Source organism: Ictidomys tridecemlineatus, chromosome X (assembly GCF_052094955.1).
Source record: "Ictidomys tridecemlineatus isolate mIctTri1 chromosome X, mIctTri1.hap1, whole genome shotgun sequence".
Lineage (NCBI taxonomy): Eukaryota > Metazoa > Chordata > Mammalia > Rodentia > Sciuridae > Ictidomys > Ictidomys tridecemlineatus.
Genome location: NC_135493.1, coordinates 17,124,578 through 17,191,830, shown reverse-complemented (window position 1 = coordinate 17,191,830; position 67,253 = coordinate 17,124,578). Strand labels below are relative to the sequence as shown.

The window sequence follows — 67,253 nt, the reverse complement described above, 5'->3', positions numbered from 1 at the left end:
TTCGGTGAAGCAGTGAGCAAAAGAAAGACAGAATGCACCTAGTTCTGTGCCCTACTCCAAATGTTCTTGCTGTGGGCTGCATCATAGCCACAACCAAAGGCCCTCTATATGCATGATGAATGCAGGTACTTATGATTCAAGTTCCCCACCAACACCCACCAAATAACACATCTGTGTAATTTGTGATTTCCAAAGTGAAAATGTTATTGGAATCAAAAGTCCAGGCTTCCCACCACTTAAGTACCAATATTCAGGAGGTGAGTGTTGGGAGGAATGAATCAGGCCAGCCCTGAGAAAGGTAATGGGGCTAGTTCCTCAAAGATCTATCTTCTTGGCTCAGGGAGGCAAGTGGTTTTTATGGGGAGGGAAGGAAGTGATGAGTCTGTAGGCTGGACAGGCTCTTCCTCAGCGAGGGCAGTTAACATCTATGCAGGGGCTTTTCTTAGGCCAAAGGATAGGGAAGGCTAGAAGGGCAAAAGGGAAGGGAGGGGGAGCCAAGGACAGTTTTTTTTTTTTTTTTGATGGTGCTAGGCATTGAACCCAGGGCCTGTGCATGCAAGGCAAGCACTCTACCAACTGAGCTATATCCCCAGCCCATGAAGGATCATTTCAAAGGGAGCCCTTATTACAATATCATTTTTTGAACTCATTTAATAATCCTACCATGATCTTTGTTGCCTTTTTTGTTTGTTGTTGTTGTTTTTAATTGTATTATGGAGGTCTGAACCCAGAGGCACTCTACCACTGATCTGCATCCCAGCCCTTTTCCTTTTTTATTTTGAGACAGGGTCTTGATAGGATGCTGAGGCTGACCTCCAACTTGCCATCCTCTTGCCTCAGCCTCTCAAGTCTCTGGGATTACTGGTGTGCACCACCACACCTGGCTGCCTTGATTTTCTTAGTAGGTGATTTTTGTGGCCATTCCTGTGCTATCTTTTTCTTCAGTTTTTGAGAAGTTGGAAAGAACACAGGGCCAGTGTCTGGTCTGGATGCCAGTCTTGGCTCTGCCTCTTAGTGGCTGGGCAAGCTATGCCATTAACATAGACCACACATGATTGTGTATTTCTACAATGTTCAGAATTTATTGAAAAATAATAAATTCACAGGCTACACTACTCTTAGTGGTGGCAGTTCATCAAATACTCTTGGGTCACCTGCTACTCATAAGCGGGGCTATCTCAAGTTCTTTTATTCCTATCTTAACTACTAATATCAATAATGCTGAAGTCATACATCACCCTTTACACAATATATATATATATATATATATATATATATATATATATAAATGAAAGGGTTAAGGTGGCCACAGGAATTCAGGAGACTGAGAGCAAAGGCAGAGAGCAGATACCTGAAGACAGAGTCACTGTGGTGGTCAGATAAGAATATGAACCAGCCAAAGAACTTATGCCAGGGGACAGAGCTGTCAAAACACAGGAACTTATTCTAGACCAAAGCCCAGATGGATGGCAGTTTCAGAGTGTCAGCTGGAAGTGTCAGCAACTTGGAGTAGGCCATGCAAGGTCGTCAGGGGCAGGAGAAACCATGATGTGCTAAAGCCTGAGAATAGATTCAGAGGTTTGTGGCTTTGGATTTTCCTGGGCAAGGCTTGTGATGAGTGACCAGGTGACCAGGTCATTGTGCAGCTGTGTCTTGTTTTATGGACCTTGAGTAAGGGTGTTGCATCATTCAGTGGTCTGGCATGTTTGATAAGCTTATAGGCCTTTTTTTAAAATGAATTTGATATGCTTATGCATTCATGTCCTTTTGATTAATTTGATAAGTTCACAGGTGCTCATTTTTATTAGCATGGTTAATTTATTTATCACTTTATGACTTATGGTTGTGCTAGGCAGATGGTGGTTGTTTACTTGTACAAACAAGGCATAGTCATTCCACCTCAGTATTTATATTCAAAATGGAGTAATCCATGGCACGCTACTGCATTATAAAATGGAGTAACTCAGGTTTAGGCACAGCCTGAAAACTACTTTTCTACACATCATGGAGTAAATCAGTAGGGCACAGCTTACTCTACAGCCAACTTCTTGTGGACAGCAAGTAAATATTACCTGTGGGCCTCAGTTTCCTCATCTGCTAAAGAGAGAGAAATAACTGCCCTTCTAACTTTACAAAGGTGATTAATGAAATAAAAAGGGATTTTTAGAAAAGTCTTTGGAAGGTTTTGGAGGAAAAATACACTGATTAATACATTACTAAAATATGGTATTAAAATATTGTCTTCAAAATGTTCTTTAACATTTTGAAAAATATTCTTAAAGTAATTCTTTTTTTAAGAGAGAGAGAATTTTTTAATACTTATTTTTCAGTTTTTGGTGGACACAACATCTTTTTTTTTTTAAAGAGAGAGTGAGAGAGGGAGAGAGAGAGAATTTTAATATTTATTTATTTTATCGGCGGACACAACATCTTTGTTTGTATGTGGTGCTGAGGATCGAACCCGGGCCGTACACACGCCAGGCGAGCGCGCTACTGCTTGAGCCACATCCCCAGCCCCAACATCTTTATTTATTTTTTTTTCATGCTTCCAGGAAAGTTTATTTAGGAATATATTTCTCTTTCCTTTTTTTTAATCATAATATATCCAGTTTTATAAATGTTAGTCATTACATAATTTTATGTATGTCATAAACATGTAATATTTGTCAAGCATGCATGTTTAAAAATAGGTAGTTTGGGAAAATAAAAGTATACAAAAAAAACATAAAAGACTTGTGTACATGATAAACTCATCATTTCCAACATCTTTATTTTATTTTTATGTGGTGCTGAGGATCGAACCCAGGGTCCCACGCATACCAGGTGAGCGCCTTACCGCTTGAGCCACATCCTCAGCCCCTTAAAGTAATTCTTAAGTATTTTACCCTAATTATTTTGGTTTTGCTTATTTTGACTCATTCTTAGTATTGTTCATTATAATTCTTTTAGTGTGAGGTAAGATTGGCCACAAAATATTAATTCAATCCATTAGAATGTGGGATAAAGTGATCCAAAAAGTTATTTAAATGGCAGAGGAAATAAAGAATTTAAAAAAAAAATTTGTTTAGCCTGGTCTCATGGCACATGCCTGTAACCCCAGCAGTTTGGGAGGCTGAGGCAGGAGGATTTCGAGTTCAAAGCCAGCCTCAGCAAAAGTGAGGCACTTAGCAACTCAGTGAGACCCTGTCTCTAAATAAAATACAAAATACAGCTGGGGATGGGGCTCAGTAGTTGAGTGCCTCTGAGTTTAATCCCTGGTACAAAAAAAAATTTAGTTATAGTTGGACACAATACCTTTATTTTATTTATTTATTTTTATGTGGTGCTGAGGATTGAACCCAGTGCACCTCACACGTGCTAGACAAATGCCCTACCACTGAGCTCCAGCCCCATCCCTACATTGCTTATTTGATTTCCTCCTTAAAGACAGCTGCTTTTGTGGAGCTCATAGGTTTTGTCCTTTTGAATAGGATTACTGTTTCACAACAGCACATTGTGTCCAGGTAATTTGGTTGTCAAAAATTCAATCATAATCCCTATAGTTGCCTATCACCAGGTCAGTTTGTGGGCCTCTTAACCTGGTTTTGTGTGTGTGTGTGTGTGTGTGTGTGTGTGTGTGTGTGTGTGTGAGAGAGAGAGAGAGAGAGAGAGAGAGAGAGAGAGAGAGAGAGAGAGAGAGAGAGAATGAGAGTGAGGGCAGATTGTCCCAAATTAGATCCCTGGGGCTTTGACCTGAGAACTTCATCAGGTTCCTGCTAGAGGCTAATTAATCATCACATCAGCTCATTGCAAAACCGAGTAGCCATGCTGATCCATTAATGCAGGTCTCCAGAGTCATTAGGGCAGTGAAAGAGAAGGAAATAGCTTAATCTCCTCCCAGGATCATAGGAGAAAAGTTCCTGAGATCTAATGAGTTCCTGCTAACCTGGAGGTGTGCTCTAGGCATTACACTTTTTCTACTTTTTCCAGTAATATTCCTTTCAAAAAGCTACCCAGAAAACAAAAGGACCTATTGTATTACCCAGCTGGACTCAGGTGTTTAAGGCTCCTTTCTTGGTGTATGCAACTCTGTCAGCCATCTGTCTTTCCTGCCTATAGATGTCAAACTGGTATGAATTTTTAAATATTTTTAAAATTATAGTTGGACACAATATCTTTATTTATTTTTATGTGGTGCTGAGGATCAAACCCAGTGCCTCACCTGTGGGAGGCGGGTGCTCTACCACTGAGCTACAGCCCCAGCCCCTGAATTTTTTTTTTTTTTTTTTTTTTGATGCTGGAGATTGAACTCAGGGGCACTTGACCACTGAGCCACATCCCCAGCCCTAATTTTGTATTTTATTTAAAGACAGGGTCTCACTGGGTTTCTTAGCACCTTGAAGTTGTTGAGACTGACTTTGAACTCATGATTTTTCCTGTCTCATCCTCCTGAACTGCTGGGATTTGGGGCATGTGCCACGGCACCTGGCCAAACATTTTCATTTTAAGAAATTTATTTCTTACAGTTCTAGAGTCTGGAAAGTTCAAGGTCAAGAGGCCTGCATCTAGTGAAGGAAGGAGAGTAACAGCATATGAGACAGATTGATAGCACCAGTGAGCTGGGTCCCCAGTGCTGGGGATCAAACCCAGGGCCTCAAGCATATTAGGCAAGAGTTCTACCACTGAACCAAGTCCCCAGCCCTGATACACTTTTTTTTTTTAAAAATGCCTTTACCAGTTATTTGGGTTTATAGCAAATCTTTGTTCTGGGAGAGCTTTTGGTTTACAATTTGATTCATATTTGGGTCAGCAGTCACTGTCAAGGTGGAGTAACTTTAATAGTTGCTCCAGTTTTCTTTGCTGCTACTCTGAAATATTTAGCTGACTATATGAGACAAAATAACTAGTTGCAAAATGAAAAGGCCTTTCAGCAGAGCAAGGGATTGCCAGCTCCACAGCAGACAGTTTGGTTTTCTGCTATTGTTGTGGCTGAGATGACTGGATATTTTTGTGTTGTGTGTACACATATTATTTCTGATTCTTTTTTTTTTTTTTTTACTGAGTTGCTACAAAAGTGCAGTCTCTCTGGAAGGAAGTATGCTGTAAATCATAGGCTTTGAAGCCAGACAGACATAAATTGATTAACCGTGGGATCTTAGAAAAGCCTAATGGTCTCTCACAGCTTTAGTCATCTCATCTGTAACTTGGGCATGATAATATTTGCCTTGTAGTATTCTTTCAAGATTGTTACAAAGCTACTATGCTAGGGATACGGTGCTGGCTTCTCAACTTTTCATACAGGTCCAGGTCACCTGGAGATCTTGTTAGATTGCTGACTGCAATTTGGTTGATCTGGGGTGGAGCCTGAGGCTCTCCACTATTAATAGGCTCTAGGAGATGCTCATGCTGCTGGGCCACAGACTACACTTGCAGTAGCAAGGGTCTAGATATCATTGGCAAAGTGCCTCGCATAGTTAACTGCTTAATACTTGGTCACCACAGAACAGTTCACTCACATGACAGAGGGCTGGGTACACTAGCCCATACCTGTAATCCCAGTGCCTCAGGAGGCTGAGGCAGGGGAATCACAAGTTCAAGGCCAGTCTCAGCAACTTATTGAGGCCCTAAACAACTTCAAAAGACATGGTCTCAAAATAAAATAAAGAGCTGGGGATATAGCTCAGTGGTAGAGGACCTTTGGGTTCAATCCCCTGTACCACTGAATAAATAAATTTAATTTAATTTAAATGACTGAGAGCTGGGGATGTAGTTCAGTTGTACAGCACTTGTCTAGCATGCATGAGGCCCTAGGTTGCATCCCCAGTACTATAAATAAATACAACAAAAATGACTGAGAAGGGGCTGGGGTTGTGGCTCAGTGGTGGAGTGCTTGCCTAGCATATGTGAGGCACTGGGTTTGATTCTCAGCACCACATATAAAATAAAGGTCCATTGATAACTAATAATATATATTTTAAAAACTGACTGAGAAGAAGCTCCCTTTCCACAAAAGTAATAACCAGTATTGTCAGGCTATTCTTTGAAGGAGAACTTCCTTCTAGCCCCTGACATCGTATGCCAATTGCTCTGTTTCCCACAGCCTTTACAAAATCTAAGATTGATCAGGCATGGTGGCACATGCCTATAATTCCAGCAGGTTATGAGGCTGACGCAGGAGGATCACAAGTTCAAAGCCAGCCCCAGCAAAAGTGAGGGGCTGAGCAGCTCAGTGAGACCCTGTCCCTAAATGAAATACAAAAGAGGGCTGCAGATATGCTCAGTGGTCAAGTGCCCCTGAGTTCAATCCCTGGTACCCTCCCCTCCAAAAAAAATCTAAGATTGGCCATGGTCGGTAATTTCTGAAGGCAGGTAATGGGTGCATAGGAGAAATTCATTATACTATATTCTCTTGTTCTCTTAGCTTCTATCAATATTTTTTTGGGGGGGTACCAGGGGTTGAGCCCAGGAGCACTTAACCACATCCAGAGCCCTTTTTTGAATTTTATTTTGAGACAGGGCTTCACTAAGTTGCTGAGGCTGGCTTTGAACTTCTGATCCTCCTGCCTCAGCCTCCAGAGCCACTGGTATTATAGGCATGCACCATGTCACCCGGGCCAACAAAGGATTTTTAGGTCAGTAAAACTTTGTATGCTATTGGCCAATATATGTCATTATACATTTGTCCAAACCCATAGATGTGCCACACAATGATGAACCCTGAACTTTGCAGAACAATGCTGCATCAGTGTAGGCTTCTGGATTGTCACAAATGTGGTCCAAGAGTGGTGTGGGATGTTGGTAGAGGGGGAAGCTGTGCATGTGACAGGAACTCTATGTACTTTTTGCACAATTTTGCTGTGAACCCCAAACTGCACTACAAAATACATTTTAAAAGAACCACAAACATATAGAAAACACGTGTTTCCTAAAGCCTGAGAACAGCAGAAGATGTAAGTTACCTAGTACAATGATCAGCTCCAAAAATATGTTCTTCAGGAGAGCTTTTGTTTAAATTCTCTAAGCCTTGGCCTCCTATAACTTTTTAAAAAATATTTTTTAGTTGTCAATGAATCTTTGTTTTATTTATTTACATGCAGTGCTGAAAATCAAACCCAGTGCCTCACACATGCTATGCAAGTGTGCTACCACTGAGCCACAATCCCAGCCCCCTCCTATAACTTTTGATTGTACAAAACTGATTTACTTTGGGAGTTCATCCACATTTGTGCACCAAATTTGTATTCCACCATCTACCCCAGGGTTCAGCACATTTTTCTTAATCCCTTTTGTCAAGTGAGATTTTGCACTATTTTTCTCTACGCTGCACTAAAATTTACCTCCATCTTCCTGAAATCATTTATTCTTTTCATTCTATCGAAACAGGCTTGCCTGCCACCTAGCTTGATCACATCGTGAACCGCCTAGCTTCTGTTCTCATTAAGTCAGTGATTCACAAAGCAATTGCTCAGCTAATTGGAAAATACATTGAGTGAGCTGGACAATCCCTGCCATCATCTTCCTGAAACTGGGCCCAGTTTTTATTAGGTGCTGAAGCTGACATAGCTCAGAGTAGATACCCTTTAATTTGCTGAAGATTTTTTTAAATTTTGTGATTAGCTAAGTGATGGGCAAATCAAAGAAAAAAAATTGAACAAAACAGGGGAAATAGCCAAATTGAATTTAGTCCATTCATTTTTGTTCTCTTAAATATAGAAAGCCTCTCCAAACTGTGTCCTCATTTATCCCTGCTTTCTCTGCCTATAACTTCCTTAAAGAATCTTTGATGTGGTCACTGGACAAGGCTTTATTCTAATGCTTGTTGCTGGGTCAACTCTTTGTTATTCTGTTTGGTATTTAATCCCATAGACTGAAGTTCTGCTCTGGTATGTTGTTTATCACTTCCAGATTATAGGTGTAGCAAATATTTTCCTAGTGCAATAATCACTAATGTGACATTCTGCTGCTGGTATCATCCAGACAGGCCCTGCTGGGCTCCTTCATTTTGAACCTTCTAGGCAGTTTCAATCCCAACTTCTCCTTAGGTCTAAATTGTTCTTTTGAGGCATGTTCTCCGTAAATGTCAGGGCACTGGATGACACCTGAAATCTTGAATCTCTTTCACAATAGTGACATTCTGAAAGCTTAACTTCTGTTTCCCTGGGTGTGCAGAAACCCTGCAGGTATCCCTCAGCAGCTGCTATAGTCCTTTCACTTAATTGCTCAGTGAATGAAAATATCTAGGAGACACTCACTTCCAGAATCCTTCTAGAAACCCAAAACTTTATATTGCTAACTTGGTACAAATCCTTTTGAAGTGAACTAGGGCGGCAGAATCACGCTGGCCTAACCATTTCAAGGTGGTAGAAACACCTGCAGTGACAGATAATTAAAACCATTGCCATGTCTCTTGCTGCACATTTCCTGTTTGCTAGCTACTTTCAGGATGAATCATATTTGATGTCACAATGACAACCACTTCGCTGCTTCTTCCCTACTCCTTTGCAATACCTACAGCCCCTTGGCCAGCTTTCTTCCCCTTGAATCGTGGCAATAAAGACATTTTCTTAAGTGTAACTGATGTGATTCAGCAATCTGTATACGGGGTAAAAATGGGAGTTCATAACCCACTTGAATCAAACTGTGAAATATGATATATCAAGAACTATGTAATGTTTTGAACAACCAACAATAAAAAAAGAAAAAAAACCATTTTCTTCATGGTGGACTGGAAATAATGGCATACACAGCACAATCTCAAATCTCTCTGTAGATGTTGCTTCAAAACAAATCTCCTCACCTGTTGGCATGCACTTCCTTGCCTTTTCTTGTGAACTCAACTCTTCATATATGAACCAAACTCGCTGATCCAGAGATAGCACAAGTCCCAGCTCTCTGACTACTCACAAAATTCTTATCATTTTGATACAAAGGAAACATGACTATATTTTTTACATAAAGAAACATTGGGGGCTGGAATTGTGGCTTAGTGGCAGAGCACTTACCTAGCATGTGTAAGGCACTGGGTTCAATCCTCAGCACCACATATAAAAAAATAAATAAAATAAAGGTATCATGTCCATTTACAGCTAAAAAAATATTTTAAAAAAGAAGCATTGGAAGTGTATTTAAACAAATAAAATGGTCATTTGTAGGGCTGGGTAGACAAGTGGTAAGATGTGATTTTTCCCTATATAATTTTTCTCTATACTTATTTTTTAGTTGTGGTTGGACACAATACCTTTATTTTCTTTATTTATTTTTATGTGTGCTGAGGATAGAACCCAGGGCCTCATATGTGCAGGGCAAGCACTCTGCCAATAAGCCACAACCCCAGCCTCATAGCTTTTAATTTTTGAAGCACGATTATTACATATTAAGAAAGTTAAATTAAGAATGAATTATGGGGGGCTGGGGATGTGGCTCAACTGGTAGCGCGCTCGCCTGGAGTGTGTGTGGCCCGGGTTCGATCCTCAGCACCACATACCAAAAAAGATGTTGTGTCCGCCGAGAACTAAAAAATAAATATTAAAAATAAAATTCTCTCCTCTCTCTCTATCTTTAAAAAAAAAGAATGAATTATGGGGCTGGAGATGTGGCTCAAGCGGTAGCGTGCTCGCCTGGCATGCATGCGACCTGGGTTCGATCCTCAGCACCACATACCAACAAAGATGTTGTGTCCACGGAAAACTAAAAAATAAATAATAAAATTCTCTCTCTCTTTAAAAAAAATCTGCATAAGGTAATATTCACAAATTCCAGGAATTGGATGTGGACATATACTTTAAAAAAAAAAAGAATGAATTATGGGCTGGGGTACTGGTAAAGCACTTGCTTGATTAGCACATGTGAGGCACTGAGTTCTATCCTCAGCACCACATAAAAACAAACAAATAAATAAAACAGAGGTATTGTGTCCATCTACAACAAAAGTTGTGAGTTGTGGCTCAGTGGTAGAGTGCTCGCCTAGCATGCACGAGGCACTGGGTTCGATCCTCAGCACTACATAAATGTAAAATAAAGATATTATGTCCACCTAAAAACTAAAAATAAATAAATATTTTTTTAAAAAATGAATTAACCAGCTGGGCATGATTAACACATCTGTGATGTCAGCTACTAGGGAGGCTGAGGCTCTAAGCAACTTAGTGAGAAGTGGTCTCAAAATTAAAATTTAAAAAAGGACTGAGAATGTAGCTTAGTGGCAAAGCACCCCTTGGTTCAATCCCTAGTACCAAAAAAAAAAAAAAAAAAAAATTAACCACCTTGGTAAAACAAGAAACTAAGGACATTTCTAGCTCATATATTTCACTGTTCTTATTTTCCCTATTTAACTCATAGAAATCTGAGACAACTTTAATAGGAGAGTTAAAAATCTGAGTTCCTGAGTTAACTCAAATAAACTTTTTATCAGTGTGAAACAATGCCTCCATTTTCTTTTATTTTTTAAGAGTAATTTCTGTTCTTTACAATGTTACCACACACACACACACACACACACACACACACACACACACACACACACACGACTTGAAAAATGGATAGAGAGACAAGAGGGAGAGCCTCCCAAACATATTTTTTTAACAAAGTTCAAAGTAGATTATATTTATGTGCTTTTCAGTCATTACACAATGTACAGACATTATCCACTGAATGATTTATGCTCCCCAAATGGTTAAACATGATTTTCTATGAAAGACTAGACATAAAAGCTTTTAGAAGCAGAACTGTTTTCTCCAAACACCAATTTCAGGCATACATTTGTTTTTACGTATATTCCTTGAGAATGCTACAGTAGCAGTGCATAAATTCATTCTATAAAAAGATCTGAAAGATGATTTTCAAGAGACTCTCAATACATTGTGCTTTCAGATAAAAATCCTAAGACAAAAGATCAGTTGCTATGACAATAACAGTTAAAACTGCATATTATATACATATATATGCACACACACATATGTGTATGCGTGCATATATATATGTATGTATTAGATATCAGAAGAGGCTATAAAGAAATGTAAGTAGTTGTGCTTAGGGGACTTTTTTGGTAAAGTTGTTTTAATAAATAAAAACTTTAATAAATAAAAACTTAAAAATGTCTCAGTGACTGATATAAAATAGACACAGGTATCAAGGGTTTTCCATTCTCAGCTTAAGAGTTTAAAGGTGAAAAAATCATCTCTACAGAAACCATCTGATACCTGATAATCCCAATCTGGGCAAGTCACTTACAGTCAGGCAGGCAAGGGGCTTGGGAGAAAAGATAAAGGGATTTCCCCCTATTAACATAAAGCATTAACCAGAGGTAAAGCCAGGGCAAACTAACTAAACAAATGCCTACTTTCCCTTAGAACTCTCAGACCAAACAGGTCAACATACTTCAATTAGGTTTTGAAAAAAAACCCATATGCTTGGTGTATGGACCATAACCCATCTGTAGTTCACAAGATGAGTTAAATATGTCCGGTCTTCTATGAGACCCTAGGATAAGCATGATCTCTTAGTACCTTATACTGTTTTTATCCCTTAGTACCTTATACTTTTTAACCCTCCACATATTAACTGTAAAACTCTCAGAAACACCATAGCAACTGTTCACAATGATAGAGGGCAAGGTATAATTTACATAGAGTAACATTGATGTTCATAGCTAGGAAGTCAATGTAATTTTATTTTTAGGCTGATCTGTTTGCTCTTTTCAGCCTTTAGCTTTGAAGGACACACGACCCTTGTCAATCAAAGTGAATTAGAAAAAAGATGAGAAAATAACAAATGTTTTAAAGTCTTTTGCATAACAGGTATAGATATAAAAAAGTTTCTTCAAATAGTTTCCTAGGTGTCACTCAGAAGCAGCCTTGCTGTCTGTCTGTAACATAATGTGTTGGCATCCTTCAAATAAAATTATAGAGAAATTAAAAATATATATTATACATTTGCAGTTATTTGAAATCATTCAATAGTTTGTAGCATGTTAATGGAGTGAAATAGAGATAAAAGGCAGTCCACATTCATATTTTCAAGATAAATTTACTCAGAAATCCTTGGTTGAAATCCTTGCTCACGTTCTAAGTATAGCCATTGTGATAAGACCTGAAAGGAAAAAACAGGAGAACAGTTAAAGACATGCATTGTACTGCATTTTCCATTCAATAAGCAATTGTTCAGACCTCAATGAATAAATAAAATATAACACACAGGCAGACACTCTACCAAGACCTCAAAGTCAATTTGAATTTAGTTGATATTATACAGGAAAAAATCCAATTAACATCAATGGGCACTCACTGAATAGATTTTAATTAAATCACTAATGTCTGGCCATAGTTCATCTCACCATCACACATACCTCCTACTTTATCTATCACATCAGCTAATAATAATAGCAGACATGCCATTTTAAATTGTTAGTAAAGCCAGCAAACTTTGTCAACAGAAGCTTCAAGAGCCTATTTGTATCAGGGCCCTAGGGCCACAGAGATAGAAGCAGTGTTCCTGCTTTTCTTTAGTGATTCTGCATACAAGACCATAAATATTTAATAATATGAGAATGTGTTTATGGGCTGGGGTTGTAGCTCAGTGGAAGAGCACTTGCCTGGCATATGTGAGGCACTGGGTTTGATTCTCAGCACCACATAGAAATAAATAAATAAAGGCCTATCAACAGCTAAAAAAAAAAACATTAAAAAAAAAGAAAAGAATGTGCTCAGTCCTAAATGAATGGTGAGGAGAGTGAGTGATAAAAAGTACAGGGCTGGGGGCGTACCTCAGTGGTCGAGCACTTGCCTAACGTGTGTAGGGCCCTGGGTTCCATCCCCAGGGAAACACATGTATACACACACACACACACACACACACACATATGAGAAAGGAGGATGATCATGTAAGGCTGAGGCAGTCAACATAGTTGTCCCCAAAGACTGTCCCCTTAAAAGATGATAGAAAAGATACAGAACAATGGGGTAGGCAGGCATTCCAGGTGAGGGCACAGCATGAGCAAGGGCCTGGGAGGACCAGGACTTTAGATGAACTTTTCCAGAGTCAATAAATAACCCAATAGGCTTCACTCAAGGATTTATATAGGGAAGCAATTAGACAAGATTGGTTCAAGGAACTCTCAGATTGTGGAGAGGCTTTTTTTGTTTGTTTTTGGTTTTGATACTGGGCATTAAACCCAGGGGTGCTTAACCACTGAGCCACATCACCAGCCCTTTTTGAATTTATTTAGAGACAAGGTCTCACTAGGTTACTGAGGCCGGCTTTGAACTCACGATCCTCTTGCCTCAACCTCCCAAGCCTCTGGGATTACAGTCATGCACCACGAGGCACAGCTGATTGTGGAGAGTATTAAGCACTAAACTATGGAGTTTCACTTCATCCAGTAGACTATGGTCAACTGCTGAGTTTTGAGTAGGGAATGGTTATGAAACCAAAACAGAATGGAAATCAATCTGACATCAATGTGATGGATGGTTTCAGGGGGCAAGAGAATAAGGGGAAGGATGACTGAGAAAGAACACAGACCGAAGGTGGGGAGACAATTTAGAAATTTAAAAAAAAAAGAGCACAGTAGGGAATACTGAAAGAATAATGGAAAGAGTTGAAGTGAGAGGAGAATATGAAGAAAGAGTCATTCATCACCACAGTCACGATGCTCGACACATGGAAGGCACTGAATAAATGTTTGCTCAATTGAAATAATTAATTATAGGATTTGAAGCCAGGATGACTGGAAGAATGAACTGGAAATCAGGGAACTGGTTTAAATAGAAAGGTTCACAATATTAAGCAAGGTTGCACTGTTCATCCTTATCACAGTGTGCACCTTGTCTAAGTGTTTCTCTAGGGGCAGTTCCTGCAAGTAGAAAGACTGTATTATGAAATATATGCATTGTATACGTACATTATAGCACCAGAAGTCAGAAAAAGGAAAATTATGGAGTAAATAGAGTTTTAGGCACGAGATAAATAAGTCAAAGAGAACTAAATGCGAGCCAAAAGTTAAATCTCCAAGTGCACCCGACCTCAACATGCCTTTGAACAATCTTACCGTTTTTCAAAAAAAGAAATCAACCCCATTACCCCCCAACATAAAATCCTACACATATGTCCCCAATGCATCTTTAAAACCCTTACCTAAGATATAAGCAGCCACTAATTTTTGATTCACACTTAAGTGGAGGTAGAGAGGCACCAGCGATTCCACATCCCCCAGCGTGGGCAGCATCAGGGCTGCAATGCACACCACTCCCAGGAAGACAGTTAGTAAACTAGGTCCTGAGGAGACAGTTCTGTTTTCTGTAAAAAGACAAAAATCCCTGAGCTTGCTTCTAAACCCAAGCAAACTGAAGACAAAGGTTTCCTTGCAAATAATGGTCACCAGATGGGTGTGGTGGTGCATGCCTGTAATCCCAGTGACTCAGGAGGCTGAGGCAGGAGGATCGCAAATTTGAGGTCCAACTTAGTGAGACCTGTCTCAAAATAAAAAAATAAAAAGGGCTGGGGAATGTGGCTCAGTGGTTGAGTACCCCTAGGTTCAATCCCCGGTACCAAAACAAAAAATACTGGCCACCACACACTAGGATTCTCTTTTGGCTATCTTATCTGACTCCTTCCCCCATCATTCCCATTCCATGGGGACCTATGTGTTGCACTTATCTGGAAGTCTATAAAGCATAACTGCTCTGAGTCATTACAGGATGGTGTGCTGAAATGGCATTATGAGTTACTAAGTTCCTACTGAAAAAAGTGGTCACCAACTTGCCCCACCCTGATATTCCACCATAGTAAGTAGAAAGTGTTCAAGCATGTAACATCAATGCATGTACATTTACAAATTATATGCACAATTTCTGTACTAGTATGTTTAATATAAAACATACTAATGGAATTACCACAGAATGTGCTAAAAACAAACTGATGTTCAATATTTTCTTCTTGTACTCCAATGGATTGTTTTATGTTTACAATTTCTGACTTAATGATGGCTTGACTTTAAGATGGTGTGAATGCATTATGAATTAAGTAGAAACTACACTTTGAATTTTGCTCTTTTGCTAGTTATATGAGGCATGGCACTCTCATGATACAGGGCAGCAGGAGTGGGCCACAGCTGACGTCAGCCATACAATCATCAGAGGAAGCAACTGATACACCACAGTGGACTATATGGCTAAAATATGAGGTCCAGGGGTAACCAAGGCAATTCTGGCTGATATGTTCAACTTACAGTGGGTTCATTGGGACATAATGCCATCATAAATTAAGGAACATCTGTCCTCCATGCAAGACTATTACAGGAGAGCTGCACTATCTTCTGGCAATCTTAGGGAGGTGTCCAGACAGATTTGATCCCAATAACTATAGCATGCTGCTACCATAGTAAAAAATGTTAAGGTACCAAAAAAAAAAAAAAAGCACTACTTGAATGGTTATAAAGTTGCCCATAAAAATTCTTGCTCCTTGCCCTACCTCATTCATAATAAAGAAGAAAACTATAGAAACAATATCTGGCAAATTTATGCTAAGTAAAATAAGGCAGTTACCAACAAATTCTGCATGACTCCACTTATATGAGCCATCTAAAATAGTCAAACTCATAGAACTGGAGAGTATAATGGTGGCTACTAGGGTCTGGGGGAGGAGGATAAAATTGCTAATCAATAGGTGTAATTCTCAATTATGCAAGATCTATTATTAGAGATCTATTCTGCAACCAGGTCCCTATAGTTAATCAGGTTCCTATATACTGTAACATACACTTAAAAATTAATTAAGAGGCCAGGTGTGGTGGTGCACACCTATAACACCAGTGGCTCTGGAGACAGAGGTAGAAGGATCTAGAGTTCAAAATCAGCCTCAGCAACATAACGAGGCCTTAAGCAACTCAGCGAGACCCTGTCTCTAAATAAAATATAAAAGGATGGGGATGTGGCTCAGTGGTTAATCGCCACTGGGTTCAATCCCTGCTACCAAATAATAATAATATTTTTTTTTCAAAGATTTATTATGAAGCCTGCTATTCTACAGCTCTAGCTACATATGTACAATATACATAACCTTAGTTTTAGGAAACCCAACAACAGCATTTTCTGTTATGTGGCTTTCTCACTAATCTTCCTTTCATTAAAAATAGCCAACAGCAATACGATCTTGGTGTTTTATTAATGAAATAACACTGTTCATTCTATTATTAAATGAAGCTTTTCTAAATTATTAATACCTCAGCTGTTGTAAAGTCTAATTGAACCTCACCAAAGCCAGATAGGTAAAAAACAAATTGAAATTTCATAATTATTGCTTGGGATGCAACAATAGTATAAATATCTTTAAAAACCCATCTCATTTTAGTTAATAAATCAAATAACTTGGCATTTATATTTGTTGCTAAGAGAAATTTTCAAGGAAAATATTTATGATTTATAACTACATCACATACTACAAACCTACAATAAAAATAATTTCAAAGAATTTGGTATTTAGAGAAATGCCAAAAACAAAATGAAAATAACCTTTTTCCTGATATTACATGATTATAAAAAATGTGCAAAGATATAGAAAACAGGGCTGGGGGTGTAACTCAGTGTCAGAATGCTTGCTTTGTATATATGAGGCCCTGGGCTCAACCCCCAGCATCACAAAAACAAGATATAGAAAACAAAGTTTCCTCCACAATCCTATCCTCCTACAGATAGGTTAATGTTATTAACAGCTTGGTTTATATCCTTTCAGATTTCATAAATGACTACATAAACATGTAAAATAATTCTTTACATAAATGAGGTCATATTATATGTACTGTTACATAACTGTTTTTCACCCTTCACTAAGAAATACATTTGAAGCCTTTTCTGTGTCAATATATAAACATTGTGTACAACCAGAGAATTGACATGTTGTGCTCCATTTGTGTACGATGAATTGATACACATTTTGTTGTCATGTACAACTAAGTAGAACAAATTGAAAAAAAAATTTATATATATATATAAACATCTATCATTCTATCAGATCCTTGTAAATACGTGCCTAACACCTTGTCTTATGAACACTCTTAATTTAATCATTTCCCAAATTGATGGACTTTCGGGTCATTTTCAATTTTGCATTATTATAAACAATAATAAAGAGCATCATTTTCTTTAGCCAGAGGGCAAAGACTGAAACATAGCCAAGACACAGCAGTTCATTAGTTAGGTAATTAAGATTCAGCTACATTTTTTTATCTTTTTAATAACCTGGGCTCTAGCATTTTATGAAAGTATACTTTGTGGGTTTCTCTTCATTTAACAGTTAAATTTCTGTTAATGAAAAAACTCACAAAATATAAAATTGTATTTATACACATTGGAATGGTCTGGAAAGTAACATGGAACAGTTACATAAGGAGATTTCTTAAGTATGTGTTATTAAAGGTGTTTTTTTTCTTTTGAATTTCTTACTGCTATATGTCTTTTATACAATAAACCTGAGAAAAAATTTCAATACACTTTAAAATCCAAATTTTTCATGATATAGCCTTCAACTATTTTTTAGCAATGAGTCTCATGATACTTGCATTTCCAATGCTTCTGATATGCTTTTTGTTGAAACGTTTTCAAAGCTAACAACTTGAAAAAATAATGACCTTTTAAAATTTCCCAGAAAAAAATCCTACAGAAAACAATCTCAACTTATTTTTAATATTTTGTATACAACCAGGGATATGAAAAATTGTGCTCTATATGTGTAATATGAGTTGTAATACATTCCATTGTCATATATAAAAATTTTTTAAATGTTTTTTTTTAGTTGTAGATGGACACAATAGATTTTATTTATTTATTTTTTATGTGGTTCTGGGGATTGAACCCAGTGCCTCACACATGCTAGGCAAGTGCTCTACCACTGAGCCACAACCCCAGCCCCTCAACTTATTTTGACATTTTAGTGCAGAGAGACGTAAATGAAAAAAACAGAGAATCTACATACTGGAAAACAGACATAAATTATTATTAATTTAATAGGAGAAATTTTTAAATATCACTTTGTCATCCTAGACACAGTCAGTCATCATTATACTTAAAAGGAAAAAAAACTACAATTTTTTTCTGGATGATTAGCTACAGTGGGTTAACTACTCATCAATGGAGCATGTTGGCCAGGATTTTGAGTGGACCGTTTGTTCAGCCCTTTCATACATTTACTGTGAAACTACTCTGGACCAGGCTCTGTGCTAGTACTGAGGACATAGTGGTGAACAAGACAAAGTGCCTGCTTCCTATGAGCTTCCTGACATGAATGGCTGAGAGATTTTTTTCCTCTCCAAAACAGAAACTACTGCATGTTAGGACAATGTCACCTATCTTCATTCATCTACCTACTCCAATTTTAGAATTAGAAGAATTCTCTCATATACTTTAGATATCAAAGTTCATTATAAAAGTAAAAGAAGAATAAAACAATACTTACTATAATTTTTTAGGTTGTTAGGATGCTTTCCAAGAAATTAAAAATAAAACAATAAAGTTCTCCTTATATGTACATGTACATAAACTGTTAAATCTTAACCACTGCTGGTTGTGGTGGCGCATGCCTGTAATCTCAGTGGCTTGGGAGGCTGAGACAGGAGGATCGTGAGTTCAAAGCCAGCCTCAGCAAAAAGCGAGGCTCTAAGCAACTGAGTAAGACCCTGTCTCTTAAATAAAATACCAAAAAGGGCTGGGGATGTTCCTCAGTGGTCAGTCAAGTGACCCTGAGTTCAATCCCTGGTACCCTAAAAAAAAATATATATATATATATATAAACTTAACCTTTATTACTCTTGGCTTTAAACCAGTCTGTTGTAACAGAATGATCACCAATGACCCCTTTAATGGATGAATTTAATGTCAAAAAAACACCACAAATGCTCATTCAATGACCTTTCTTGTTTCAAAGGAGGCATTCTGAAGGAAGAGCCTTACATTTCATAAGTCAACCTCACAGTTTTGATCTATCACTGTTATATTTGACAAAGGTTCTCTCTCAGTGGTTGTTTCTTAGAAAGATGAAAAGATGGTGCTGTCAATTAACAATATTTTCTGAGAAGAAAACAATCTACTAACTAGTCTGCAGTCCTGTTATCATCAGGAAATCTGAGCTCTCTGTGCACAGACTGAGAAGACACTTGGCAACAGTACACCAAAAAGGCACTTCTCCCTATCTTACTGAAATAAACATTCAAAGATGAACAAACTGATATGGATCTAGGAATTAACGTAATGACAAGTAGATTTTTAAAAATCCCTCAAATACAATATGTCACAATCTGAAGGACAGCTGCTATCACATTTGTATATCACTATAGCAAAAAGTTCCCATGTTTTTCAGTGGAAAATTTTATTTCCCTCCTCTCATAATTGGTGTGGGGGGAGATAATGAGAAGTTGTGAGGGAGGGGGAATGACGTCCAAAGAGTTGAATGTGAGCATAGTGTCAATGTTGAAAGAATATATCATAACACTTCTGAATATCTAAGCTGGGAGGAAATGAGGAATGGAGAGGGATTCAATTAATAGCCCACAGGGGATATTATAATCTACTTAGTTTAATTAACTTCAACTTTAATGAGATTTTTTTTCAAAATAATATGAACAGTGCACTAAGCTTGGCCTGTTGCCAAACACAATCTCTCTCCTCCTTCAAACTAATTAAATGAGAAAGGATATAGGAAAGTCATAGAAACAAAAGTATATAATTGCCAAATTATACTAGCATACAGGATGATGCTTACAGCATCCAATTACAGTCTCATGTATACATACATTATATATATATATATATAATCTCCAATATATAGACAATCTCCAGCATATAAAAATATGCATATATGTTTATATTTACACTTTTTAAAGGCTACAGTAACATTTCCCCTCTCTTTACAGGCTGGTCTACTTAGGGCTATTCTCTCCTCTGAAAATCCAGCTCTGGGTCTCTTGCTGTATTTCAGGTACCCGATTCTAGGTTCAGTTTTGAAGTAGTTGACTAGATTTAAAGTGGCAGATTACGTTTCTAATATCATTCTTAGCCCCCTGATTATTTTAAAGTTAGAAATGTGTAACACGCAATACTACCTGGTTGAAACGATTGTTCAAAAAATAAACTTTCAGTTAAATGTTCCTTTATTCTTTTTTCCTCGTCTTCCTTTTGTTGTTCTTTTGCAGATGGGAGAAGAGTAGCAACAACCTCTTTCCTTCCTAAAGCTTTCCTCTGGCTTTGCTCAGAAACTTGGAGACGGAATTTATCTATTACACCATAGTGACAGGATCGAACATCTCTATGACGAATCACACTGAAAGCAACAAAAAATAAAAAGCTACTGTTTAGGTTTCTTGGGGCCTGTCAAACAGAATGCAGCAAGAGATTTCAATGCAGTAAAACGATAGTGACTATAACCAAATACTTTAAAAAATAGAAATTTACTAATGATGCTAAAAAAATCATAGTACAACCCCAAAAGAAATGGGTAATTGAAATATTTGATGAAAGCACATACTTGAAAACACTGACAAAAATCTTAAGTAAAAGAATGATAGGTAAAGCAATGACCTTTGTTTCTGGCCATCCATATAAAGCAATATTGCCTAATTAGGAATATATGAAACAGTTTCTCCCCCACAAACATTATCATAAATTTCTCTTGCCATTTATCTTTGTTTTTTGTTGTTGTTGTTTTTTTTTTTTTTTGGTACCAGGAATTGAACCCAGAGGCACTTAATCACTGAGCCACATCCCCAGCCCTTTTTAAATATTTAGAGACCGGGTCCAGCTGAGTTGATGAGGGCCTCACTGAGTTGCTCAGTGCCTTGTTTTTGCTGAAGGTGGCTTTGAACTTGTGATCCTCCTGCCTCAGCCCCCCAAGCCACTGGGATTACAGGCGTGCACTACCACACCTGGCTCATTGATCTATTATTCAACTAACAAAACTCACCCAAGACTTAAAAGTTGATTTACATACACACAGGTAAAAATAAGCAACCAAATAAGTAATTAATCCACTATGACCAGTGCACCAGAAGTCTAATAATAGATCTCTGTATTTTTCTAAAAGGAAAGTGTTTAAAGCATTGTAATTTTTATGAGATTTTGCAATTCCATTTTTCAGATATACTTCCTTCTTCCTAGGGAATGCAAAACAATTAGGTCAAGGGTAACAAAATTGATTAGACTACAAATTTCTTTGGCATAACCCTTGCCTATTATAGGCTGAATAAAAATTGAAAGAAATGTACAGTGGGCACAGTGGTGCACTCCTGTAATCCCAGTGACTCATGAGTATGTAGCAGGAGGATGGCAAGTTCAAGGCTAGCCAAGGCAACTTAGAAAACACATTTTCTGTCTCAAAATAAAACTTTTTAAAGGGGGGCTGGGAATATAGCTCATTGGTAGCTCATTGGCCCTTCTGGGTTCAATTCCCAATACTGCAAAAAAAAAAAAAGTGTGGGGGGAAGAAACACATTCTCAAAGATACATCATCTTACAGCTTTGAGATGAAGAAAATATATTGAAGAGGAAAGGCTTCTGCTTTTTATTCTCAAAGAAGATTTAAACAAATAAAGTTGATGTGGCAACGAAAATTAAGGGCTGGTCAATGGATCCACCTGGTCACCACTAGGTCTAAAGTGAAAATTAAACATGAACAGCTTGAACAAACAATCATTTATCTGACACTCTAAGATGCAATTATCTGGAAGCACTCAGATAACCTTTTACAGATGAGAAGTTACATGCTTTGCTTCCTGTTTATATAGATTAACTTCCAGGCTTATTAGCTGAATCATTTCAGATGAACTCACATTACCATTGTTCTTACATCATAGCATTACTAGTTTCTCAAATGTCATTGTAATAGGAGGATGTTCCAAAGAAAGCTAAATTTCCTATTACAGCGGGAAAAATTAAAAAGGAATAACTCAGAACTTTAACTTCATAAATATCTCTGCCTTTACTAAAACTACAAGGAAGAAACAATTGAGAAAATACTGACATGGACATCAGTGCCAACATAATGAAATATTATTATTTGGTTGAATTGTTTGGAATCTCTTAGAAACTTCTTAAGTTTTGATAGACAAAATGTCATCACAAATTCAAGAGATTACCAATGCTTATGTGGGAATAACTTCAAGATCCCTTTCCAGTTAAAAACATAAATATTAATGCACTGAAAATGTGTTACCAGGAAGTGATTTTGACTTACATATCCACACAACACTGAGGCTTTACTGCACCTGCAGCATCAACGACAACATACTTATTTGGAGTAGTACACAAAACTGAAAGAAAAAGTCACAATGGCCATTAGTGTTTTTAAAACAATTAGTTTCTATAAGTAAAAAATTAGTAGGGACTAGTTAAAAATTTATGACGAAAGACCTAGGAGACTCACCTTTGAACTTCAAGGCGAACTCATAGGGATTGTACAGCGTCAACACTTGTTTATGTGTTGACTGATCATCTGCATAAAATATTAGCTCTGTGGGAAACACAAAAACGGGAAGATTTCCTTCCACTAGCTCTGGTTGTCTTTTTTGTTGATGCATTGGCACTGAATCCTCTTGCTGCAGCTTCTGTTTTTACAGACTCAGATCTATTTTGGATTTTTCTTCGTTTCAGTTAAAAGCTCCAAAGCATTTTGGCAATCTAGAAATAGAAGGAGAAAGGGAGAAGGAAAACCAAATGATACTGATTTTCATTAGTCTACAGTCTCTTCACAAAAGCAGGTTTAGTGTGAATGAAAGTAGGCCCTGAATCATGGAAATGTGCCTCTTGACCTTTCCTCTTGGCTTGCTGACAGAGCTTTGACCAGATCATGCAAAGAAATTTAGACATGTTCCTTTCACATTCAGAATTTCAACCTATGATAGATGACACAAATACTTGAATAAAAAGAATAAAGAAGTCTTTCTCAAAGTAATCATCTCCTTTCAAAGAGGTGAGATCAAAGGAACATCACTGTATAAACTTCATATTTTTTTAAAGGAAAATAAACTAAGTATTGTCACAACTGATTTTGTGAGCCAAATCAACTCTTAAAGATTTTTTAAAACAATAAAAAGACTAAAAAATAATAAATAAAACAAAGGAAGTTTCCAAGATTTATAGGAGAAAAACACAAGAATCACTTTTACACTCCTGTCAACAATGCTTTATTTAGTGCCTTGGCAACATGGGTAGGAGAGTTCTTTTAATCTGTTTTCTACTGAAACTCAAGACAAGCTAAGCAGGCCTTGGAATTTTAACTGAAAATTCAGTCACTAAGTGGGCTTTGGCATGCATGGTACCATTCCTCCCCTCCTATGTCAAGTACACAGGCTTCGTAAGAGCTATTTTCTTCCAACTTTAGAGGCCTTTTTGGATTCCTTCTGGACTTGAATGTGGTCCAGGTGGTTGTGGCTGGCAGAAGTCTCAATGTCAAGTGTAATAGTTCTGTATTTATTTCCTAATCTAATTTTAATCAATATTCTTATTCAGCAAGTCCCTCCCAAAGTGTGACTTTTAAAAATAAAAAGCAGGATTTGATCCAGCATACTCAAAAAAAGCAAAAGTTAAAACATAAAATCACAGAAATGATTTTCACTCTGTAGCTCACACCTTTAAAATAGGCTATAAAACATTTAATATTTTGAGGTCAGGTTCTCATACATTCAGAGGGAAATATAACCAATGAATAAATTACTTGCTTTTATCAGCTAGCAGGGCTCAAATGCTCTTCTGAATGAGGCCTTTTCAACTTTTATCAAGTATGAAACTGTAAAATTATATGTGCAAATTTTTATTATTTTCTTTCAGATGGACAGCTATTATGCCAGGAACTACATCAGGAGACCAGCAGAGATATAAAGATAAAATTTTTAGGCCCTGCCCTCAAGAAGTTCAAGTTTAGCTGGGTGCAGTGGCACACTCCTATAATCCTATCTGCTTGGGAGGCTGAGGCAGGAGAACCATGAGTTCAAAGCCAACCTCTGCAAAAATGAACCACTAAGCAACTCGGTAAGACCCTGTCTCTAAATAAAATACAAAACAGGGCTAGAGATGTGGCTTAGTGGCAGAGTGCCCCTGAGTTCAATCTCCCACCAAAAAAAAAAAAAAAAAAATTCAAGTTTAATTGGTGAGACAAAAATAATAACACTGCCTCTGTTATAATGCATACCGTTGTATAAAAAGTACTAGGGAATCAGAAGACTATAGGAATAAGTCTGCCTGGAAGTGAGACCGGAAGATGGCATGTGAGGTGGTTTTTAAAGAAAATATGGGTACTAGGGAATGAAATTGACCAAATTATGTTCTGTGGATGAATGCATATGCAACAATGAATCCCATTATTATGTAGGAGTAATATACCATTTAAAAAAATTTAAAAGACAGCCCCTCAAAGAAAAGATAGGTACCCATTTAAGTGTTGGGAGGAAGGTATTCAGACCCAGGGGACCACAAATAAAAAGGCACTGAATTCATGGACTGTCTCAGGTAATCAGTCTACTTTATATCCATATACTTTATAACATATATACAGTTCATAACAGTGTTGAATTTGTTTCTGGGTTTTGTTTTGATGAGCTAATAGGGTCTACTGAAATTTTTGTTATTAATAACATTTAACAGGGGCCGGGATTGTGGTTCAGTGATAGAGTGTTTGCCTAGCATGCGAGAGGCACTGGGTTTAATCCCCAGCACCACATAAGAATAAAGGTATTGTGTCCATCTACAACTAAAAAAATCATTTAAAAAATAACATTTAGCATTTGAATAATTCATAACATTACAAACTTTTTATTAATTATATAGACTGGATGATTGATAAGCTCTTAGATAGCACTTATTATAGGCCAGGCAGTATTCTAAGTGTTTGTTTTTGTTGTTGAATTATGAAGAGACCAGGCTGGTGGTAGTGAAGGTCAGCAGGTCCCCTAGTCTAGAATTCCTTTCCATTATACTAAACTGCATCCATGTCCATAAAATAAAACAAATTATTCTTGAAAACATCTGATTAAATAATTGTAATTCTGCATTTTTTATTTGCCCTGAATTTCTTTCTTTTAATCAAAGCCATACACATTTCTACTTGGATAATGGGCTCTCAGAAGTATGGCATATTATTTTTTTCAATAGAAAATACTAGGCTCTATAATTATTTTCATAGGAAGCTTGGCTAGTAGGAAGAAAAGATCCAAATTTGATGTCACTAAATAATATGCACTGTCTCATTGTAAAACTTTGTTGAGATGAGAATTTAGTTTATGATAAAAGGTAGCATCTCTGATTTGTGGAGACAGATTTATTAGTGATAATTGGTTAAACTGAGTAGCCGTCTAAACAAAAATAAAGTTGAATTTATCTTTCACTCCTTATTTCAGGGAAAATTCCAAACGGATCAAAACTTTAAATATAAACAAACAAAACAAAGCTATAAAAACACTATAAGAAACCATGGGAAAAATTTTTTTGTAATCTCAGACTAACAATGACATAAAACCAGACACCAAAAATACTGATGAATTTAACTATATAACTTTTAAAATTCTGCATAACAAAAAATCTTTATTATTATTTTTGACCAAAGATTGAACCTGGGGCGTTTAACCACTGAGTCACATCCCTAGTCCTTTTAATTTTTTTTTTTTAATTTTGAGATGGGGCCTTGCTAAGTTGCTGAGGTTGGCTTTAAACTCATGATTCTCCTCCTTCAGCCTCCTGAGTATTGGGATTACAGGCATGCACCACCACCCCCAGCAGCAAAAAAACAAAACAAAACAAAAAACAAAACAAACAAACTATAATCAAAACCAAGAAAACATTTGCAATTCACATTATAGGCAATGGCTAATTTCCTTAGTAGAGGGCCTACCAATTTTTGAGAAAGCCAATTCAATATAAAAATCAGCAAACTCTATTTTGAGAAAGGGAAATAAAATTATTCTTGGCTAACAAAAGGATGTTTAACTTTACAAGAGAAATGCAAATTAAAACCATATTGTGATGTGAAGTGTGTGGTGTGTGTGTGTGTGTGTGTGTGTGTGTGTGTGTGTGCGCGCGCGCGTGTGTGTGACCTGTCAGATTAGTAAAAGATTTTTTAAAAAACTTGATAGCACATGGTGGGAAGCCACCAGGCACATTCTTACAGTTGCTGGTGGGCATGTAAATTGACATAACCTGTCAAAATTAAATGCCCATACTCCTGAGTCCACAGTTTACTTGTAAGAATTTATTTGATATCTTTCTATGAAGTTATGTATATGGAATGTTTGCTTTGAAGCACTGAGGATTAAATAAAATTATTTATGTGAAGTACAGAGAACAGAGCTTAGCATTCAATACAAGCTAATTGTTCAAAGCAAAGACTGGATACAGCCCAAGTGTCCATTAATAAGGGATTCATTTAAGTATGGTGTATCCATTCATTGGGATACCAGATATCTGTCAAAAAGAAATAAGAAGCTCTTTGTGTAGCTTTTCATGGACTGATCTTCAAAATGTAGGGTTAAGTGGGGGCTGATGCTGTAGCTCTGTGGTAGGCCATGGATTCCATCCCCAGCAATTCCCCACCCCCTCAAACGATGTAGGGTTAAATGAGAAAAGCAAGAAGTGTTGTAGGAAGCACATACTACCATTTGTATGGAAAAGGGAAAAAAAGAATATGTAAGCGGGCACCATGGTGCATGTCTATAATCCCGGGGTCTGGGGAAGCTGAGACAGGAGGATCATGAGTTCAAAGCCAGCCTCAGCAAATTGGTGAGGTCCTGAGCAACTCAGTGAGACCCTGTCTTTAAATAAAATACAAAAAAGGGCTGGGGATGTGGTTCAGTGGTTGAGTGCCCCTGAGTTCAATCCCCAGCACCCCCACAAAAAAAGGCTTTTTTTTTCTTGGATATAAGTAGAAATATTTGGAAGGATACCCACATAGTCCATGAAGAGAAAAAATAAAACAAAACTGAGTGGCTGAGTACAGGAAAAGGAGAGAAATTATCTCTGGACATCCTTTTGTATTTTTAATTTTGAACCATATGAATAGTTACTTTAAAGAAACAAAAGACTAAAAAGAAAAAAAAGACTGAATTAAACAAAAAAAATAACAACTTTACTAGGGCATAAATGGGGAAAAGGTGTTAATTTTAAAACAGGAGAAATAATTTAGAAACAATGTTAAAATCTCTGCTAACTGCATTTTCTAATTTCTGATCCTTAAATAACTTACTGGAAACCTTACACTATGTATTAAGTAAGATTTCAATTATTTAAAACTTCATGCAACAGAAACTCATTACAATGAGGAAAAAAACAAAGATTTGTTTGCAACTTAGGAATTTGTATAACTCTAATGCCACCTTTTGTTATAAAAGAGTATGAGATGGTTCACGAATCCGATTGGGAAGTCAAAAATAACCACATAGACGAGCATGAAATTCTTGGTTTGAAGAGTAAGGAGAAGTCAGTTGGGACAGGTCAGAGTAGAATTTTTACTAGCTTTGCATAAGGGCTTAAAAGTGATTCTTTTCATTTTGAAGCTTTCTGTTTGCTGGTTGAATATGTACACATTTCCCCGTAGATCATAAATAGACCATCTCCTTGTCACCATTAAAGAAAAGTTCAATCATTTTTGAGCAGTTTATTATTTCTTTTCATATTCCTCTTTCCACTTATCACTTATCTTAGCTCTGATATAAATTTGCCTCCTAAACTCCAACCAGTAGAAATTAGGGAAGAATTAGCACCAGGTCACCAGAGTAGTATTAGCAACTTTGCCAACAAACATAATGAAACATAACACCTGATTTTAATTGATGGTTTTCTGGGAGACTGACACTTTCCTCTTTGCTCCAGTCCATATTACAAAATGATACAGTGTAAAAATCCTAGGGAGAGATTATATACTAAGCCAGTAAGATCTCACTGCAGATCGGTTTTTAAAGTTGCTTTCCAAGTGCACATCAAGTCAAAGAATGTTAACTCCCAATCTTTCTCACTTGACAGATGAGGAAAACAGGACCAGGATGGTTAAGATAGTTACCCAGCACTGCACAGGGAAGGGGACACACAACTCTGATCTCCAAACTTAACTTCCTTCTATGGTCCTTATCTCTTCAGTTTCAATTCAAAAGTCCTGCCTCCCTGGTGTGGACTGCCACACATACACTGTCTCTCAAAAAATGCCTGGCTTTTGAAGATCAGAATTCTCAAAGAATGATCCAAAATTCAAGTCATGACCAAGACTGCATTGTCTTGATCCATGTTTCCTTTTCAGTTTTATAAGAAAAAAAGAGATAATTTCACTTGCTGGGTTACATATACTCTCTTTTCCTGATTGTGAAATGTAGCTGTGGCTGTCAGCAACTATTCACTACGACATTAATAACCAAGGTTTGCCCCATTCTTCCTCCCTGGATGACAAAATTTTATGTATTCTTCAAAGCCTAGTTCTAATTCCCCCTCCTTGCAACACTCCTTTAAATATTCTGCTCTCCATGGATATCACCAGTGTTGTATTTTTAATATACTTATTGTATGGATTCAATATATTGACATTTATTCTATATTGATTAATTTTGAGTCTTCAATCAGATTTCCTGCATATGCCATATTGTTTTTTGTTTGTTTTTGCTTCTCTCATTAGAACCCAAGCTCATTGTTGGCCTTAGCAGATACTGAGATTATCAGCTGCCCTACTGGTATCTACTAATAACTGTCTCCTCCATCAAGGAATGTGACTCCCCAACCCATAGCTGAATATACTTTGTCCACAAAACAGGCAAAAAATCCTAATTAGATGCACAATAAATCATAGGTGGCTGCTGGCTCTGGGTTGGGGCAAGAGGAGAGCACAGAGAATGAGCACCCCCAGCTGCCTCTCTTCTCCCCTCCCTTCCATTTCTCTTCCTTGGCTTCTCAGAGTCAAACTGGGCCAGCAGTGCTTAGAAATCCATGGCTCTGATATGCCCCTGACCTTCTAGGCAGACAGTGCAGCTGGGAGATGGTGATACAGGAGACTGCCTTGGCCTTGTCCCTGCACTAACAGCACAGAAAAAGCAATCCTGAATGAAACTCCAAGGAAAACCTTATGTGTGCACACCACCTTGTGACAAGTTTGCAAACTACTCGCTCACAAGAAGCAACACAAACACTGAAATCTTCACACATGCTTTCCACCATCAGCCCAGAGACCAGTGCTCCAAATTGTGATTCTTTTCCCTTGCACTAAGCAGAGGAAGGAAAGGATAATTTTCAGATGAACAGGGGTGTTTCAGTATGTTTTACCACCACAGATTCAAAACTGTTAAAGAACACAGAAATCCCGTTAAGAGCATATTCTCACCTGCCCTCTCTCTTCAAAAACAGCCCCCATTTTTTTTCCCCTTGGAAAGAGGAGGCTTCAAGAGCTGGGGGCAGTGGCTCACAACTGTAACCCCAGCGGCTCGGGAGGCTTAGGCAGGAGGATCACAATTTCAAAGTCAGCTTCAGCAACTTAGCAAGACCCAATCTGTAAATAAAATATTTTTAAAAAGGGCTGGGATGTGGTTCAGTGGTTAAGTGCCCCTGAACCACTTTGTCCATAAGACAAAGAAGGCAAAGAATCCTAATTAGATGCAGAGTAAATCTTAGATAGCTGGTACCCCAATAAAAAGAATAAAAGGAGGCTGCATGAAAAATTAAATCAAAACAAATAAGTGTTTCTACAGGGATTCTTGTACCAATGTGGTTCAAGATGTTAAAAAAAAAAAAAAAAGTTTTAAAACAACAGTTAAGGGTGGTTCAAAGTATACTCTTCCCCAGAAATGAGAGACCCATCTGCTTGGACACAGTATATCGGCTGCTTAACCACCTCACCCTGGCTTTTTTTTTTTTCTTCCCGGAGCAGAGGACCAAACTCAGGGCCTTGCATATGCTAGGCAAGTGCTCGGCTACTGAACTAAACCCCTGAGCCCTTTCTCCCTGGCTCTTGCTGTTTACTCTGTTCAGAGCCCCAGGCTCTCTGCCTTCAGGCTAGCCCCTTTTATCTGGGTGCAGGGGCTATCTCTGTCCTCCATACTGGGTGGAGTTCTTGCCAAAGCGAGTAAATGCTAAACAATACGAGCAATACTTTTTGTGGCTTTAGTCTCACAAATATTAAAACCTTTTCCCTCCCACTTAAAAAACAGCTCCCTTCCTCATTGAATTCCCACTATTAGGACTTTTGATGGCTATATTCTTAAAGTCAACTCTTTTACAATGTCATAATATTCCTTTTATATGTTAATATTCATTGCTCAATAGTAGGCAATGTTGTTTATATATTTTTCTATGTTTTTGGTGTTATTTGATATTTTACTAATGGTATTGACTGCTTCCAATGATATGTAGTGGCAGGCTATTCCATATGCAAGATATCAAAGTTGCATAGTGTATGTTTTAAGACTAATAAAGAATACCCCTACAGTAATATCTTTTTTTTTTTTCTTTTTGTGGTGCTGGGGATTGAACTCAGTGCCTTCTGCATGTGAGGCAACCACTCTACCAACTGAGCTATAGTCCCAGCCCAGTAATGTCTTTAAAAAAATCCTTAAAAGAAAAAGTATGATCCTATTGCAATAAACATGCTACTCCCATGTTTTACAATATCTCAATGTCTTTGGTTATTTCAAGACGTATAAACAATTCTCAAAGCATCATCTATATTAATTCGTTATGTGAAACGTGTTGCTACAAGATACCACTTTCAGAAGTTTTAGAATCTCAAATTTATTCAACAAACATTTCTTCAGCACTTATTACTCAGAACCAGGTACTATGCTAGGGAGAAAAGAGGAAAACATTGTCTTAGCCCTCTAAAATCTACCTCAATCTAGCAGAAAAAAAACCACATATACAGCAGTCATTAGGATATGGATATGCCAGTAAATAAAAAAGTCCTGTGGAAGCATAAAGTGACAGTCTGTCTTCACCAAATAGGAGTCTGCAATAGGAGTATGGGGCGGGGTGAATTCCAGGAATATGTGTAGAGACATAAAAGGGACACAATGAGCTTTGGCACTGTGGTATGGTTAAAAATAGTAGGTCTGGGGGGAGTGGCAAGAGATAACTTGGAAAGGTAAACTGGAGGTAGATTGTGAAAAACAAAAATCTAAGTGAAGAATCTGGTTTAGGATTCCCTATACAGGTGGTTTTCAAAGTGCAGTAACTACTGCTTCACCTGGGAGCTTGGTAGAAATGGAAATTCCTGGTTCCCACCTTAGACCTACTGAATCTGAAATTCTGGGATTGAGGCCCAGGTATATGTGGGTTTTTTAAATTATTATTTTTAAAATTATTTTACTTAGTTGTACACGACAGCAGAATGCAATGAGGATTTTTCTTTCTTTTTCTTTTTTTTTTTTTGAAACAGGTCTTGCCAGTTGCTGAGGCTAGCTTTGAACTTATGATCCTCCTGCCTCAGCCTCCAAAATTGTTATACACATGAACCACCACACCCTCTAAATGACTTTAAGGAGGTAACTGACCTGATAAGATCTGAAGTAGGATAGTGATTGCTATTGACCAATCAAGCACAACACGTGACTCCAGAGTAGTTACAATAAAAAATAAACAACTGTTGAATGAATGTGGCATGAAGAGATGATGAGGACCTAGACTAAGAGAGTAGGAATGGAAAGGAAAAGACTTGAGAGATGCTTTAGAGCTCAGCCAAGTTTAATCAGGTGACTAGGACATATCAAATGCAAAGGTGTCACTGAAATGGTTTTACATATAAAGCAGTAATCTTGTCAAATCTATCAACTGCCAGTTTGAAAATAGTTTTTTTTCCACATAGCCTCTAAACAGAGGAGGTCATGAGCAATTTCTATGTGTTTCCACATAGTCTAGAACAAAGGTTGCTGTTTACTTGTACATGGGCCTTCTAGTTTGCTTAGTAGTTCTACTTCTCACTGTAAAGTCAGTAACCTGGCATCCATGTTATCAGAAATCTTTTGTGAGTTTGGTTGATGTGAGTCAATCCCTGAGACTGATAGATAATTTCAGAACGTCATGACAAAATTAAATTTCAAACCTAGAAAAGCTAAAAAGCACACACTGGCTCTGGTGATCTAACTACCAAAGTAGTATCAAGGTGAGACCCTGTTAAGCCTTTCTCCTTTAATTCAGAAAGAAGCTGAATTAAAGAGTGAAAGAATCAGACTTTGTAGTACACCTTGAAGGTCAAGAAAGTGAAGTGTTGCTGTTATTTCTAATTTGGGAGGCATGATTTAGCTGAGGCCATCTTCAATTTCCTGATGAAAAGCAAGAGAGGTACAGGTCAACCTATATGGCTAATTTATCTAATGAGAATTCTGCAGCATACAATTTCTATTACCATTCTGAATACTTCCTGTTACTGGATGTTATTTAACTAATATTACTATCCTGGCTTATTAGACCAACTTATTTTGTCTAAAAGTAGTTCCCAATCAAAAACTGTACTCTTTTAGGGAATCTGAAAGCTATAGGGAACCTTAAAGATTAAAACAAACATTTATCACCAAAGATGAGGAAATCGAGGGCCTCAAAGAAGAAATCATTTACTATATTTACTGTAGGAAAAGATTCTCCAGAATACTACAAGGTGGCAAAACAAGATTCAAACGAACACTAGTAATTTGCTCCTTTGTGAACCTTTAGGAAAGAGTTAAAAGTCTCTTTCACTCAGTAGCTTGGGAGGCTGAGACAGGACCATAAGTTCAAAGCCAGCCTCAGAAACTTAGCAAGGCTATAAGCAACTCAGTGATACCTTGTCTCTCTCTCTTTTTTTAATATTTAGTTTTTAGTTGAAGGTGGACACACAATATCTTTATTTCTTTTTTATGTGATGTCGAGGATCGAACCCAGTGCCTCACGCATGCTAAGCAAGCACTCTACCACTGAGCCACAACCCCAGCACTGAGACCCTGTCTCTTAATAAAATACAAAAAAGGGCTGGGGATGTGGCTCAATGGTCCAGTGCCCCTGAGTTCAATCCCCAGTACCAAAAAAAGTCTGGGGCTGGGGTTGTGGCTCAGAGGTAAAGTGCTTGCCTAGCATGCGTGAGGCACTGGGTTTAATCCTCAGCACCACATAAAAACAAACAAATAAAGATATTGTGTCCACCTATAACTAAAAAGTAAATTTAAAAACAGTCTATCTTCCATCTTAAATAAAAACAAAACAGAAAAATGGTAGCAAATTACTTCTTCTATTGGGCTAATAAGGAATGGTGTAACTTTTCTTTTTCTTTCTTTCTTTTTTTGGTTTCTTAATTGTTTTTCTTTTAGAAAATGAAGTTAGATGTAAAATTACTCTGAAAAAAATTTTAATATAAAACATTGGGAAAGAACCATTTTAAAATTATAGCCTGTATGGTGGCACATGCCTATAATCCTAGCTCCTTGGGAGGCTGAGACAGGAGGATTTTGAGTTCAAATACTAGCCACAGCAAAAATTGAGGAGCTGGGGCTGGGGTTGTGGCTCAGTGGTAGCATGCTCATCCAGCATGTGTGAGGCCCTGTGTTCGATCCTCAGCACAACATAAAACTAAATAAATAAAATAAAGTTATTGTGTCCAACTACAACTAAATGATAAACATTAAAACCAAAAAATCTGAGGAGGTAAGCAACTCAGTAAGACCCTGTCTCTAAAAAAAGTACAAAAAATGGCTGGGGATGTGGCTTAGTGGTCGATTGCCCCTGAGTTAAATCCCTGGTACAAAAAAAAAAAATTATATACCTATATTTTTTGTGTTTTTTGTTTGTTTGTTTTTTGCGGTGCTGGGGATTGAACCTGGGGCCTTGCACATGCTAAACAAATGCTCTACCACTGAGCCACATCCCCTGCATAAACCATTTAAGGAAGAAATATGCATTCCTTCATATACTATTTGTTCTACTTTCTTTCTTTGCCTATACAGAAGTAACCTTTTACTGAATACATCCCATTACAATAATTATATATTACATGTAAAGCAAATCTACTCACAACTACCCCTTATAGATTTCAAAAATTCCCCAATTTAAAATATCCATTGTTGTTTTGAGAGTTCTAGAAATGCTTCAGTAACTAGTTCCACGTCTCATCCTGTCAGGGTATGTAGATGTCAGTAACTTGTGGGATACATTTGGCCCTGTTTCCTGTTTTCCAAAATTTCCCACACTTTATAGCAAATATGTGTAATCTAAAGGTTGGTGTCCACCCCTCAGTCAATTTCATGAATGTGATATTTTATAGGCAGAGATTTCTCAGAACTTAGAGGAAGCGAGGACAAGATTTTCATCAAGAATGCATTAAATCCCATGTGTGCCTTGCCCGGAAAAAGTCTCCTTTTGTCTGGAATTTACATTTGAGAATGCATGCATGCTGAAAGAACAGGACTGCTTTCTAGGCAAAACCCAAAGAACCCGTTTTCACTTCATATTTGCCCCCTCGCTCCCAGCCGTGAGATTCCTTGGATTGTAGTGAGACAGAAATACCACTTCGATCTGGAGAGGGCAGATGTCAGTTACTTTCCCCAAAGGAGAAATGCGAGAGCATTGATTAAGGGGCTGGGGCTGGAGGGTTGGGAGGGGAGTAGTCCGTCCTCAGACTTCAGCTCCACCTGATTGGGCCCAGCCTCTCCAGCCCTCGTCCCCACACCGGCCCGCTCCATGTGAAACCAGTCATGTGAGCCTGTTTACAGCCGAGCAGCTGGTGCAACCATCAGGATCCGTGCGAAGGTCCAGGGAGGGGTAAAGGATACAGGCCACGTACCCCTGTCTCCCCCCACCCCATAGTTCCAAGAAAGCATTCGCTCTCCTACCCTGGCTCTCCATCCCACTTTCATCTGCCTTCAAGCAAACAGAGCAGAGCTGAAGCCATCCCGGGACGCCACGCTCCAGCTCCCCCCCCCTCCATTTCCTTCCAGTAGCTCGCTGGGGGGACTGGTAGGCTGGAGGAAGGGTGAGGACAGTGTCACCCCGGACAGGGAGCCAACCTCCCTCCCCCAGCCCTCCTTGCAACGTCCGCCGAAGAGTTGTCCCTGGAGCCGCATCCCCGGGGCAACCGAACTCCACCGGGCAGGCACCCGGAGGCTCCCGAGACTGCCTTCGCCCGGGCAAGGGAGAGCCACATACCAGCTGGCCGGATCCTGCAACGAGGAGCCGCGAGCAGCGGGGACACTGACACTCAGAGACCGGGCAGTAAGGAGCCCCTCTGCTCCTGCCCACCGCCCACCCGCATCCCGGCACTGCTGAGCCCCGCTGTCAGTCACCGCGCCAAGCCCAGGCTTTGGGTACGGGTTGTTCTTTTGGCGGAGGCTCTCGGCCACGTAACTTCTATGTTTTCCTGAAGTCGGAGGAAGTGGGTGACTGGACGGTGGGGGACTCTCACCTCGGCAACACCGGCTCCTCGGAAAGCAGCTGCGACTGCTCCTTCACTCCTTTGTCAGCGTCTCCAGACTGCACTGCCTGCTGGGATACCGGAGGACTCAAATGCCACCTCTCCCCGCCCTCGAGGATGAGTCTGGCTCGGGGGTGGGTGGGAAGAGGGAGAGGAGGTGGAGTCGGGGGCGGGGCTTCGGTGTCGCCACCTGGTCTCTCGGGTTTCTTTCTTTTGCTTAAGACAAACTTCTTTTCCTCTAAGCTGCCTCTCCCTCCGGATCCCCTTGAGGCGACTAGAGACTCAGAAGGCCACCTCTCTTTGCACTAACTCCTGACCAGTCTTACTCCCCTCCTCCATCCCACACACACCCAGTGAATACTTAAGCTAGTTGATTCTACCTCTGAGGCATGTCCTATTGACAGTTCCTCTTTCTCAACTCCATGGCAGAGTCCAGCACACAGACGGTGTTTAGACTTTTGCTTGGACTGCTGCAGTAATCTCCTGTTTGGACTCTTCCACTCTTCCCTCTGTCTAAACCATCTCCCAAACAGCAGCAAGAGGGATCTAAGATAGATACAAAGATAGATGATAGATAGATAGATAAATAAATATCCCTGTCATTCTGCTTAACCCCTTTCAGTCTCAGCTGAACCTACAACCCTTTAGCATGGTACATAAGGCCTTTGGCAATCCTCTTTGGATGCACCCAATACTCCCATCAAATAAACTGGCCATCCATAAAATACAGTGGAACCTAGGACAACTCACCACTATTGGTTGCCCCAAATACTCCTTGAAAAGAGGCTACATTGTCACCAACTCCCATAGGCCTCTTGGGGTATTATTAAAGATAAAATTTTCAAAATTTAACTTTAATTTTGTTCAGAAATGAAGAGTAAGGTGCAATGGCTATGATCCCACTCCACAACTATAAAGCCCAAAGAATTCTCTCTAGTTGTCCCAACCAAGCTATGACATGCCAGTAGATATCCCTTAGGCTCAGGCCTCTGATATCTTTGCTCAAAGATTTCCCTTACTCTATAATTGTCTTTATCTCTCTTTGGAATACGTACCCATCTTTCAAGTCCCCATGGAAATGCCATTTTTCTCCATAAACCTTCCAGAATTTTCCATGAGAATTATTAATTCCTGCTCTATCACCATAGAATATAGTTTATTCTGCTTTGCAATTCTTCCTAAGGTAATCACTAGTCATGTGTATGTCTTCCTTTCTCTCCTGCCTAGACTATAAATACCTCAGAACTAGCCCATAGCTGCCCATACACTGCCTGATCCAGAAAAGACACTAAAACAATGTGATGAAATGAAATATTTCCACTTATCAGAAGCTCTAAGTAAGCCCAGAAAAGATTCTGGAAAGGGCCTCATATAACAACTACCTTCCCTTCACCAGCACATCTTCATCTTGACCTGGCCATGGGTTGCTTTTGTAAACACAAACTGGTTAGGCAGCAGAGCATTGCAAAAGGACTAACGCTTGTACTTCCCTTGCAGGTCAGACTGGTTTGTGGTACAATATGTGGTTGTGGAAAATGTAATTGGTATAGCTCATATAAGAATTGAGCATAGAAAAGTATATGATGCCCATGGAAAATAACTGAGTTTCCAAATGCAGATGTGTCTCCTTGATTTACGTGACATTTGACTCCTATTTGCTTCAGGCTACCCTTGGGCTCCACATCATTTCAAACCTTGCATGTTGTCTGTTATAAAACATTCTTTTTCAAAAGTGGGTATCTGTTATCTTTTAAGGTATATTTGCTTTCTCCTCAATTATATTACAAGATACACCATGGCAGGGGTTCCTCATCCCTAAAATAGGGACAAGAATCCTTGGCCAACACAGCTTACCAGGCTCTTAGGAGGCTTTAATATGATGTTGTATATGGTATATGTGATAATGTAAACTACAGGATGCTTTTCCAACATGATTTCTGTTTTATTACATTTTAAATATTCTTGATATTCTACAACTTAGGCATGTGTGTTTTGGATTCAACCTTAGGAATTAACAGGCTTTATTGAAAATTCCTGGGGACAATGCTTTAGATCATGGTCTCCCAAATTTACCTAAGGATAAGAATGATCTGGATCCCTTGTTAAAAACAGATTCACTGGGGCTGGGGATATAGCTCAGTTGGTAGAGTACTTGCCTCACATGCACAACACCCTGGGTTCAATCCCCAGCATAACACAAAAGGGGGAAAAAAACAGATTCATGGACCCTACCCCAGGCCTACTGAATATAACTTTCTAGGTGAAAGAGAAGATCAACAGTATAATTGAGAATGACACCAGGCAATTCTAATCCCAGATGATCTGGCAAGTCAGGGAAACTCTGCTATAACCAGTCATACACATATCAAAATGAAATTGTTTAGGACTCTGTGAAACACCTCTCAGGCAGGAAGAAAAGAAAACTGGAGCAGAACTTGGAAGAAGGAAGTTGTACCTGAGCAAAGCCTTCTTGAGATTCCGTGTCCTTGTTTCAAACTCTTAGAACCTGGCTCTATGAGCTACATGAGTTGCAACTAATCTAATTTAGCTGCTGAAGCCAAAATATTAAACAGAGTCTTTTACTGCCTCAACATAATTGTGATGTTCCAGAAATTTCTTAATGCCACAATGGCTTTAGCCAACCAACACTCCCTTTAGATCCTTCTTTCCAGAGTTCTCCCAGCTCCTGCAGCAGACTTCTGTCATATCAGTTAAATATTATGCTGTTATTGCTTTCCTGTTTGTCTTTTAGGTGGTGAGGACATGGTCTTATCCACCTTGGCATCTCCAAGGTTTTGCATTGTGCCTGACACATCATGGGTGGTTATGTTGAGTTGACCTTTGAAATTGTCTGTGCACTGACTACCTCACTTACTTGGACTGTGAGTTATTGGGGGCAGACACAGTTCAGCTTTTTATCCTTTTGTCCTGGCCTCATGCCATTTACACCCCTTCCTTCAGGAAATATTTGTTGAGTAAATGGCCCCCCTTTTGATTAAATCTATGTTAACAACCTCTTTAGGAAAATTCAGAGTCCATTAGGTATTGGTTTTGGAAATCCTGGAATTAGGACTCAGTGAGAGCCTACTGTTTACATAGGTATGCCATTTCTGAACTGAGGTTATTTTGAGAAGAGCCTTTTGAGAAGAGTGGGGAATATTGCCTAGTTCTCCCATTATCCTGAGGCAATGGTTAGGGAATGGAAGAGGTGGCAAAACCAAGGTTGACTGCCATCAACATGTCAGCTGCATTCTCCTGCACCAACAATCCAGATACCTGGTCAATCCATCCATGAAGGCATGGAAGGCCAGACCTTTTGCGTTCAGACACATTGCATTGCTGCTCCATTTTGGTAGCCTTTGCCCAGAACTCCTATCCTGTTCATTTTTGCCATAGCTCATTTTGGGAAAGCTAAGGAATAGGAACCATAATTGCAGTCATTTTTGTGGCAGAGCAGAGAATAGAAATCATTTTAATTGCCTGGGGTAATTTTTGCAAAAGTAGGAACCAATTTCTACCGCTCCACTCACTGCCGGCAAATCCTTTCTTCCATTCATCTCTACAATGAGGTTGCTAGACCAGATTGAGTCTGTGGCAGACCTAGTCAGAAATTTCTGTTCAAGTCCTGATTCCCTGTCCAAATCAAACTACTGAGAAATTGTTCTGTATTTCTCATCCTCTCTACCTCATGACCCATATTATTTAAATTAAAACTACTAAGTGACCAGTCAAAAACAGTTACTGAATTTCCATGCTTCAGGAACTGGGGGTGGCCTCAGAGATTCCAGGAAGGGTCTATGACTTAGTGAGCCTGTGTCAGAGCCAAGGATCATTTTCACCATCTGATGTGGCAACCAGGGCACCTGTACTCTATGCACCTGTCAGGTTACAACACTGTTACACAAAGCTATCTAGTCACAATGCTAGAGAAAGTTGACCAAGACAAAAAAAGGGTCTTAGGCACAGTATTAAGGGGAAAGAAAAGTCAGGAATTCCTTATGACTGTTTGGAATGAGACATGTGAGGCAGTGTGGTTTACTAGAAGCAAAGTGGAATCATGAGCAATGGAAACTGGGCTAAGTTGCTTAACTTCTCTGAGATTCTTCATCTGTAAAACCTTTCATAGGGTGGCCTGAAAATAGGAAATAATGCATGTTTGTAAAGGACTAGAACATGGAAAGCACTCCATATGTGCTAATTAGTTTTATGAAGAATCTGGGGGAAGAATGAGAAGGTAACAAAAGGTCAAGTCCACCGAGATTAATCAACTTTGTTGTAAAAATTCAAGAGGAGGCTGTGTGTAGTGATGGGGCTTAATGGGATGTCTTTGTACCTTCCTCTCAATTTTGCTGTGAACCTAAAACTACTAAGAAAATAAAGTCTTTAAAGAAAACATCAAGAGGATTCCATACTGTCTAATTAACATTATAGCCTAAATACTGGCTTGGGTCACCTCCAATTCCAACTCATATCTCAGCACCCTACAGGGGATTTTCAGGCTGTACTTCCTCATATTTCAGAGCCTCCTTGTTTGCAGATATTTGTGCATGACATTTTGGTTCTTCTCTGCATTTAACTCCAACAAGTTTTGCCATTTTCCACAAGAAATTCAGACACACTCAGCATTTTCTAAAATTGATAACTTCATTGCAATTTTTAAGGATGGGGGGGTGGTCACACATTGTTCCTCAAGTACATTTATAATATCTTTCTGTTCCCTACCCCTTTCACTCTGTTCCTTTTCAAAGTCTATACTCCCTCCCTGAGATCCTAGCTTTCATAATTAGTTACATGAATTTTTTGGTTTTTGGCTTTGGGGTTTTTATATATAAAATGGCAGACCTGCCAGGCTAATCTGGAATTTTCCATCTAGTAATCTGATAGGTGCTAAATAAACTTTATTTATGTTTAAAGCTTAAGACTTCACTAAGGCTTTTAGAACACCCTATGTTTTAGGGAACATGCCAAAGGATAACATTACAATTTCCTTAGGCCTCCAAGATGGAGGATGTATCACTACTTTCTTCATGGGCAACCTGGAAGGCAGACTGAACTAATATTCCTGGGAGACAAAAACATGTTTTTAAGGTAAGCATGAATGCCACAGCACATCTGGGAGTGTTTCCACACAGAGGCACAGATGATTTCACTGATTGGAATGAGTAAGTGGTGACAGGGAGATCCTGTAGCAACACATACTTAAAATGTAGCTTGTATGTAATTATGCTCCCCTTCAGCCCATGTGATTTTGTACTTCAAAAGTGACTGGTCCTATAATCCGGTTGTAAGTATTTTTCAAAACTTGCATGGCAGGAAGCAGGTATCTTGGAGTACAGTACAGTGGTTAAGAGCATGGGTAAGAGACATTCAGATCTGGGTCAGAACCTCATCTTTGGCACTTCCTAGCTGTGTATGATGTTGGGCAAGTTTGTGTCTTATAGTCTCAGAGTTTTTTTTTCTATTTATAAAATAGGGGTGATTATATAAATGTTGAGGTTCTCTGTATAATTTAACAAAATTTTTATTTATTTATTTATTGGTACTGGAGATCAAAGCCAGAGGTGCTTAACCACTGAGCCACATCCCCAGCCCTTTTTATTTTTTAAAAAAATTTTAATTTTGAGACAAGTTTTTCTAAGTTGCTAAGACTGGCTTTGAACTTACAAACCTCTTGCCTCATCCTCCCAAGCTTCTGGGATTACAGGTGTGTGCACTACCATGCCCAGCAAAACACATTTTTAAAAAATTTAAGATGACATTTAGGATGATATCAGAGTCCTGATATATATTCAGAATCCATAACATTACTACATACATGGACTTCATCATTTAAAACACCTAAACTATGGGAGTGGGGGATAGCTCTGGTAGAGCATGTGCTTTTAGTTCAATCCCTAGAGGGGAAAAAACAAGCAAATAAAAACAAAAACAAAACCTCCACCTAAACTATATTTAAGAAACCAATTCTAATTTAATCTGATTATAAGCACCTGAACTCCTAGTCTTTGAATTAAAATCCCCAAATAAAAACACATCTAACCAGTAAAAACTAAATTACAAATGATTGTGTCACCAAAATACACTTTGGCCAGTGGTTCTTTTAAGCTAGGATACTCAAGCTGGCTTAATTGTATCTCCTCTGCAGTTATGGACTGCCCATGAGGCAGGAGGATCACCATGATTGTAAAGGATAGATGAGTTTCAGGTCCAATGACACTCTTTTTAAAAATTTTTTTTTTAGTTGTTGATAGACCTTTATTTATTTTATGTGGTGCTGAGAATTGAACCCAGTGCCTCGCACATGCCAGACAAGTGCACTACTGCTGAGCCACAGCCACAGCCTCAGTGACACTCTTTCACATTAACAAGGTTCTGAAAATAGGCAAGAAAAAAACTGCCATAACAATTTAACCATCGGCAACTCAAACCACTTCCTTACCTTTAAACATCTGCTAGAGTTGCAGCATTTTAGGTAAAGTTAGCCACAATGGAAGTGATTACTGGGAACCATATTGTCTAAAAGCAGTATGACAAACCAAGAGACTTTATTCAGATTAAGACTCTAAAATTAAGCCAGGCCAGGCAAGGTGATGCTTTCCTATAGTCCCAGTGGCTCGGGAGGCTGAGGCAGGAGGATCACCAGTTCAAAGCAACTTATCAAGGCCCTAAGCAACTAAGCAAGACCCTGTCTCTAAATAAAATATAAAAAAGGCCCGGGGATGTGACTCAGTGATTAAGCACCCCTGGGTTCAATCCCCAGTACCTGCCCGCCCCCCAAGACTCTAAGATTATTTAGGGATTGATAACAAATTTATTTATAATAAAAATCCTTTAGCCTTTTTTTTTGGTTCTGTTTATAGCACTTAATAGTGATTTGTTGTAACTAGATATTTTGATAGAAGCCCCTAAAACTTGACATAATTGAATGGGGTTGTTAGAAACTGAAGAAGTTAATTTCCAAGTTTCAAGCATTTTCTGTCTCTTAAGAGGTACGTATTTAGGTTAAGGATATAGCTTAGTGATAGAGCACTTGCTTGGCATGTACAATGCCCTGGGTTCCATCTTCAGCACCCCCCCCCAAAAAAAGAAAAAGGTATGGATTTTCTTTCTTCTTTGAAGCATAGTTCCTTTGTTCTGAAAAATCATCCAGTGATCTAACAACAAATAACAAAGTCTTCAACTCCCACCCATCCCATCTTGCTCCCATTACCCATAGGACATGATAATATCATGACTTTTTTTTTAAACCAAACCATAGCAGAATTCTGGAAGCTTGAACCTATTCCTCCCAGCCATCAAGGACTAAATCTAGAGGAATATGACCCCCCCAGAGTTATGTATTACCTGCCTTCCCAACTTGCAAGTATATTTCTACTCCTAATCCTCTCCTCCTTCTTTTGTTACTCAAAGTTCCACTCCTCTCATTTACCAAAACCTTCGGACATGACTTTTCTAGAATGGCCACTATGTAACCATCATACCTTTGTATCTTCAGTACCTTTTTTGAGCATGTTTCTGCATCTTTACTGGAAATCTGATTCTCCTCTGAGATCACCATTTGCTCTCGAGCCATGTTTAATACTGGCTATTTATTCTCCCAACTTGCCACATTTCATAGTTCAGGAGGTGAGCTTGATGTCCTCCACATTGGTGAATGCCACCTTTAAACTATTTCTCTTCCTTTGAGTTCCATACTGTTGGGCCATGCTAATGCGTCCCCATCTTGGTTCTTTTTATCTACTGAACTCTTGGTCACTCCTCTATATTCACTGGAGACTTAGCAACTGGCCCTTAGTTTTCCTCTTCACTTCAAGCCCTGCCACCATCATTCTGGGGGACTTCAGTGTCCACATGATCAACCCACAGATTACCCTAGCCATCTATCCCTTGGCCATATTTCCAGTAGCCCTATCCTCCACACAGCTGCCCATACCAACAATCACATTCTGGACCTTGTAGTCAATGGGAGCTTATCCAAATTTAAAATATTACTTTCTGGAGTTTGTTTGTTTTGGTACCAAGATTGAACCCAGAGGGCACTTAACCTCTGAGCCACATCCCCAGCCCTTATTTATGACTTTTTTTTCTTGCTAAGTTTCTTAGAACTTTGTTAAGTTGCAGAGGCTAGCTTTGAACACTCAATTCTCCTGCCTCAGCCTCCAAAGCCACTGGGTTTACAGGCAGGCACCACCATGCCCGGCCAAAATTCTACTTTCTGAACAAACCTCTGATTATACCATTTCCCCTTTAATTACCTTAGTGTACCTGCATTTTGGTCCAATGAAGAGATACTTGAATTGCTATCAGCACTGATTCTGTTCCTCTTCGATGCCTAGACATCCCACTTTGGTTTTTTTTTTTTTTTTCATTATCCATCTCTCAGGAAATGTGACACTATTTCACTAGTTAGGAGTAAATCCTGATTAATCTAAAACAATGATTTTCAAACTGTAGTCCATGAAGTTTTCTTTTCAAGTTCTCACAAAGTCAGAACTATTGGCATGAGTCATTTGTCCCTTAAACTTTTTAATTAATTTTTATTCTTTGTAAAAGATGGGGGTCTCATTACATTGCCCAAGATGGCCTCAAACTCCGAGGCTTGAGCAATCCTCCTGCCTAAGCCTCTCCAGTAGCTGGGACTATAGGCACATGACCCCACACCTAGCTGCCAAGCTTTCTATATTCACTAATTTCACTGAGGTGCAAAAAAACAAAATAAAAAATAAAAAGATGGCCAAAACTGCTAGTGGCTAGGCACCAATCAATGCAATGGCATCAGATTATACTAATAGTCATCATGCTTTTCATTTTCACACACTTGAAGAAAAATCCAATTTTACCTGATGAAGCAGTAAAAAAACATTAATTTTATTAAATTTGAATCCTTGAGTACAGGTCTTATTAATATTCTGTGTGACAAAATAGGAAGTATATCTAAAGCACTCTGCATACAGACTATGGTGGTGGTTTCAAAAAAATAACTTAGTTGAGTTACAAATTGAACTAACTGCTTTTTAAACCAAAATCCATTTTTACATGGAGGAGTAACTGATGCATGGCATGGTGGTGCACACCTATAATCTCAGTGACTCCAGAGGCTGAGGCAGGAGGATGGCAAATTTGAGTCCAGCCTCATCAACTTAGCGAGGCCCTAAACAACTTAGCAAGGCCCTAAACAACTCAGCGAGTTCCTATATCAAAATGAAATATAAAAAAGGCTGGGGGATGTGGCTTAGTGGTTAAGAGCTCTTGGATTCAATCCCCAGTACCAAAAAAAAAAAAAAAGAAAGAAAGAAAGAAAAGAAAAAAGAGTAACTGACAAGCTCTAGTTATTCAGAATTGAGTATTTGGCAGATTTTTTTTTCATAAATGAATGGAGCGAACTTGTCATTTTAAAAGAACAACCTTTGTTCTCCATTGTTGTCAACTTTTACAAATGCTCCTAAGATAGCAAAGAAGATGAGAGTAAAAAAAAATCCCATTAAATTTAGTAATATGCAGATCCTGCTGATCTTAAAAGATTTCAGCGGAATCTGAAATCTTAACCAAACCATAGCTGAATTCTGAAAGCTTGAACCTATTCATAACTTGTATTCCATCCTTAATTAAGGGTGGAATACAAATTATGGTAGACTGAGAAATGAGTGGGTAGTGAAAAAATCGAGGTAATAAGAATAGACAACTAAGCTGGGTGCATGCCTGTAATCCCAGCAGCTAGGGAGGCTGAGGCAGGAGATCACAAGTTCAAAGCCAGTCTCAGCAACTTAGCAAGGCCCTAATAGTCATCATGCTTTTCATTTTCACACACTTGAAGAAAAATCCAATTTTACCTGATGAAGCAGTAAAAAGAAATTAATTTTATTAAATCTGAATCCTTGAGTACAGGTCTTATTAATATTCTGTGTGACAAAATAGGAAGCAATTCAGTGAGACTCTGTCTCTAATATATATATATATATATATATATATATATATATATATATATATATATATATATATATATATATATATGACTAGGGATAGGGATGTGGCTTAGTGGTTAAGTGCCCCTGGGTTCAATCCACCAAACAAATAGACAAAAATAGTCAACTCTTTGGAATTCAACAATGAAAGAGAAAACATAGGATGACATCTTGAAGAGAGAGTCAAGGTGCTCTAAAGGCATTGAGAGACTTGAGCATGTATAAATGATGATAGGCTGGAGAAAGTAAAGAGGGAGTGACTGAAGATACCTAAGGGAGAAGGAATAGTGGGCAAAATTCAGGATAAGAGGTTGGGATCTGGAGCTGCATTGCTGATGGTGATGGTAGTGGGGGAGGTGGTGGTGGTGTGTGTTCATGTATTGGCTGAGGAGGAGTGGTAGAAATGTTGAAGAGCGTGGAAAACTGGGAAGCTGTCGTTATAGAAAGTGAGTAGGTCAAACAGTCCAAAGAAGCAAAGCAGACTCGCCAGGCAGTGTTCATCTCATCCATTCCCATTGCTTCTATCCTCTATCGATTGCTGGTTCCCGAACTGTCCCTCCAGTCCGTGCATCTCCCCTGACCTCCAGATTCACACACCTCACTGACCCTTGGAACTGAACCTTGGACATCATGCAAGCATTTCCTGCCTTACATTTTCCCCTATAGCACTTATTACCAAAGAGTCTATATATTTTACTCTATTGCTTATTTTTTGACCCCTCCTTCTAGAATGTAAGCTCCTTCCCCAAATCCATTCACCTTTTTTTTTTTACATAGATATGTCATACTTGGGCCTGAATTGTGGCCCTCCCCCAAATTTGTATGTTGAAGTCCTAACCCCTAGTATCTCAGAATGTGACTATATTTGAGATAGGGTCTTTAATGATATAATTAGGTAAAATGAGGTCATGTGGGTGGGCCCTCATTCAATCCAACTGGTGTTCTTATATGAAGAGGAGATTAGGATACAGCCACACAGAGGGAGGACCATGTGAAGGCACCCATCTGCAAGCCAAGGACAGAAGCCTGGAGAAAAGAATCCTGCTGACACCTTGACCTTCAGAACTGTGAGACAAAAAATTTCTGTTAAGCCATTCAGTGTATAGTACCTTGTTATTGAACAGCCCTAGAAACTAATATAACCCCAAACACTTAGACAGCTCCTGGCACATAGTAAGGCTCAGGACATATTTGCAAAATAAAAGGTGAATGTAAGGCCCTGAGTGTTCTTGACCCTGCTGCTGTCTGACCTTATCCCCAGTAACTTTCCCCTTTGATCTTTCAACTCTGTTCAAACAAGACTTTTTGGAATTCCTGAGGTATGTTCTACTCTTTTCAGGACTGTTACACACTCTCCTCTCCTCCTGGAGGGTTCTCACTTTCATCCCATCGACCTCTCCCCCAACTCCAGCACCACACGTTCCTACTATTCAAATTAAAAATACTTTTCAACTGTATTAATTGAAGTATAATGAACATACCAAACATTTCTTTAGTACAATGTGATAGTTTTGACTTATATATATTCATGAAATCAAGATAGTGACCATATCCATCACTCTAAAAGTTTCCTGATGTCCCTTCATCATTCCTTCCATGGGCTCTCCCCTCCCACCCTCATCCAGGAAACACTGATTTGCTTTCTGCAGCTATAGATTAATTTGCATTTCCTACAGACTTTGTAAATGGATTAACATACTCTGTATTTTTGGTCTGGCTTCTTTGACTTAGTACAATTACTTTGAGGCTCCTGTATTTTTTTTTTTTTTTGGTAGTGGAGCATACTAGGGATTAAATTCAGGGACACTCGACCACTGAGCCACATCCCCAGTCTTATTTTGTATTTAATTTAGAGACAGGGTCTCAATGAGTTGCTTACTGCCTCCCTTTCGCTGAGGCTGGCTTTGAACTCAAGATCCTCCTGCCTCAGACTCCCAAGCTGCTGGAATTACAGGTTTGTGCTACCACATCCCCAGCTCCTATATGTTTTTGTGTGTATTGGTGCTTTGTTCCCTTTTATCACAGAGCAGCATTCCATTGTACAGCTATACCATAGTTCACTTATGTATTCACCAAATAATGGACATTTGAGCTGTTTATGGTTTTCAGATATAACCAATAAAACTTCTATGACCATTTATGTACAATCATGTTTCATCATATTTTTTTTCCAGGATAATGTTTTCTAGTGTACATATTAGATTAAGTCTCCCTCTTCTGCTCTCCCATTTATTCATGTCTTCTCTCTAGAAGGGTATGTTCTGCTGCAAAGAAATGTTGTGTTGGTTTGGAAGAAAGAGTTGGATAAATCACTCAGGATAAAAGAGACCCACAGTGAAACAAGAGGATTTCTTTTTCTTGAACAGGATGGGGATAAGTGGAAGGAAAGGACAAAATCTCTGGATTAATCTATTATACTTTGACAAATACATGACATATGGACAATTTCAAAGGTTGGACTGGTAGAGCACTGTGTAGCATGTGCAAGGGCCTGAGTTCAATCCCCAGTGCCACAAACAACAACTTATTGGCTCCAGTGTATTGGGCTTTTTCTTCTGAAAGATGGATAGAAGATAATTAGATCAATTTTAACCACACTGTTCTTCTGCAGTTCTGGAGATTGAACCTAGGGCTTTGTGTATGCTAGGCAAGTGCTCTACCACTGAGCTACATCCTTGACCCACTAAATTTAAAAAAATTAAGTTGTGGATGGACACAATACCTTTATTTTATTTATTTATTTTTATGTGGTGCTGAGGAGCGAACCCAGTGCTTACACATGCTAGGCAAATGCTCTTAACACCAAGCCACAACCCCAGCCCCTAAACTATTTTTAAACAAAAGATCTACTGCTATAATTTTTCCTTATTGTAGAGTCCTACCATTTATGCGAGTTTCCTATATTCTTTAAGCAAATATCCATTAGCTATGACCCTCTACTGTCTCTATTCTTCTCTCATCACCCCTTCCCCAAACAGACCTCTCCTTCCCCTACTATGCCAATCTGTTCCCTTCGCAGTTCTCTCTCCTGTTTGCTGGATTCAGCAACCCAAGACCTAGTCACTCAATGGAGATGAGAGACCCACCCAGCAGCCAGGCTCAAGTTCCAGACATACAGAGCCCTGTTTCCAATCTTGCTGCTCCTAAAAATATACCCAACCATTGGCAGGTGGCTGGGCTATTTTCAACCTTGGGGGCCTCAGGAATCAAGGGATTCATGCCAGGCCAGGAAGCAAAATAGCAAACCCTTATTGGTGGGCTTCGGATAAAAACAGCTGTGTGTAGTGTGGGCTCAACTGATCCTTAATTGTGTGTGTTTACTGGCAATAACTTTTTACCATCTCCCTTTTAAGGCTCAGTCATATTTTCCACTTCTTCCCTAAAACATGAACCTGGGACAGCATATGCAGATGTTGGGAGAAAGGGATGGAGGACCAGTATCTTTTTCCAACTTGCCCAATTCCTTGTAGTTCTCGAGATACAGAGGGCCTGTGAAGCAACACTCAGACTTCTAGTTTCTCTACAGTTTCAGGCTTAAATATCACACATGTCTAGAAAGTGGGCCAAAGTGGCTGTTTCTGCTGGCAAAATTAAATTACTATTCTTTTTTGTTTTTGTAAAAATTAGTCTAGCATTTTATTTTTTGTAAACTTTTTTTAATTGATTTTGTTTTTTAAATACATGACAACAGAATGTATTACAATTCTTATTACACATATAGATTACAATTTTTCATATCTTTGTATATAAAGTACTATTATTATCATACACATTTTATAGAGGAGGAAACCTAAGGAACACAGAAGTTAAAATAACTGACCCAAGTTCACACAACTAGAAAGTGGAAAAGCCTGAACCAGGATACAAACTTAGATCTGTCTAAGTGTATGCTCTTAATCACTAAGTCTCTGATACTGTAGTCCTCGAGTTGTCTCCCAGTATTGCATTAAGCGGTGACCATTTTATAATCACGTCCCACTATGCAGTCTCAGCATCAGAATTTGCATCTCTGTTTATTATTCTAACAGTAACCAAAGAATACTGTTTTAAATCCAAGAGAAAAGAACAGAGATTGACCTAATGCATAAATAATACATTTGCTCCAAACGAATGGAGATAATACCATCGTCAACTTGGAGAAAGCATTTTAATAATGCACATACCAATATTCACATTCAAGCAAGTGGTTTTGCTTCTGCAAAACAATACCATCCATCATATTAAAGTTTGTAACTTGAATCGTATTGAATTTTTAAGTTTCGCTTGCATTTAGTATGCAAAATTATTCTGGACTTATAGTTGTTTAACTATTATAAGTATAAAGAGTTTACATCTCTTTTTATGTTGTCATATATTTAGTTAATATAATAAAACATCAACACTAATGGTCTAAAATATTTCTTGACTGATTGAAAATGTCTCCATGCTGCTCATATTTGAGAAACTGGTATACAGGACACTGAAGACTGCAAAGAGCTGCATGACTGTCCAGGGTTTTTTATTATTAGAGTTTTGTTTTTGTTGCCATTATTACCTTGGTGATATCTCAAGGATTCAAGGTGACCCTGGCCTCTCTTCAACCACTGGTGCATATACACAATAAAGCTCCAAGCCTTTGACATTCCTTAACTATTCAGTCTAGTTCATGTATCTTAGTCATCTGTGTTTTATGCTGTTGCTAAATAGTTTGTACTATTTTCTCAGTTGTTTCTCCAAACAAAAATGGTGTTTTGGCAGGACTTAGGTGAGAATAGAAAAAGAAAACAATGGCTCCTATTTTCTTTCACTTCATCTAAATTGCATAAACTTCTATTTTTTGTCTCCTTTTAAATCTGGATGTAGTTATAAAATGTGTCAAAAGGGTTCAAAATGATTCTCCACTCTCTAGCTTCCCAAAATTAAAGAAAAGGAATGAAATCAAAACTTCTCACTCCATCCCAAGAGTAAAGAGAAATGTTTGTCGAAACACAGGTCTCCAATTTCGGCTTCAGCACTTATAAGACTCAGTTTTCTTTCTTTTTAGGAGGGGAAGGCATGCCCGGGATTGAACTGAGGGGCACTTGGCCACTGAGCCACATTCCCCAGCCCTATTTTTTTGTGCATTTTATTTAGAGACAGGGTCTCACTGAGTTGCTTAGTGCCTCGCCTTTGCTGAGGTTGGCTTTGAACTCGTAATCCTCCTGCCTCAGCCTCCTGAGCTGCCGGGATTACTGGCATGTACCACCATGCCCAGGTGAGACTCAGTTTTCTTATATGTAAAATGAGGATAAAGTATGCCAATCTCACAAGGCCATAGTAAAGATGAAAGTAAATAAAATAATGTACATATATCATCTAAACTGTACCTGTCAAAAGGAGATGTTTGCTGGGTGTGGGGTTTTATGCCTGCTATCCCAGCTACTTGGGAGGCTGTGGCAAGAGATCAGAGGATTGTAAGGCTGAGGTTGTAGCTCAGTGGTAAAGCACTTGCCTAACATGTGCAAGGCCCTGGGTTCACACACATACACAAAAAAGCAGAAAATGATCAGAAAAAGAATTCATTATTATCCTCTTCAAATCTCTCCAGCACTGCACAAATATTTGATTAACCTTTTAATGCTCTCTGACCACAGAGGCTATTTTATTCTTTTTGTTTTCATTCTTTCAGGACAGACACACAGAAAATAATTAAGATATAACATCATGCCAAAAATTTAAAAAAAGGTTGAGGGGAAATAAATGTGTGTACCAGGGGCTTGCAACCAGGGCTAGGTCCTTATCCTACTCACTACTGTATATCCAGGCCTCAGAACATTGAGCAGCATACTTGGTATGACTTTAAAAATGCATATTGGGGGCTGGGGATGTGGCTCAAGTGGTAGCGCGCTCGCCTGGCATGCGTGTGGCCCGGGTTCGATCCTCAGCACCACATACAGACAAAGATGTTGTGTCCACCAAGAACTAAAAAATAAATATTAAAAAAAAAAAAAAAAAAAAAAAAAAAAGTAAAAAAAATGCATATTGGGGGGCTGGGGATGTGGCTCAAGCGGTAGCACGCTCGCCTAGCATGCGTGCGGCCCGGGTTCGATCCTCAGCAGCACCACATACCAACAAAGATGTTGTGTCCGCCAAGAACTAAGAAAAAATAAATAAATGTTAAAATTCTCTCTCTCTCTCTCTCTGTCCCCCTCTCTCTCACTCTCTCTTTAAAAAAAATGCATATTGGAATGAATGAATGAACTGTGGAAAACTCTGATTCAATGACTATGGATTGAAGGAGGCATCCAGGAATAAAAACTATTGGATTGGGTTAGAGCAGAGGGATGGGTAACTATTCCTTCCTCCCTTCCTTCCTTCTTTCAAAAGTATTTTTAGTTGTAGATGGACACAATACCTTTATCTAATTTATTTATGTGGTGCTGAGGATCAAACCCAGTGCCTCACACATGCTAGGCAAGTGCTTTACTACTGAGCTACAATCCAACTCTCCTTCTTTCTTTCTGAAAGATTTTAATGTTATATTTACAATTGAAACATGGAGAAATTAATGTATTATGTTTGCCTTACAGAAAAGTGCACATTAATTATTTCAGTGAGGCAGACCAAAGGAGCCACAAATGTATTATTAAATTATAATCCACATTAAGCAGGCTTTACTGGGAATGTTCCTTGGTCTTTTTATTGTGCTCTAAGGAGGAAATATTTAGAACACTTTGAAGCATTCATGCTTGTCAAATAAACATAAAATAAAGTGGCAATTTGGCAATGGGTGAAATGTCATGCATGTTTCAACCTGAGAACTTAATAGAGCTGTTGTAGAGAGCTTGTTAAGTGAATTCATTAGAATCTGTTCTTGAAATAACTTATTTTTAGTGTATAGACAATGGACCATATTTCAAGCTTTTGTATTCAGAATGTTCTTTGAAAATAATTAAACTTCCCATTTTACAGATGAGAAAATTAGGCCCAATTGGGAGATGTGAGTTGCCCCAGACACCATTTGTATTTCTATCCCTCAATATCCCTATCCTGATTGTTTGAGTTTTCAAAGTGGTTTGACACACCTTCTGGTGTCTCAGGTTCTGCACATGCAAATTGGGGATAATTGCAGGAACTATCTTATTCAAAGGTGTTGTAAGAATTAAACAAGATTCCTGGGCATGGTGGTGCCCACCTGTAATCCCAGCAACTCTGGAGGCTAAGGCAGGAGGATGGCAAGTTCAAAGCCAGTCTCAGCAACTTGACAAGGCCCTAAGCAACTTAGGGAGACCCTATCTCAAAATAAAAAATAAAAAGGGCTGGGGATATGACCCAGTGATTAATTACCCCTGGGTTCAATCCCCAGTACAAACAAACAAAAAATAATTAAACAAGATAACTTGGCCTTCAGTAAGTCTTAGCTCTAATTATCTTTATTGTAATAATCACTAGCTCTTGGAATCTTCTATACAGCCTAGGAAGACAGGCAGCATAGACCTTGCCATCATTTTATGCATGAGCATATTGAAAGATAAGAGAGTTAAATGTCTCATTTAGTTGTAAGTAGAACAATTGCATCTGAAATTCTGATACTGTGTACCCAATGCATTGGTCAACACCTTCAGAATCTTTTCCAAGTCTAAAATTCTGTGGTTTCTATTTAAAAGAGTCTCATGGTCAGCCTTTGAAAAATGTTCAGCTTGTTTTGTCTTAGAGGACCAGAAAATAGTAAAGGGTGGGGCTCACACTAGGTGACACTGAAGGGAGCCAGTGTTACTGAACTAGGCCCGTTTTGTCCCCTTCACAGTATGACCGTCACTGAAATAGAGTTTTGAAAAAGAGAGATTTTATTTGTAAGATGGCTGAGAGTGGAGGAGGGAGACTCAAGTCTCAAAAAAAAAAAATTATTGGAACAGCCAGGTTATGGTGTCTCACACCTGTAATCCCAACTACTTAGGAGGTGGAAGCAGGAGGATTACAAGTTCAAGGTCAGCTTGGACATTTTAGTGAGACCCCAATCTCAAAATAAAAATAAAAAGGGCTAGGAATGTAGCTCAGTGGTAAAGTGCCCCTGGGCTTGATACTCAATACCACACACAAACACACACACACACACACACACACACACTGCATAATTGTGCTTTGACTTGACATGCTGACTTTATAAATTAACCTTCACATTAGAGCAGCACTGTGATGCAACTAGAGTTACCCCTACTACTAATAGTTACCATTTACTGAGCAATTACTACCCTTTGAAATTGCATTATCTCATTTAACTACTGTAACAATCCTCTGAGGTAGGCACTTAATTATCCCTGTCTCAAGTGGGGATTTATAATACTAGCCATGGTTACAATAATATAATAATAATCATTGTAACTTTTTTTTAAAGAGTGAGAGAGAGAGAGAATTTTTCAATATTTATTTATTTTTTGGGTTTTGGCGGACACAACATCTTTGTTTGTATGTGGTGCTGAGGATCGAACCTGGGCCGCACGCATGCCAGGCGAGCGCGCTACCGCTTGAGCCACATCCCCAGCGCCATTGTAACTTCTTGAATGTCTGATATCTCAGAGAGATCACTTGTCCAATTTTTTGTTTGTTTTCTTTTTTTGGCAGGGAGATGGATATTAGGGATTGAACTGATATTGGAGATGGATATTGGGGATATCCAGGGGATTGAACTCAGGGGCACTCGACCTCTGAGCCACACCCCAGCCCTATTTTGTATTTTATTTAGAGACAGGGTCTCACTGAGTTGCTTTGTGCCTTGACAGTTGCTGAGGCTGACTTTGAACTTGTGATCCTCCTGCCTCAGCATCTTCAGCTGCTGGGATTATAGGTGTGTGCCACTGTGTCTGGTGTGTATCAGTTCTTTTTTAAAAGTTGATTTGTTGTGGGTGTGGTGGCACACGCCTGTAATCTCAGTAGCTCGGGAGGCTGAGGCAGGAAAATCGAGAATTCAAAGCCAGCCTCAGCAATTTAGAGAGGCCCTAAGCATCTTAGCGAGATCCTGTCTCAAAGTAAAAAAAAAAAAAGGGGGGGGGCTGGGAATGTGGCTCAGTGGTTAAGTGCCCTGAGGTTCAATCCCCAGAAATATATATATTTCCCTTTTATAAGTTTGATATTATAGATGAAATCCATTTCATCCTTTCTATAATTTCCTGAGAATCAAATTTAACTATTGCACTGTCTCCATATTTGTTGTATTTTCTAATCATTATTTTTCCAAGAATGTTCTTGCTGTTTGATTGCTTTTTGTGATTTTCCCTATGTAATATAGTCTCTAATCTTTTTGTGGGTCTTTTTGATCTTTTCATTATCTGTTTCCTTCAGGATCAGATTATTTTTTGCTCATCTTGTACTTCTTTTATGTTGTTTTCTCTCAAATACTTGATGTTCCTTGGCTGACCATTTATGTTTATGATCAGAGGACTTTGATGAATATGAGTAATAACTTTGGGGTTGGGAGTATAGCTCAGTGGTAGAGTGCTTGCCTTGCATGTGCAAGGCCCTGGGTTTGATTTTCAGTAGTGCAGAGAGAGAGAGAGAGGGAGGGGGTGGGCTTTGCCTTTGTGTAAATCTATTTACTCCAAGGTCACCTTCCTTGAAAAGACTGCTTGACTGCAGCCTCTGTGTAAGCAGATGGGTCCCTCAGTGAGCAGGCTTCCCTTTAGGCATTGGGGAGAGAAGCCCTCTCAGGAGTCCTCCCAGCACCTGCTTTGCCAACACAAGGAGGACCTGATTCTTAATGTATTTTAACTCTGGGTGCTGCTGCCTTTCTTTTTTGCCCTCTGGGCCTACAGTGGAGATTGCAAGTAACCTCAGGCTCTGTCTGCATCTCTCTCTTTTCCAATATCCTATACCTATTCCTTGGGGGCCATCCAAGGCAAATCTTCTACTCTGTAAAGGAATCAGTTATTGGGATTGGCACTAGTTACACATGACACTTTTTATACCTAGAAGATAGGAGTGATCTTCTATCCCAGCTGCTCAACCCTGACTTCTGTCCCTCAACCAATTCTGCTCTCTGTGTACTTCTCAACTTCAAGACCTATGGCCTAATACTATGGGCTTACTACAGATGGTCTCTATCATTCACTATTGTGTCTCCAGAGTGTATCACAAAGTAGATGCCCATAAAGTACTTACTTTAATGCCCATAAAGTACTTACATTAACCATGATTAATGATGTGAACCAAATTATGAAAGATCTTGGTGCCAAGTTTTCTTTATCCTCAAAAAATGGAGGAGTTATTAAGGATTTTTTTTGAGCAGGATAATGTTAAGATTAAATCTGTTGTTTTGTTTTCAAAGATCCTTTTTTTTTTTTTTTGGTGCTGGGAATTTAACCTGAGTCATTTTATCACTGATTCATATCCACAAGTCTTTTTATTTTATTTTTTATTTTGAGTCACTGGTTTCAATCCTCAGCACCACATATAAATAAATAAATAAAATAAAGATCCATCAACAACTAAAGATATATATATATATATATATATATATATCTGGAATGTGGCTCAGTGCTTAAGCATCTGGAATGTGGCTCACTGGTTAAACATCCCTGGGATCAATCCCTGGTAAAAAGATAACATGGGGGAAGAGCCTTCCAAGCAGAGGGAACAGTGAATACAAAAGTCCTGAACTATATAGAAACTATTTGGAATTTAGGTTCATTTTGCCATTCAATAATGAGAAGCTGACCTCAGGCTGCTTGGTTGGTTACTTCTGTCAACTAGGCTCCAAGAGAAATGATTAATTTCTAGGCAGGATGATCAGTCAAAGAAGAAATTCTGAGAAGATAATGCCCACTAAGGAGATCCTTGGTCTGGATGCCAGAAGGTGGGGGGAGGGGTCAACCTTGAACTAGGGAGCCAATGTCCCTCTGTAAAAAAGATCATGGGTTGTATGCGGTGGCACATACCTGTAATCCTGGCGGCTCAGGAAGCTGAGACAGGAGGATTGCAAATTCAAAGCCAGCGTCAGCAAAAGAGAAGCACTAAACAACTCAGTGAGACCCTGTCTTGAATAAAATACAAAATAGGGCTGGGGATGTGGCTCAGTGGTTGAGTGGCAGTGACTCAATCCCTGGTACAAAAAAAAAAATCATGGATGTAAAGACAGAGGTTCTTTCAGGACTCTCTGATGTTCATATTGTGGGAGGCAGAATAATAGTCCCTCACAGATGTCCATTTCCTAATCCCCAACATCTGTGAATATGTTGTCACATGGCAAGGAGGTTTCTAATCAGCTAACCTTGAGATTAGGAGATTATCTTGGTTTATCCAGGTGGGCCCAATATAAGGACAAGGTCCTTATAAATGAAAGGAGGCAGGAGAGTCTGTGTCAGATTGATTTGATGTGAGAAAGGCTTGACCTATGCCTTTGAAGGCAGGGGAAAATGGTCATGAGCCAAGGAATGTGGTGACCTCTAGAAGCTGGACAAAGCGAGGAAATGATGCTCTCCTGGCACCTCTACAAAGGAGTGAAGCCTTGCACCTTAAATCTATCAGCAAAAATAAATATAGTAAGGAAGATCAGAAGATCAAAGGCCTTCCTCTCTGGCTTCATATTACTGGTCAGTAGAATGGTGGATGTTTATTGGGTCTGTGGTGTTTAAACCTTTTCACCTATTGTGATGGGTAATTTTATATTTTAACTTGACTGGGCCACAGGGTCAAGAATGTTTGCTCAAACATATTCTGCATATGTCTGTGAGGCCATTTTGGCATGAGAATAATATTTAAATCAATAGACTGAGTAAAGCAGCTAGCGTTCTGTACAGTGGGTAGACCTCATTCAATCAGTTAAAAGCCTAAATAGAACAAAAAGGCCAACCCTCTACAGTTTCAGAGCGAACTCTTCTTGCCTGGTGAACTTGGGGATTTTTTTGGGGAGGAAGGGTGAACCAGGGATTGAATCCAGGGGCACTTAACCACTGAGTCACATTCCCAACCATTTTTATTATTTTGAGACAAGGTCTTGCTAAATTGCTAAGTGCCCCGCTAAATTGCTGAGATTGGCTTTGAATTTATGATCCTCCTACATCAGCCTCCCAAGCTGCAGGGATTACAAGTATGTGCCACTGCACCCGGCTGCCTGGTAATCTTTGAAATGAGACATTGGCTTTTTCCTGCTTTCAGACTGAAACTGAGACATCTTCCAGGATCCCCAGATCACCAACTCCCCATGCAAATCTTGGGGCTTGTCAGCTTCTATGATCACATGACCATATAATAAATCTTATTGGCTTTCTTTCTCTGGGGAACCTGACTAACGCAGCCAGAAAAGTTCAATATCAGTAATGAATTAAAGTGAAAATGCTTCTGTTGTCACACAGTTGGGTGGGCCTAAAGCAATCCACTCAAAGTCCCTCTCACCCTCTGGGTTCCAGATGTTTTTTTGGGGGGGTACCGGGGACTGAACTCAGGGGCATTCAACCACTGATCCACATCCCCAGCCCTATTTTTTGTATTTTATTTAGAGACAGGGTCTCACTGAGTTGCTTAGTGCCTAGCTTTTGCTGAGGCTGGCTTTGAACTTGCAATCGTCTTGCCTCAGCCTCCCAAGCTGCTGGGATTACAAGTGTATATCATTGCGCCCGGCAGGGTTCCAGATTTTCTATGAAATATGTCCATCCACAGCCTCATTCAGCTCTTAAATTTGATGTCTGTTTCTTTTTGTTCTAAAAGTGCGAGTTGAAAAGTACAAGTATTCCAGTGTATTCTTTTACCTTTATTATATTTATATTAGTTTCCCACAGACTTATTATCTTCAATTGTAGAGGTCAGATTCCAAAATAAGTCTCACTGAACTAAAATCAAAGTGTCAGTCTATTTTCTTGTCTTTTCCACTTCTTAGATGTCACCTTCATTCCTTGGTCATGACCCCTTTCTCCATCTTCAAAGCCAGCAGAGAAACATTGTCAAATCTCTTTCTGATGCTGACCCCCTACTCCATTTTTCACTTATAGAGGACTCTTGTGATCACATTGGACATACCAGAACAATCCAGGATAATGTCCCCATCTCGATCAGCTAATTAGCAACTTAATTTCATTTACAACTTTAACTCCCCATTGCTAAGTACCATGGTGTATTCACAGCTTCTAGGGATTAGGGTATTTATATCTTGGGAGAACATTATTTTGCCTACCACATCATTCCTTAATGATGTGGCCACTAGCAACAGTTTATTCCAGAAACATTCTATGAATATACAAGTGTTCATTCATGTGTAACACACACATATTCATGCACACATGTAGGTGTTTTAAGTACAATATTGTTCTCTAGCTTTTCTTTTCTTCAATTAAAATACATTTTGATCTTCTATATCAAATACATTTTGATCCCCTATAGATTCCTCCCACCCCCCTTTTTCTTTTGCAATACTGGGAATTGAATTCAAGTGCTCTACCATTGCAGTACATCCTCAGTCCTTTATTTTAATTTATATTTTTTAATTTTGAGAGAGGTTCTCACTAAGTTTCTGAGGTTCTTGCTAGTTTTCCCAGTTTGGCCTTGAACTTGTGATGTTCCTGCCTAAGCCACCTGAACCCTGGGATTATAGGTGGGCACCACCATGCCCTAATATTTTTAATTTAAACCAAAGAAGAATTATTATTTTTTAACCATAAAGGACATTTTGCAGTAAAAGTGTCTATCAAAGATGGGTCCCACCTTGTAGTCTCCTTAGCAGGCCATCAGTCTCATCCAACAATGGGAAGATTAGCCATTCCTCAAAGTGCAGCTAAGGAAGAGAAATTGGATACTGGTACTCTGATAGTAAAGTAGCATCTCTGATTCCACTGACTACAACGATTTCTTCAGCTGAATTTTTCTTCAGCTGAATTTTCTTTAAAATTAAAAAGAATTTAGTTGCAGTGGCAGAGCAGCAAGGGTTGTGTTTAAAGCATAAAGTGGACCATTGTTATACTTTTGTTTTGGGGAAATCCTGCCTGAACAGTACAGGTTGCTCCATCATGGTCCACCTTGAGGAAAAAAAAAAAAACTAACTCATGAAAGTTGCAACAAACTTGGCCATTTGCATGATCCCTGCCCTATGTGTGCCTTGTCTAGTCACCTGCAATCTGCCACTGTGGACCTCTGTACTGCTCTTATGCTGAAGCCTTTAACTGTCCACACCCCACCTGATAGAGAACAAGGACTTTTGGTTACTTCTCCCAACTTTGCCCCCTTTCAGCAGGAAGTAGCTTGGAGATGTCATTGCCCATTTTTCCATAGAAATGGAATGTTCAAATTGACAGTGGGGAAATGTAACACTGGTCTTCTTTATGATTTGAATATAGCCCTTGCTGCTCTGCCACTGGAACTTGATTTTAAAATGGACATGCTTCTTTCTCTTCCTTTTTCCCTGCTTCTCCTCATAATCCCTCCCCTTCCTAATATCAGGGAAAACAGGATTATCTTTCTTCTCCATCCCAAACACATAATCACCACAGGAACCAAGTAATCTAGACTTTGGGGATGGCACCAGAAGATCTCAGAAATGACTGTCTCCCAAATTAACACGTGAACTACAACTCCAACAGAGAACACATGGAATATAGCCTTTGAATCACCTCTTTAAAAGCTCCCGTTCCTGCTGATGGGCAGAATCACAGCCTTTGGGATAGGAGTCCCCTTTGTTTCTCTTTTGCTAGCAAAGCAATAAACCTTCTTTTTCCTTTTTCTCAAAAAAATAAGAATATATGTATACATAAGATCATTCAAAGTACAAAAGTATGTACAGTGAATAGTAAATCTCCTTCTTATGACAAACTACAAAACAACTACCACTAACTGCATCTGGTGTGACCTTCTACATTTTTTATGCATATATAAGTACCTATGTATGAGCCAGGCATGGTGTTTACATGGATTACATCTGTAACCCCAACTACGTGGAAGGCTGAAGCAGGAGGATGGCAAATTTGAGGACCACTTTCGCAACTTAGTGAGGTCTTGTATCTAAAAATAAAAAATAAAAAGAACTGGGGATGTAGCTAAATGGTAGAGCACCCTTGAATTCAATCTCCACTGGTGACAAAAATAACAATAAAAATTGAAAAAAGGATTGGGAGACTTGAGGCTATAACTCCAAGGTACAGCGTTTGCTTAGCGTACACAAGTCTTTGATTTCAATTCTCAGCACCACAAAAAAAAAAAGACTAAGGATGTAGCTCAGTGGTAGAGTGCCACTGGATTCAGTCCCTAGTCCCACTTAAAAAGAAAAAGAAAAAGAAAAAAGTACACACATATGGATATATCTTTTTAAAGTGTAGATTCACATGCAGTTGTAAGACATAAAGCAGACTGATTCCATATACCCTTCATCCAAATTCCCCAGGGGTCATATAGCATAACTATAGAACACTATCATAATCAGGAAACTGACATTGACACAATCCACTGACCTTATTTGGAGTCCATTAGTTTACATGTGTGTGTACAAGAGCATGTGTTTAGTCATATGCAGTTTTTTGACACATAGTTACATGTGATCACCAGCACAGTCAAGACACAGAACAGTTTTATTACAAAGATGCCTTGTGTTATGCTTTCATCCAAGGTCCTTCAGCATTTTTTAAAAATGTTTTTGCAGTTGTAGATGAACACAATACCTTTATTTTATTTATTTTTATGTGGTGCTGAGGATTGAACCCAGTGCCTCATACATGGGAGGCAAGTGCTCTACCACTGAGCTACAACCCAGCCCTCAGCAAAATGTAAGTATTTATCTCAAACTTGCTTTTCTAAGAACTTAACAGTATATCATTGACATCTTTCCACGTATATACATATAATTGGGCACCATAGTCTTTTAAAGAAATGCAAAGGGGAACTTAGAACATGGCTCAGTGGTAGAGCACTTTCCTAACATATGCAAGGCCCTAGGTTCAATCCCCAGCACTGCAAATAATGAAAATAAAAAGAGCTCAAAGGGGTTCACAGTATGGATGTGCATGACTTATTTACCTTTTCCTCTACAAATGGTTTTGTCCTTCTTTCCTTCCCTCCTCCTTTCCTCACTCCTTCCCTCCCTCCCTCCCTCTCTTCCTTCCATCCTTCTTTCCTTCTCTTTTAATTTCCAGTACTGGGGCTTGAACATGGGCCTTGCACATGCTAGACAAGCTCTCTGCCACTGAGTCACATCTCCAGCCCCAATTTTTCTTACTGGAAAAAATGCTTTAGGGAATTCCCTACAAAACACACACACACACACACACACACACACACACACACACACACACAGGAAAATTGCTGAGTCAAGGATATGTGGATTTACAATTTCAATGGCTGTCTTAATTTGTTTTCTATTGCTATAACTGAATACCACAGACTGGGTAAACTGATTGATTGATTGATTGATTGTATCAGGGATTGAACCCAGGGGCACTTAACCACTGGCCACAATCCTGTCTCCTTTTTATTTTATTTTATTTTTTTATTCTGAGACAGGGTCTTGCTAAATTGTTTAGGGTGTTGCTAAATTGCTGAAGCTTGGCCTGGTGTGGTGGCACACGCCTGTAATCCCAGCAGTTTGGTAGACTGAGGCAGGAGGATGGTGAGTTCAAAGCCAGCCTTAGTAACTTAGCAAGACCCTAGCAACTCAGTGAGATCCTGTCTCTCTAATAAAATATTTTTTAAAAGGGGCAGGGATGTGGCTCAGTGGTTAAGCGCCCCTAGGTTCAATCCCCGGTACCACAATACCCCCACAAAATAAAACAAAAACAAAAACAACAACAAAAAAAAAACAAAACATAAATTGCTCAGGCTGGTTTTGAACTCAAGATTCTTCTGCCTTAGCTGGAGCCACTGCGATTACAGGGGTGTACCATTATGCCTGGCCAGACTGGATAATTTATTTATTTATTTATTTTATTTTTTCAAATTATTTGTCAACTTTTTAATTGAGTTATTTAGACTGGATAATTTATAAAAAATAAAGTATTTTTCAATTTACAATTCTGAAGATATAAGGTACAAAAGCCATATCTTTTGAGGAACTTCTTGCTAATGAGGATTTTGTTCAGAGTCCTGAGGTAGCACAAGGTATCACATTCTGAGAGGGAACAAGTTTTCTAGGCTAGGTCTGTTTCTCTTCTTCTTTAAACTATATATATTCAATGTATCCTTATTTTATTTCCTTATATGTGGTGCCGAGAATCAAACCCAGTGCCTCACACATGCTAGGTAAGCATTCTACCACTGAACCACAGCCCCAGCCTGTTTTTCTTCTTTTAAAGATGCTAATTCCACCAGAAGGTGCATGCCTATCATCCCAGAGGCTTAGGAGGCTGAGGCAGCAGGATCCCAAGTTCATAGCCCGCCTCCGCAATTTAGTGAGGCCTTAAGCCCTTTAGAAAGACCCTGTCTCAAAATAAACATTAAAATGGCTGGCTCAGCAGTTAAATGGGTTCAATCTCTGGTACCAAGTACATAAATAAATAAATAAATAAATAAATTTAAATAAATAAGCTAATTCCATTCTGTGGACTCTACCCTCCTGATTTCCTTTAATCCTAATTATCTCCTATAGGCCCCACCTTCAAAAACCATTCACATATGACTTTGTGGATTAAGTTTCCACTCTGCTAATGCCTCCCAGTGAGGATTAAATTTCAACATGAGTTTTGGTAAAGACATTTAAACCATAGCAAGGAGCATTGCAAATGGCCTTCCAAAAGGTTTCTATTAGTATACAGTCTCACCAACAGTATATGAAAGAAAATTGGCTGATAAATAATGTATATAAATATGTTTGGTTTATTGGTATCTACAGGGTCTCTTATACCCTTAGGAATAAGAGGCCTTTTTTATTAGCATCTCTCTGTCACCATTGAAACAGTGAAAGACGTGGTATATCCTTGAAGGAGAAGATTTCTGTTTTTCATCCTTTACCTCTTTCATTGTTTTAGGCCATAGCCAAGTGAAAATGGCACACATATGAGGGATATGAGGAGACTTGAAGCTAAAGAAAGGTTGCCAGGAAATATGGAGCTTGGACCCATAATGGATACTTATTACCTAGGACCAGTTCCTGGAACACCTTGGTAGGCACACCATGGTATTATCATCCCTGAATAAGCCTTATTATACTTTTGACTATTGGTGCTCAATTGTCACCATTTCTACATGTCCTTTTCTAACTATCTAGAAATTAGTTGTTTATTCATTCAACAAACTCTCATTGAGCAGGAGTATATTGACATGAAAAAGTACCCTCTCCTGTGATCCCACAACACTTGAATGCATGTGAAAATTAACAGCAGTGATTCCATTTTGTGATCCAAACCCTGTGTCTTGTGGTATGGTGACCACTCTAAGAATTTGCTGACATGCTACAAGAAAGTTATTTGGATTTCAGGATTTTGGGGGGGGGGTTGTTTGTTTTTTTGTTTGAGGATTGGTTCCAGCCCTCTTTCTACTTTTTATTTAGAGACAGGGTCTCCCTGAGTTGCTCAAGGCCTCAATAAGTTGCTGAGGCTGGCCTGCCTCAGCCTCCTAGTCCCTGAGATTATAGGCATTTGCTACTAGGCCAGGCTGTCATTAGCCTATATTTTATGCTAGTGACAAGTTAACCTTCCACTCCAATCCCCTACTAAGAAACAAAGTGTGCCAAAAAGTGACTAATTGCTTAAATTAGATTTCTTTATTCTAGGGAGTCTATTAGTTTCCTGAAATTATATTTAAGACATTTTTCCTTTGGAGCAGATCCATTACTTTTGTTGAAAGATAGCTTTTTTTATCCCAGTGCTTATGTTTCCATAGAGGGAAGGGACACTCATACTCTCCAGGCAGAATGTTTCTGTTCCTTTTCTACCCCTCATTTAGTTCTTCCCACAGGGAGAAAAGTAAGTAATGCTTATGATGGTCCGATTTCCATTGTTCCCAATTCTGATCCAGGTTAATATGTTCAAAGTCACTGCCAGTAAATGACCTAACCTCTTGCTCTATTTTTCTGTACAAGTGGCAACTATTCTGTTTCCTGCTTCTGCAACCAGGTTAGGTTTCTCCTCTCTGTGACTAGATGGCCAATTCTGTTAAATAAAAATTACAGAGGCTCTTTATTTACAGAACATGGATCACATTTTCTCGTTGTTCCCTCAAATCTTAGCAGGAGTTAGTTTTGGACTAGGCTTCTTAACATACCAGACTAAAAATCAAAATGGAATTATTCCTGCTAAAGTTCCATGGTCACCAAACTGAAACTAGCTATTTATCTGACCTTGGCAAAAATCAGGATTAGAGAGATTTCCCAAACAGATTTCCCAAACAGGCCAATTTTAATTGGCATGATAATCAAGTTTCCTTTGCTCTTATCTTTGTACAAAAGAACTAACCTGAAATACCTGATATTAACCAATCACTTATATTCTTATTGTTGTGTCTCCTCCATCCCTGCCTTGCAATGAAAGTAACTTTGAAATGACCAATCTGCATTTTGTTTTTGTTTCCTTCAAGTCTATATAATTGGCCTCCTTTGTTTGGTACATAGGAACACTTACTCTATTTTATGGAATGAAATTTCCCAGATTCTAGAATTGAAAATAAAACCAATTAAGATTGTTAAACTAAATGGTTGCATTTTTTTTTCCTTTGACATATCTAATTTAGGAGGAAGGGGTAGGAAGTAATTTTGACCTTGGGGCCATTGTACCTTCTCCAACATAGGGAATGTTAACATTAACTAAGTTTGTATTTTTAAATATTTTTATTTTTAGTTTCTGGTGGACACAACATTTTTTTTATAAATTTTTTTTTAAAGAGAGAGAGAGAATTTTAATATTTATTTTTTAGTTTTTGGCGGACACAACATCTTTGTCTGTACGTGGCGCTGAGGATCGAACCCGGGCCACATGCATGCCAGGCGAGCGCGCTACGGCTTGAGCCACATCCCCAGCCCCGGACACAACATTTTTATTTTATTTTCATGTGGTGCTGAGGATCAAACCCAGTGCCCCGTGCATGCCAGGTGAGTGCACTACCACTTGAGCCACATCCCCAGCCCCAAAATTTGTGTTTTGATTCACATCTGATTCTGTATATATTTCTCTATTGTTTCAGATCCCACAGTGAAGAGATGGGATTAATTAGCATCTTTGACCCCACTACCCTATCATATGCATAGCCATTCATTCAATGCTTAGAGGATCCCATTATACCCCCCCACACACACTCACAAACACACACACACCCTTACCTTAAGACCCTGCAGGATAAAGTCCACTGTCCTTAGCTGGGGGCAGTGACACACGCCTGTAATCCTAGTGGCTCAGGAGAATAATGAGTTCAAAGCCAGCCTCAGCAAAACTTGAGGAGCTAATCAACTTAGTGAGACCCTGTCTCCAAATAAAATACAAAGTAAGGCTGGAGATGTGGCTCAATGGTTAAGTACCCCTGAGATCAATCCCTGGTACCCTCCCCCCATGAAAAAAAGTCCACTGCCCTTTATTTTATCTAATCTTATCTTATCTTTTAATTCAAGTTCACAAACTGGTCTCTCCACACTTATCCCTTCCCCCTGTCTCCCCTAACAAATCATCTGTCTCAGTCCATTCCATCCACCTGAATCTGTACTTAGCCATTTCTTCTCCCTTAGAACCTCTCACCACCCCTCTCTGCTAGTCCAAATCCTACCCGTATTTCAAAACCAAGGTCATCCTTCTCCGTGAAAACTCTCATGACCATTCCAGCACAGAGTGGAAATGTATTTATTGTCCCTAACATAAGTTAACTTTTCTTTCTTTGTCTATGTATCTATTCTCCAACAACTAGATTTGAGTCTCTAACAATGATTCATTTCACCCCTTGAAATAGCCCTTAATGCTCTGAAGCTTATTTTAAAAGGGATATATTTTTCTTTTCCTCTTCTTCCTCCCCTGCTACTGGACCTGAGGGTGGGGAACAAGATTACCTTTCCCATCCTAGGCCAAGTTATCTGTCCTTGAGCACACACCCACCACTGGAAGGAGAAGTCACCAGAAGATCTAGGAAATGCCTATCTCCCAAATAAATTAACAAGTGAATTTCACCACATCATCAGAAAGCACCTGGGACCCCTGTCAGGGCACATCTGGAATTTAGCTTTGAAGAGCTTCTTTAAAAGCCTCTGTTCCTGCTGATGGGCAGAATCACAGCCTTTGGGACAGGAGTCCCCTGTGCTTCTCCTTTGCTAGCAAAGCAATAGACCTTCTTTTTCCTTTTTCCCAGGATAAGCACTAATCTTTCTATAACACCTGGAGAGCACGGATCACATGATCTTTTGTTCCTTCAAAGCTTAGTAGGAGTTAGAATCTCAATAAATATTTGTGCCTATAATTTATCTTCTCTTTTTCTCCCATTTGGAGCACTAGTTTCCTGAACTAGTGGTTTTAAGGGTACGAAATTGCTTTTCATCCACCATTAATAATGGCAATAGACCAGCTTATTAAAATATATTAAGAGCTTCCACTTGTTGGGTGCTTGCTTACTCACTCAGTGAGACCCTGTCTATAAATAAAAACTAAGAAGGGCAGAGGATGTAGCTCTGTGGTTAAGCCCCTGGGTTCAATCCCTGGTACCTAAATAAATAAATAATAACTGATGCCAGGGTTCTGCCTCCAGGGATTCTGATATAATCAGCAGCGGATGAAGCTGAGCACTGAGAGTTTTCAAACTCCCCAGGGAAGGAAAATGTGCAGCCAGGACCGGACTCCTGATTTGTATACTTCACTTTCTCCAGTCTGGAGAAAAGTGGCAGGAAGTCTAAAATGTGAAGAGCAGCTATTTACTGAGCTAATGCAACCAAGCAAGAACTCACAACCAGAGGCATGTGTTTAGGACAAAACCAGGTTCTCCCCAGAATGCCCAGATAGGTGATTGGACTCATTTGGACATGGAACAGGAGTTCAGGCCAATTAGGTGGGACTTTCAAGTAATAGGCTGAGCCCAGTTGGCAACTGACTTTTACAGATCCCTTGCCTGTCCCTGATAGTC

The 67,253-nt window shown here is 38.9% G+C and overlaps 1 protein-coding gene across 2 annotated transcripts; it reads right to left on the bottom strand.

Annotated features, from left to right (window-relative positions):
* Window positions 1-10,535: 10,535 nt before the first annotated feature.
* Window positions 10,536-35,465, bottom strand: Mospd1 (motile sperm domain containing 1). Of its 2 annotated transcripts, none has more exons than XM_005337672.5 (6): window positions 35,335-35,465; window positions 22,381-22,634; window positions 22,192-22,267; window positions 20,066-20,283; window positions 14,110-14,271; window positions 10,536-12,066 (listed from the first exon to the last, which is right to left on the bottom strand). In XM_005337672.5, the coding sequence occupies exons 2-6, from the start codon at window positions 22,532-22,534 to the stop codon at window positions 12,035-12,037; spliced, it is 642 nt and encodes a 213-aa protein (XP_005337729.1). In that variant the 5' UTR covers window positions 22,535-22,634; window positions 35,335-35,465; the 3' UTR covers window positions 10,536-12,034. The 2 variants fall into 2 exon arrangements, with proteins under 2 accessions (XP_005337729.1, XP_021590484.1); XM_021734809.3 differs by lacking the exon at window positions 35,335-35,465 and adding an exon at window positions 35,079-35,321.
* Window positions 35,466-67,253: the final 31,788 nt, after the last annotated feature.

What these genes read in the sequence shown, in the direction of transcription:
- Mospd1 (XM_005337672.5), bottom strand. Translation starts at nt 22,534, where the DNA reads ATGCATCAACAAAAAAGACAACCAGAGCTAGTGGAAGGAAATCTTCCC. An exon ending in TGAACAATCGTTTCAACCAG is followed by an intron (nt 14,272 to 20,065) that starts GTAGTATTGCGT and finishes GTCTTTTTACAG; the next exon opens with AAAACAGAACTGTCTCCTCA. An exon ending in AGTGGCTGCTTATATCTTAG is followed by an intron (nt 12,067 to 14,109) that starts GTAAGGGTTTTA and finishes TTTTCCTTTCAG; the next exon opens with GTCTTATCACAATGGCTATA.